General features: G+C 40.9%; 21 non-coding genes across 21 annotated transcripts; all 21 read right to left on the bottom strand.

The window, feature by feature from the left end:
- Window positions 1–13,169: 13,169 nt before the first annotated feature.
- On the bottom strand, window positions 13,170–13,243 carry trnan-guu (transfer RNA asparagine (anticodon GUU)). Its single transcript has one exon. It is a non-coding gene; the product is annotated as a tRNA-Asn (tRNA).
- Window positions 13,244–14,730: 1,487 nt separating this feature from the next.
- On the bottom strand, window positions 14,731–14,804 carry trnan-guu (transfer RNA asparagine (anticodon GUU)). The gene has a single exon. It is a non-coding gene; the product is annotated as a tRNA-Asn (tRNA).
- Window positions 14,805–15,105: 301 nt separating this feature from the next.
- On the bottom strand, window positions 15,106–15,179 carry trnan-guu (transfer RNA asparagine (anticodon GUU)). Its single transcript has one exon. It is a non-coding gene; the product is annotated as a tRNA-Asn (tRNA).
- Window positions 15,180–15,479: 300 nt separating this feature from the next.
- Window positions 15,480–15,553, bottom strand: trnan-guu (transfer RNA asparagine (anticodon GUU)). Its single transcript has one exon. It is a non-coding gene; the product is annotated as a tRNA-Asn (tRNA).
- Window positions 15,554–15,855: 302 nt separating this feature from the next.
- On the bottom strand, window positions 15,856–15,929 carry trnan-guu (transfer RNA asparagine (anticodon GUU)). The gene has a single exon. It is a non-coding gene; the product is annotated as a tRNA-Asn (tRNA).
- Window positions 15,930–16,235: 306 nt separating this feature from the next.
- Window positions 16,236–16,309, bottom strand: trnan-guu (transfer RNA asparagine (anticodon GUU)). Its single transcript has one exon. It is a non-coding gene; the product is annotated as a tRNA-Asn (tRNA).
- A 299-nt stretch (window positions 16,310–16,608) lies between these two features.
- On the bottom strand, window positions 16,609–16,682 carry trnan-guu (transfer RNA asparagine (anticodon GUU)). The gene has a single exon. It is a non-coding gene; the product is annotated as a tRNA-Asn (tRNA).
- A 682-nt stretch (window positions 16,683–17,364) lies between these two features.
- On the bottom strand, window positions 17,365–17,438 carry trnan-guu (transfer RNA asparagine (anticodon GUU)). Its single transcript has one exon. It is a non-coding gene; the product is annotated as a tRNA-Asn (tRNA).
- Window positions 17,439–17,729: 291 nt separating this feature from the next.
- Window positions 17,730–17,807, bottom strand: trnan-guu (transfer RNA asparagine (anticodon GUU)). The gene has a single exon. It is a non-coding gene; the product is annotated as a tRNA-Asn (tRNA).
- Window positions 17,808–18,106: 299 nt separating this feature from the next.
- Window positions 18,107–18,180, bottom strand: trnan-guu (transfer RNA asparagine (anticodon GUU)). The gene has a single exon. It is a non-coding gene; the product is annotated as a tRNA-Asn (tRNA).
- A 302-nt stretch (window positions 18,181–18,482) lies between these two features.
- On the bottom strand, window positions 18,483–18,556 carry trnan-guu (transfer RNA asparagine (anticodon GUU)). The gene has a single exon. It is a non-coding gene; the product is annotated as a tRNA-Asn (tRNA).
- Window positions 18,557–19,232: 676 nt separating this feature from the next.
- trnan-guu (transfer RNA asparagine (anticodon GUU)) lies at window positions 19,233–19,306 on the bottom strand. The gene has a single exon. It is a non-coding gene; the product is annotated as a tRNA-Asn (tRNA).
- A 295-nt stretch (window positions 19,307–19,601) lies between these two features.
- trnan-guu (transfer RNA asparagine (anticodon GUU)) lies at window positions 19,602–19,675 on the bottom strand. Its single transcript has one exon. It is a non-coding gene; the product is annotated as a tRNA-Asn (tRNA).
- Window positions 19,676–19,969: 294 nt separating this feature from the next.
- trnan-guu (transfer RNA asparagine (anticodon GUU)) lies at window positions 19,970–20,043 on the bottom strand. The gene has a single exon. It is a non-coding gene; the product is annotated as a tRNA-Asn (tRNA).
- Window positions 20,044–20,347: 304 nt separating this feature from the next.
- trnan-guu (transfer RNA asparagine (anticodon GUU)) lies at window positions 20,348–20,421 on the bottom strand. Its single transcript has one exon. It is a non-coding gene; the product is annotated as a tRNA-Asn (tRNA).
- A 298-nt stretch (window positions 20,422–20,719) lies between these two features.
- Window positions 20,720–20,793, bottom strand: trnan-guu (transfer RNA asparagine (anticodon GUU)). The gene has a single exon. It is a non-coding gene; the product is annotated as a tRNA-Asn (tRNA).
- A 301-nt stretch (window positions 20,794–21,094) lies between these two features.
- On the bottom strand, window positions 21,095–21,168 carry trnan-guu (transfer RNA asparagine (anticodon GUU)). Its single transcript has one exon. It is a non-coding gene; the product is annotated as a tRNA-Asn (tRNA).
- A 299-nt stretch (window positions 21,169–21,467) lies between these two features.
- On the bottom strand, window positions 21,468–21,541 carry trnan-guu (transfer RNA asparagine (anticodon GUU)). The gene has a single exon. It is a non-coding gene; the product is annotated as a tRNA-Asn (tRNA).
- A 264-nt stretch (window positions 21,542–21,805) lies between these two features.
- Window positions 21,806–21,879, bottom strand: trnan-guu (transfer RNA asparagine (anticodon GUU)). Its single transcript has one exon. It is a non-coding gene; the product is annotated as a tRNA-Asn (tRNA).
- Window positions 21,880–22,177: 298 nt separating this feature from the next.
- On the bottom strand, window positions 22,178–22,251 carry trnan-guu (transfer RNA asparagine (anticodon GUU)). Its single transcript has one exon. It is a non-coding gene; the product is annotated as a tRNA-Asn (tRNA).
- A 535-nt stretch (window positions 22,252–22,786) lies between these two features.
- On the bottom strand, window positions 22,787–22,860 carry trnan-guu (transfer RNA asparagine (anticodon GUU)). Its single transcript has one exon. It is a non-coding gene; the product is annotated as a tRNA-Asn (tRNA).
- Between the last annotated feature and the right edge of the window lie 31,318 nt (window positions 22,861–54,178).

The raw sequence follows: 54,178 nt of genomic DNA on the forward strand, positions 1-54,178 counted from the left end.
ATAATGGCATCTTTCCTTGATATCTGGTCGAACTCAGAGTATGCTTAATTGGTAGTTTTCCTCTCTCATGAAATCTTTATCGAGCTCCTGAATCAATGTGGTCATTTCGTTATCCTTGTTCAGATCATCTGCTCGTTTTTCCAGGGCGATGTCTCTTGCTCTGCCATCTTCCAACTCCACTTCCAATTCAGTCAATTCTTGTCGGACTTCCCTTCGTCAAACTTCCCTTCGTCAAAGCCCTGAACTAATCTGTAGTTGTTTGAGAACCATCCTCTGCTACCATATTAATTTCCAGTAATAGAACACGATGCTCAAGATATTGTCATGTATGTGGTCAATGCTACTGGTTCTACATTACAGGGTGCAAGTGAGATTGGAAAGGTGGTGCCTCCACATGCCTTGTGTCCGTAAGCCATTTTCTCTTGTATTTCAAGTACTAATTTCATGCGCTTATAGATTTTTGTGTTGTCTTCCTGTCTTTATCGTCGCCAAATACATGTGCATCTTGGTTAAATTGTGTGTTTTTTGAGTACCTCATGCGTTTCCTTTTTCGTTCGATTATTTACCTCCTGTTTATTTTCATGTGTTCCAGCACCTTTAGTTAAATAAAACATTTTGGTAATTGGATTGAGTCTGTTCTGGGATTCTGTTACCTGACCTCTCATAATCATAAAAAGTCCTTATTCCGTTATTCAATGCTCTCAACAGGTGAACACTTTGAGACGGTCACAACCGCCTAAACTACGCACTGATGCCTCCAAGCTCATGTCATCAGTATGCGCCCCCTTCAATGCGGCAAACATAACAGATCTGTACATAAACTTAACACAGTCGACACGACCATACTGCCCTCATCTCAACGTGTGTCCTCTGAATCAGGCTTGCAACGCCATCAGGACAGTCGCACGCCAGAGTCAGGACAGGCCCACCCCAGCTACGCTAGTAAATATCCATGAAATCCAAAATACTGTAGCGATCCTTGTAATAATTCCCGAGATTGACAAATAGTAAAGTCTCCCACAGACATTTAAATAATACCTGATGTTATTGTGGCACTCAGCAGATTAGCACAAAGTTCATTGCGAGTGGTGCAATGTGCTTCGTGGATGAAATGAAAATGAGCACATGTACAACATCAAGGTGGTCTTTTCAAACAACTCCCAGACTAATTATTCTGTGTTCCTCATTCCCGGTCGAGGAGAAGCAGGAATCTTTGGAGGCGCAAACCAGCACTTTTACGTCATCTGGAAAAGCCAGTGAAAATAATGATCTTCTAGTCCACAAATCCACTTATTTGTACTTGTTAGTACAACCGTCAGCAACGCACCAAGCTCCTTCGCTTCTGGGAGTCATTATAATGACCTTTTTGGTTACAAGCTGCCTGCAGAGCCAAGCGCTCTCAGACCCACAGTCGCTTGGATTTGCATCTGCTTGGATAAGTGAGCTGCTGGCTTTGTTCCATGTGTTATGACGAGGACAGTCACACGCAGCCACAAGCTGAATGCACCTGGTTAGCCTGAAGTGTTTTAGGAGAACACACCTAATATCACGATATGGCTGAAACGCACGCACACACATGCACGCAGAACATATACAATTCACAATTGGACATCAACATACGCCAACATAATAATGAGTCTTCGTATCAGCGCTTTCGTTATTTTCTTCAGGGGTAGCTGTTTCCTATCTGGGGAAGGTTGTTTATCTAACACAGTATTAAAATATCTACCAAACATGCCAAATCCAAAACCGACATCTGGTTTCAAAAATATACTATCAGGAGGAGCATAAAATATGTAGATGCACATTTCAAATTCATCTTGTAGTTATGCCCAAAACTAAATCATTTTCTTAGGTTTCTCTGCAGGTCTTTCAGTTTTCATGAAACCTGGTGAAGGAGGGCATTTGAGCCAAAGAAAATGTTAAAGTGGTCCATTAAACATATTGACTTTTTTTTATCAGCCTTGGCAATGGTATGCTGTTTTCAAGATATCTATCTTGTTTCTGTTTTGAGCAATTTTTGTTGAGTGATTTGAAAATGTCTGTATAAAATTTATTATAGTATAAATTATGTATAAAAGGTGTATCCAAGAAGCATTCAAATGACAGTTGCCGATATGGTCTTTTTCTCTTTTCTTGTCTGAGGCTGAACAGAAATCACAAGCTGGGCCAGTTACATCAGAGGGATTTATGAAGCTTAAAAGGTTCTCTGTGATTACCTGTCCAGAACAGTAATTTATTTTTCTGTTGCGTTCAAAATAATTTTCGTTTCACGTAACGTATCCAGATACAATTCATTTTATAATACATGATCAATTAAATTGAATATCATGCATGACATACATCTATGCTGGAATACTGTAGTAGGTATGATTCTAATTAACATTTACATTTGATTTAATAGTTTCAGAACCACATGGGGGCAGTACCTTATTGGACAGCAGCCTTTAGTTTGTCGCATACGCCCGAGTGGTGGAGGGGTTTAATTCATGCAAATGAGCATAGCTTTCATGTATCAGCTGTAATGTGCAATCATTAAAATATTTCACCCTCATCCATGGACTAAAGATATAATCCACTAAAACAAATGTAATCCAATCTAATACAATAGAGACAGAACAATATGTTTCAACACATTAGCCATAATATTTTAGTTCAAAAACAGAAAGCATATTTTAATTTGCTTCTTATTAAAGGGACACAAAATCCATGATGGTCCGTTTTTCACTTACAAACTCAGTATTTTGTAGGTTATTTTCTATCTTATCCATTCATTTAGGGGGAATATTTAAATGAGTAATGCCTTCAGAAATGCTCATTTTTAATGGAGAATATGTATTTATATATGTATATATGTCAAAAAAAGACTTTTTGAACACCAACTTTAATTTTTAGACAGAAAATAATTACAGTACATCTGAAACAAATAATTATAACAATGTATTCAAGAGAAAAAGCATGTTATTTTCTGTCTAAAAATTAAATTTGGTGTTCAAAAAGTCATTTTTCAAACTTGAGTCTTGAAAACGAGGGGGCCGTCTTATAATCAGGGTCGTCTTATATTCGGGCCAATACGGTATATATTTATGTATGTATGTATATATGTTAGTGTATTTGTCCTTGGTTTGTGTGGCCCTTACCTTTTGATATATATATATATATATATATATATATATATATATATATATATATACAGATAAGATGTTTAATGTGTTTGGGTTATTTTATAGGAATACTGTTGATTGTTAATGTTACACAAAAGCATTGTGAAATTTCAAGGTAACATTGAGTAAAGTCATCGATGGCGTTTGTCCATCTGCAGATGCCGTACCGCCTTTCGTGATAGCTGTGCGAGTTGCCTGCCTAAACACAGGCCGTTACACATGGGTGTCTTCAAGACATTTGCTTTTTCACATTTAAATCAGATTTTAGCTTGAGAACTTTTACTAAAACATCCCTGCAAAACGCAAAGTCACTTTGGCTGAAACAACCTCTAATGTGTGAGAAACATGTCCTAACTCTCTCCATGACCCAGTTTGGGCCCTGTCAAGCCTAGTTAAACCCACTGATTGTGTGTGCATGTGTGTGTGTGCGCGTGTGTGTGAACGTGCGTGTGCTTTTGTCCACTTTCACACCAAATCCCTATAGAACAAATTCCCCAGAAACTTGTGCTTGACGGTGATGATGTGCACACACGTGCACACACACACGTGCGCACACACACACACACACGCACACACGCACACCATAGTCCACTGTCTTTTCCAATTTTCCAATGAATTCCTGCTATCTCCAGAGTGCGTTTTTGTGACTCCCTCATCTGTGTCCTGCTTACATCCTCTCCCCGTGGAGTCTGTACGCATACTTGCACAATAACAGGACAATGGAGGGTCAGACGTAAGAAAAAGGAGGCAAGGATTGTCGCCAAGAAGTGTAACATTTTGTGGAGTCATAAAAATACAAATGAAAGGTGGTCACAATGGGTCAGCATCTCTACTCTGCATCACAGCTATACACAGCAATTTGATTAGGGTTAACTGTGCAATCATGTTTATTTTGTCACATGCTACAAAGTATGAAAATGTTGAACAGTACACTATGCACAATGTACCGAACAACAATAAATTTGACCTGGAAGTTCATCTCCTGGTTTATCAAACAGAGAGAGCAGAGGAGCCTCCTTTAGCTGTTGTAAAATAAAAGCATCATAATTACTGATACCTCAAATTTCTTTCACCAGCCTAAATGACACAAAGGCAATTTTTAAGAAGGCTGGATGAATATTTTATCGATCCCAGAAGTAATTCTGGAGTATCAGAAGGCTCATGTTTGCTAATTATCAGTCACCGTTACTCAGCTTTATTATATAGTCCACTTTAAAAACAACCATTGCTGCATACAAAGTGCCTGCTTGCAAACTTTCCTGATTCGCACAGGAGACTCAACTCACCCCCCATCTCATGATTTTACAGTGAAGTAAACAGTCGTTTACATTGTGGGGAAATGCTACGCGACATGACTTGTCTTCGCCGAAGGGGGAGACTGCTTGTTTGGTCTTGCTGTCAGTCAAGCCATCCAGGAGCCACTTAATCCCAGACACAGCTTCGTCAGTATTTTGAAGATACTGTATGTTTTTTAATAGACCATAGTGACACAAAGCTTTTCTAATACATACTAATAATACTAATACTGTATGATTTGGAGTGACACAGATGGTTTGATAAATGTATTCTTTATGTTATAGTTATTTGAACCATTGTTAATGTTACGTCAGCCCCGTTCTCGGCTCCTCGTTTTTGTTTATGTCACGTTAGCATACCGTATCGTTTAGCCTGTTGTTGCTCGTTCATGTCTGTTCTTGGTGTTAGAGTTTGTCGAATAAATTTCCCCCAAAATGCGACTTATACTCGGGAGCGATTATATATGTTTTTTTTCACTTTATTGTGCATTTTATGGCTAATGCGACATATATTCCAGAGCGACTTTTAGCCCGAAAAATACGGTAGTTTTTTCATTATTTCTCCAAAATGGATGGATAAAATTGACACGCTAAAAAATGCAAGCGGCAACCAGCCGCTTCATCTGCGTCATCTAGCTGCTCCCTCTTTTAAGTATGGGACCCACAGAATTTGCCATTTTTTGGGAGGGCAAAACTCTTCTGATGACAATTTTTTTTTCTCACTGTGCTGATGTCGTCTTGTTCAACAGTTGAAAAAACAAAATTAAAAAAAGGTTAAAACATACCAATTAGATCCCAAGTTCACTGCTCACAGCTCTCATTAGTTCATACAGTATGCTCTCCCTTTGTGCGAGTTTTCTCCAGTTACTCTGGCTTCATCCCACATCTAATAATATGCATTTTAGGTCCATTGTTCATGTGTGTGTGAGTTCTCTGTAGTCTATACATGTATGTGTATATGACAAAGTGCTTGTTTTTCAGAAAGCAAGCAAGGTAAGCAAGGTCACCAAGAGGTGCATTATTTGTGCTTAGCCTAGCAAAAAGCTTAACTTAGGAAATAATGGATTTCTGACTGGTCAGTTCATTTGCTGTCAGAAATCCCTATCAGCTTTGAATAAGCTGATGTAGTTTTTAGTTCAAGTCGAAGTAAGTTCATTGACCATTGACCCATTTCTGCACTGTCATCACATCTACCATTTTTGATGTGGCAGAACTGTAAACTGATGCAGCAACTAAATACATTTATTTCATATAGTAACTTTCTATTAAGTGCACAAAGGTTAATACGTCTATCACAAATTCTCTCATACACACGCACAAACTGCAATATAGCATGAAAAATTTAAGATACAAACAACAAATAAAAAGGTATATTGTATCAATGCATACGACTGAGTAGGTTTATTACAGATGTACAGACGCATTTTTTGTTGTGCTATTTTCTGAAGTTTTGTTACTTCAGACAGTGGCTGGTTAACTGGCTGATGTGTGTCACAGACAGGCTTCTGCCTTCGTTGCGACGTGCTGAATGGCAGCCCGTCTGCGCTTTGGCTGATAATTAGTCTCATTTAATTTTTTTAAATAGTGATATTTGGGAATTATGGAATTGTGTCATTATTGGCACCTAAACTTCACGATACTAGTTGGTACTTGGTACAACAGGAGCTTTTATGCTCTGGTTGGGGGCAATACAAAATTGGGCGGCCGCCTTGCAATTTGATTTGCAAATTGATTTAATATCAGTTACCACAGCTCCACTTTGATGAACCGTGGCTGGTTTGTATTCCAACAAGTACAGTAGGACACATTGCCGTGTCAACGATTCAGTACTATTAGCATGTAGCTGAGCCATATCCCATCTGGAATGTTAAAAGTACGGTGGAGTGTCCATACTGTAAATGTGTTTTTTAGAACTCTTTTATTATATATATTTTTTACAACAAGGTACAATACTGTGAATCATTTTATGCTTTTGTATCCTACCAAGATATCCTTACCTTGTGTTGTGAAATATTCAAATTGATTGGTTCTTATGTCGAGTATTTTTGCTTTTTTCTTGTGATTTGTTGACTCCACTAAGGTTGTGTGCTTTCTTTTGTCCAAGTATAGTTTAGTAAATGTTCCCCCTGAAAATATTAGGACCACTCCATAGTTACTTTCACATGCGTATTACTTTTTAAGTTTTGAGTTCAATGTAGAAGTAGTACAGAATTGAGTGGTTTTCTTTGTATTGTCGTCAAGCAAATACATGAAAAACAAACAAAGAACTTCTTGAAGAAGGAAGCTGTGGCTTGGGACCCTCACGGGGGGAGAATTATGGCAGCTCAATGTTGGTAAATGGCTTCCAATTTGGACTCACATCACAACACAGCTTTCAAGGATCTGGTGTGAAGAATCGTCAGAAATGCTCTTTTGTGCCCATGCATTTCTCTCAATGTTGTATTGTTTGAAGTGGGGACAAACAAATCAAAGCGAAGCTCCTGGCTGACAATGTTTTTATTCTTTTAGCCTCGGGACATTTGAACCAATACACAGTGTTTGTTGGTTGAAGGCTTCCTGTTTTCAACTATTTGTAAGACTAAGACCCAAGTGTTTCATATAGTGAAGAACTTTCATGTTAGTGCTAAAGTTTTTTTGTGGGTATAGTGTAGTGACACATAACTGTTCTTTTAGCAGCAAGAATGCCAAGGACAAGAAGAGTCTATCCTCCGGTGGCTCGTAAAGTTTGGCAAGATTCAGTTCATGAATATGAAACATTAATATTTCTATACATTCTGATAATGTGCAAAGGGACAGGGAGAGTTGACATACACAAAATAAATAAAATACGTAATAGTAAAATATGTGCATGGAATCTGGAAATTCTATAGATGACAGCTCTGTCATGATGAGGGACCTGATGTATGTTTATGGGACGTCTGTGATCTGCGAGCCATAGTTTGCCCTGGTTTGATCAAAGACATGGACCAAGTTACAAGAAAGAATCAGCTGTATCGCCTGATAAAACTTCTTTCAACTCTGTTTTACACTCTGATCACTTCAGCACACGGTCACAACTGCGTGAGGGCCTTCCCCCAGAGCGGTTATTGGATATACTGTCCCAAATTTCAAACACTAAGTTACACAGGATGGGCAGATCAAGGCTCACTGTTGCAATGATTTAAAACGTACATGACTTGTGTGATTGCTGGCTTCTCCGACGTCTTCTCCTGTAACTTAGTATATGTACACTATTTATGTTTGTCATCCAATAACACAATCCCATCATTTCAAACTCTGAAAGAGCACATAAGTGATGATCTCTGTCTTCAATCCCTGTAGGACATTTGTAAACGGGTGATTTACTGGGGAAAATAATGACACACATTTTCAACTATTGTTTGACATGTTTCAGACAGAAATATGAACCAAATCCTAAATTTGTCCATTTTATTCCTGTTTTTAAAGATATTGAAATTTATCAAATGTTTTTCAAATAATAATTCAAAACGGGGGGCAGCACGGTAATTTTCAAAGTCAAAGTCAGCTTTATTGTCAATTTCTCCACATGCCAAAGACACACAAAGAAACCGAAATTTCGTTCCCCCCTATCCCACGGTGACAAGACATGGCTCACAACAGAGAAACAAGTAAACAAGTATAACAAAAGTGTGCTGAATAAATAATGAATAAATAACACAACAATAAAAAAATAAATAAGAGGAGCAGAAAAAAAAAAGGAGCAAGTGTGCGTACAGCAGACATTCCCGAAAATAGCGCAACAGTGCCGCACGCTACGCAGAAGGGGGTAGCGAGTTCAGGGCCCTAACAGCCTGGAGAAAGAAGCTGTTGGCGAGTCTGGTGGTGCGGGAGCGCAGGCTCCTGTACCTCTTCCCAGAGGGCAGAAGGTCAAACAAAGAGTGAGCCGGGTGACTCACATCTCTGGCAATCGAGGTTGCTAAATGTTTTGTAACTATGCAAATATTGAATAAACTGTCATTGAATTTCTCAATCATAAAATCAAAACTACTTATTTAAACTGGCAAAGCCACAGCTGTGGCAATGCAGTTTCTAAACTGATCACAAAGATCTCTGTAATTCTTATCGTGGCCAGGCAATCTTAAATTCCGGGAGCACCTTGATGAAATGGGATGGTTAGCTTTATATTATAAATTATAGTCGGTTTCCACTACTCTCTTATCCTATCACTCTTACCTTCTCAGGACTGTGGAGAAGAAATCCAACAGAAATGCAAGGTCCTCAGTACCATGGTCTACTAAGGCCTCCTGGTCCAATGTCCGGCTTTTATGGTTGCAAATCTTGAAGCATTTGAGAGTTATGTTATTAGACTCAAAAGCACTCCTATTGGAAAAGTAAATGAATCATAGTGAATGATCAATAATATTTCTCATCTTCATGTGTTTATGATACAGGAGACTACACTTGCCTAGGAGGCAATTGAATCTTGCCTTCAGATGTTTCACAGTGGATTTGATTCTTTCTTCAATTAATCTTTCAAGTTTAGTGCTGGCAATATCATCTTCTGGCTGCTTCTATGCCTGTCCTTGTAGTATTATCATTCCAACTTTGCGAAGGCGTGAAGATGGAGACTGGAGAGCAATCGTCCACCCCCTCAGATAATGATGCATAATGACACACTCACCTGAACCGGTTGCCAGCCAGTCGCAGGGCACACAGAGACAAACAACCATTCGCACCCACGTTCACACCTACGGGCAATTTGGAGTGCTCAATCGGCCTACCAAGCATGTTTTTGGGATGTGGGGGGAAACCGAAGTGCCCGGAGAAAACCCAAGCGGGCACGGTTAGAACATGCAAACTCCACACAGGGAGCGCCGGAGGTGGAATCAAACCCGTACCCTCCTAACTGTGAGGTGGACGTGCGCACCAGTGCGCCACCGAGCCGCAAATTGTTGTTAGCTCATTGCATGACTTTACCAATCGCCATGTTTGTGCCCTCAACTCAATTTAGTCTTTCATACACAGACGCAGCAGCATCACATCTGATTTAGAGCAAGAATAATAAAGAATTCTCGACAGCCTCAGCAGATATGTGATTCGTGGACACCGTCATTTATTCAATAATTAACCCCTGCTGAGACCAGGACAAAAGGTAGGCAAAATTATTTTCACTCCCATCTCATTTCACTCCCAAAGAAAAAAAAATCACATCTCATCACATAGTAAAAAAAATAAAATAATAAACTTAGTGTGAGCCCGTGTAGCATTTGGTTGTCCTGCTTCGCTCCAAGTAACGCCTAAAAAGCCGTGATGCACCGAATATATCCGCAATATTTGTTTTCATAAAAATCTGCGATGAACCGAGGCCGCAATAAGTGAAGCGCGAAGTGGCGAGGGATCACTATATTGGAGCACTTTCCCCTAGTACAACGGTGCTCCTGCAATTACTCTATCAACTGTTAAACATCAAAGCTACTCATTTATCTCACCTTTATGATTCACAAAGACTTTGAATTTTTACTAAAACAGTGTTTGCCTCCATCCTAATCCTTAGGCCCACCAAAATATAGTGACCAAACTTGCTTGCACACACTCATCATTGGAGGGTTTTAACAAGTTACGTGAATGAAAGAGAAAAAAAAATATATAGGTTTGACGCATCCTTTGGAGGCTGTTTCGCAAGGGGTGTCACACACTTTCACCTCCGGTATCACACTTTTTGTAGGGCTGCTTTTCAAGAATTTGTATGCACTCAATAACATTCTTTCAACCCTCAGAGGCTGTTTGACAACAATCTAAGAAAGTAATTTAATGGAAATTGTAGTTTGTTTGACTAGAATTAATGGAATTGACTTTGAGTTCAAAAAATACATTCCCCAATTGAAAATACAGCAAGCAATGGTGGTAATACATCACATACGTACATTCTTTGGGGAGCTGAGTGGGCAGGTTGTAGCAAATCAGTGGCCCGTATCACCACCAACCCGTTCAATTTTCATACATTGCACCACTAATGGTGACATGTACAAGGTGCCGGGATTGGCAGTGTGTAACCATAGTAAAAGGGTGGGAGGTGGGTCGTTAGAAGGCTCACGGCTAGTGACGTGGGCGGAGGTTTAGGGGCTCTGCGTTGAGTCCAACTGGCGGGTTCTTGTTCTCCTGGGTAGCGGTGTGGTGATGGGGGTAGGAGTGGACTGACACATTGCACTATTTTAATCAAATTAGGTTTGTCATCAGTTCGACTATGATTTTTTCAGGAGGGTAATGTAATGACGATTGACTGACGTAAGGAAGCGATGAGGAAGCCTTTTTAAAATAACGAGGACTGACGGGTGGATGAACGATTTATATTACAAATAAGGACGAACAGCCAATAACAGAAGGGTGCCCGGGACAGGTACGATGGATAAATGAAGCACCTGCAAAGTTTGGTAAATTTTCACACCTCTGTCAGTGACACAGTGTTTGTAGTAGTTAGTGGGCCTACCTAAGAGTTCAGAGGTGTGAAGTAAGTGTGAATGGCTGGTTGTCCACACGCACTTGCGATTCGCAAGCGATCATTCAGGGTGATAGGGACATGTAATTCTGATCATACACTATACCAATTTATTTAACTTATCTAGGGGAAAGGATTCCATTATTTTGTTGTTGTTGTCAGAAATCCAATAACTAATTCTGTGTAATACAATACTAATACTATACAACTATTTAATAATATGTATTACACAGTATTTAAATATGTTCTCCATTATTATGATGACTTACTTTCGCAGTTTTTTTCTCTAATTTTGTAATATCAGACCTTATGTTAAATTAATTTCTATGTCTTGTTTTTTTCACTTTTTTTAATACCACGTTAGCTCTGTTGAAACTTCAGTGGTGGAACATGAATCAAAGGGGAAGGTAATAAATCCTGGGCCAGATCAAGACATTTTCATTAAATTCTCAGGAAATATTGAATGGACCTTGGTCGATGTCTGCACTCCCTTCACTTCTAATTTGAACAGTGTCATAATCCATCAAGGCAACTGGGTTTAGAGACATACAGTAGAGAGCTGCACTTTAATGAATACTAATGTACTGATTTGAATAACAGATCCAGAGTTTATTGCAGTTATCGCTGGCAAACTTCAGATGAGAAAAACAACCATGACCTGAAGAGCAGGCAAAGGTACAGTGTGCTGATGTGCAATTTGTAGTCATTGTGCTGTCGGTTAATAAATATCAGGTTTATAAAAGAGTGTTAGCTTTGCTTTAAAAGCTTTTGTGGAATTTCGTTGTTCAAGAAAATTGCCGCGAGAGACATTGATGTGTCATCATGACTGTTTTGTAAATAAAAGGGAAAAAGTTAAATTAAATCAGTGAAACAGATTTGGTGAATAATCCATGTATATACTTGTCAAGCAACTCATCTGGGGTTGCATTGATAGAAGGGAAGCTTTATTAAAAATAATTGCATGACCACTCTTTTAGCTTACAATTTCATCTAACCAAATCTGGCCTGCTTTGCAAAAAGTTTGGACACCCCTGCTTTAGTTCACCATAGTCTGTACAAGGATTCTGTTACGTTGTAACGTAGTTACTACAACATAATTTTATAATCACTGCAATGTTGATAATGTATTCATTAATAAATGCATTTTCTATTATTTCTTTAATAATGAGATTATTTAAAGAGTGATATTTTGAACATGGGATATGGTAATGTGCTTTATAGGCAGAAACATTATTATTGGCTAGGTCGTGAGTGCATATTATTCATGTATAATTTATTTATTCATTTTGTTGCCAAACTTTTTTAACCTGTTGTGAATATATTTTTTCCCAGTTGTATATAAGCAGAACCAACTGTAATTGTAATTCAAGTCATGTCAAAATTGGAAAGTTTAAGCCTTTTTTCCTCACATAGGTGCAGTTAAACTATCAATTTATGGATGTTCTACTTGTGTGTGTTGCAGGGTTTAAGCAATGCATATTCGACCAACTTTCACTTGATACAATTACATAAACCATTTTATGGTTTGTAAGTTGGAGCTCATGCTGGGATTTCATAAATAAATGTGTTTATTGCTGCAGTGTTTTGGAGACCATGCAGAGAAAATAGTCAGATTTTTTTCCCCGTTGATGGCTTATTCTGCTGAGGAGGGCAAATTACACTTCAGCCCAGGCAATTGTTTAGAATGTTTGTAATACAGATGGCCAGTAATGGACATTACGCAGTTTTACATCCAAAATAAATGAAAATGAATACATAAATGAAATAAATCATGCATATCTCGGGGCAGGCATTTGCTTCATTTGTGGCTTAATACATTTGTATTCTAAGGACAAAGGGACTAACAAAATAATTGCAATTCAATGAGCAGGATTTGTTCTGTGGGTTTATATTCATGAATGTACTTAATCTGTTGTGTCTTTCTCATGAGAGGAGGGATGTCATGCTAAGAAGTCACATCATTTCTATATTCCTTAGAGCTGGTGAGTTGCTTTATCACCACCAATGAAGGTAAGAACAACGCTCCTTAAAGGCTTCTGATCTGATATTGTCCAATTGTGCTTTGAGTTGCAACAGAAAAGCAACATGGGATTCAAGTCTGCATAAATTATCTGACATGGTACTATACAGTGGCCTATAAAGTACCAATAACCAATTGGTAAGAGAATTGCTCGCTCTTCAACAACCACAAATAGCTTCCATCTACAGGGAAATTTTAACCAAACATGAAGTAATAATTTCAGAAAACATGGACGTCCCTGGGTGGGCTTGAACCACCAACCTTTCGGTTAACAGCCGAACGCGCTAACCGATTGCGCCACAGAGACTTAGTACTGTGAGTTTGATTCAGCTTTTAAAGGATAGTGATCTGGCAAAAAACCCTGATCTTAAGCTCCCAAGAGGGCAAGGAAAAACTAAAAAAAAACCTACTAAAAGAAAGAAATAGTCGTATTATTTTATTTCATCGTATTTATATATTTATTATAAATGTATTATTTATTCATATAAATGTATTATTTGTTCATATAAAGGCCGGTCCGCGAAAACATTTCTGACACGTAACCGGTCCGTGGTGCAAAAAAGATTCCATGTAACATAAGTGAGTATTTCATAGTGTAGTGGTTAGTGGTCTCACCCCAGCGACTTGGGTTCGAAACCTAAAATGTTTTATCATAGAAAAATTTGCAACACAGTTGCTCGTGTGCTGCCCCATGTAACCATTATTTTGCTTGTGTGCTGATCCATAAAGCCATATATATTCCATGCAATGTGAGTGAGGGTTTCATAGTGTAGTGGTTAGTTCCCTGGACTCTTGCCCCAGCAACCTGGGATCAAATCCCAGTGAGACCTAAAATATTTTATCATAGAAAAATTTGCAAAACAGTTTCTCGTGTCCTGCCCCATATAACCATTATAACTATTTGCTTGTGAGCTGCTCCATAAAACCATATATATTCCAGGCAATGTGAGTGAGGGTTCCATAGTGTGGTGGTTAGTTCCTGGGACTCTTACCCCACCAACCTAGGTTCAAATCCCAATGAGAACTAAAATTTTTATCATAGAAAAATTTGCAAAACAGTTGCTCGTGTGCTGCCCCATATAACCATTATAACTATTTGCTTGTGAGCTGCTCCATAAAACCATATATATTCCATGTAACGTAAGTGAGGATTCCATAGGGTAGAGAGTCCGTGTGATTCCCTCGTTAAGTGCACCTGCGTGAAAAGTTTTAGCTCCTGCGGAACGTGAAAATAACCAAAAACTTTTCACGCAGGTGCACTTAACGAGGGACTCTTGGAAAACATGTTGGAATGCGGCCCCGAGGACTAAAGCTTGACACCTGTGACCTTTGACCATGATATTTCCCTAATAAAGTGGCCTGTTATTAGGTACACTTGAAAATGGCGATGTACCTAATGGAGTGTCCGTGTGATTCCCTCGTTAAGTGCACCTGCGTGAAAAGTTTTAGGTCCTGCAGAACGTGAAAATGACCAAAAACTTTTCACGCAGGTGCACTTAACGAAGGAATCTTGAAGTGACAAAGTTGACTTTGTTCTTAATGTCGCAATATTTTATAGAGCTAGTCTAAAACAGTAAACTCATAATTTGTCTTCCATGCGCACATACAGTCAGGTAGTCTATGCTCTGAGGTGGTAATGGGAAATGAAGTTTTATGACATAGTAGTATACAGTGGCCTGTAAAATACCAATTACCAATTCGTAAGAGAATTGCCTGCTCTTCAACAACCAAAATAACTTACATCTACAGGGAAAGTTCAACCAAACACGAAGTAATACTTTCAGAAGGCATGGACGTCCCTGGGTGGGCTCGAACCACCAACCTTTCGGTTAACAGCCGAACGCGCTAACCGATTGCGCCACAGAGACTGAGTACTGTTAGTTTGATTCAGCTTTTAAAGGATAGTGATCTGGCAAAATCCCAGGGAAAACACATTATCACATGAGATTCACCTCATAATTTGTCTTCCATGCGCACATACTGTCAGGTAGTCAATGATCTATGCTCTCAGGTGGTGATGGGAAATGAAGTTTTATGACATAGTACTATACAGTGGCCTGTAAAATACCAATTGGTAAGAGAATTGCCTGCTCTTCAACAACTACAAATAGCTTCCATCTACAGGGAAATTTTAACCAAACACAAAGTAATAATTTCAGAAAGCATGAACGTCTCTGGGTGGGCTCGAACCACCAACCTTTCGGTTAACAGCCGAACGCGCTAACCGATTGCGCCACAGAGACTGAGTACTGTTGGTTTGATTCAGCTTTTAAAGGATAGTGATCTGGCAAAATCCCGAGGGAAAACACTATCACATGAGATTCAACTCATAATTTGTCTTCCATGCGCACATACTGTAAGATAGTCAATGATCTATGCTCTCAGGTGGTGATGGGAAATGAAGTTTTATGACATAGTACTATACAGTGGCCTGTAAAATACCAATTCGTAAGAGAATTGCCTGCTCTTCAACAATCACAAATAACTTACATCTACAGGCAAATTTTGACCAAACACGAAGTAATAATTTCAGAATGGATGGACGTCTCTGGGTGGGCTCGAACCACCAACCTTTCGGTTAACAGCCGAACGCGCTAACCGATTGCGCCACAGAGACTTAATACCGTAAGCTTGGTTCAGTTTTTAAAGGATAGTGATCTGGCAAAATCCCGAGGGAAAACACATTATTACATGAGATTCAACTCATAATTTGTCTTCCATGCGCACATACAGTCAGTTAGTCAATGATCTATGCTCTCAGGTGGTGATGGGAACTGAAGTTTTATGACATAGTACTATACAGTGGCCTCTAAAGTACCAATCGGTAAGAGAATTGCCTGCTCTTCAACAAACAAAAATAGCTTCCATCTACAGGGAAATTTTAACCAAACACGAAGTAATAATTTCGGAAACCATGGACGTCTCTGGGTGGGCTCGAACCACCAACCTTTCGGTTAACAGCCGAACGCGCTAACCGATTGCACCACAGTGACTTAGTACCATAAGCTTGGTTCAGTTTTTAAAGGATAGTGATCTGGCAAAATCCCATGAGAAACATTATTACATGAGATTCAAATCATAATTTGTCTTCCATGCGCACATACAGTCAGGTAGTCAATGATCTACGCTCTCAGGTGGTAATGGGAAATGAAGTTTTATGACATAGTACTATACAGTGGCCTGTAAAATACCAATTACCAATTTGTAAGAGAATTGCCTGCTCTTCAACAATCACAAAAAACTTCCATCTACAGGGAAATTTTAACCAAACACGAAGTAATAATTTCAGAAAGCATGGACGTCCCTGGGTGGGATCGAACCACCAACCTTTCAGTTAACAGCCAAATGCGCTAACCGATTGCGCCACAGAGACTGAGTACTGTAGGTTTGATTCAGCTTTTAAAGGATAGTGATCTGGCAAAATCCCGAGGGAAAACACATCACATGAGATTCAACTCATAATTAGTCTTCCATGCGCACATACTGTCAGGTAGTCAATGATCTATGCTCTCAGGTGGTGATGGGAAATGAAGTTTTATGACATAGTACTATACAGTGGCCTGTAAAATACCAATTGGTAAGAGAATCACCTGCTCTTCAACAACCACAAATAGCTTCCATCTACAGGGAAATTTTAACCAAACACGAAGTAATAATTTCAGAAAGAATGGACGTCTCTGGGTGGGATCGAACCACCAACCTTTCGGTTAACAGCCGAACGCGCTAACCGATTGCGCCACAGAGACTTAGTACCGTAAGTTTGGTTGAGCTTTTAAAGGATAGTGATCTGGCAAAATCCCATGAGGGAAAACACATTATCACATGAGATTCAACTCATAATTTGTCTTCCATGCGCACATACTGTCAGGTAGTCAATGATCTACGCTCTCAGGTGGTAATGGGAAATGAAGTTTTATGACATAGTACTACACAGTGGCCTGTAAAGTACCAATTACCAATTGGTAAGAGAATTGCCTGCTCTTCAACAACCACAAATAACTTCCATCTACAGGGAAATTTTAACCAAACACGAAGCATAATTTCAGAAAGCATGGACGATCCTGGGTGGACTCGAACCGCCAACCTTTTGGTTAACAGCCGAATGCGCTAACCTATTGCGCCACAGAGACTGAGTACTGTTAGTTTATTCAGCTTTTAAAGGATAGTGATCTGGCAAAATCCCAGGGAAACCACTATCACATAAGATTCACCTCATAATTTGTCTTCCATGCGCACATACTGTCAGGTAGTCAATGATCTATGCTCTCAGGTAGTGATGAGAAATGAAGTTTCATGACATAGTACTATACAGTGGCCTCTGAAGTACCAATTGGTAAGAGAATTTCCTGCTCTTTAACAACCACAAATAGCTTCCATTTACAGGGAAATTTTAACCAAACACGAAGTAAAAATTTCAGAAAGAACGGACGTCCCTGGGTGGGCTCGAACCACCAACCTTTCGGTTAACAGCCGAACGCGCTAACCGATTGCGCCACAGAGACTTAGTACCATAAGTTTGATTCAGCTTTTAAAGGATAGTGATCTGGCAAAATCCCAGGGAAAACACTATCACATAAGATTCACCTCATAATTTGTCTTCCATGCGCACATACTGTCAGGTAGTCAATGATCTATGCTCTCAGGTAGTGATGAGAAATGAAGTTTCATGACATAGTACTATACAGTGGCCTCTGAAGTACCAATTGGTAAGAGAATTGCCTGCTCTTCAACAATCACAACTTACATCTACAGGGAAATTTTAACCAAACACGAAGTAACAATTTCAGAAAGCATGGACCTCCCTGGGTGGGATCGAACCACAAACCTTTCGGTTAACAGCCGAACGCGCTAACCGATTGCGCCACAGAGACTGAGTACTGTTGCTTTGATTCAGCTTTTAAAGGATAGTGATCTGGCAAAATCCCAGGGAAAACACTATCACCTGAGATTCATCTCATAATTTGTCTTCCATGCGCACATACTGTCAGGTAGTCAATGATCTATGCTCTCAGGTAGTGATTAGAAATGAAGTTTCATGACATAGTACTATACAGTGGCCTCTAAAGTACCAATTGGTAAGATAATTGCAAGCTCTTCAACAACCACAAATGACTTCCATATACAGGGAAATTTTAACCAAACACGAAGTAAAAATTTCAGAAAGCATGGACGTCCCTGGGTGGGCTCGAACCACCAACCTTTCGGTTAACAGCCGAACGCGCTAACCGATTGCGCCACAGAGACTTAGTACCATGAGTTTGATTCAGCTTTTAAAGGATAGTGATCTGGCAAAATCCCGTGGGAAAACACATTATTACATGAGATTCAACTCATAATTTGTCTTCCTTGCGCACATACAGTCAGGTAGTCAATGATCTATGCTCTCAGGTGGTGATGGGAAATGAAGTTTTATGACATAGTACTATACAGTGGCCTGTAAAATACCAATTGGTACGAGAATTGCCTGCTCTTCAACAACCACAAATAGCTCCCATCTACAGGGAAATTTTAACCAAACACGAAGTAATAATTTCAGGAAGTACGGGCGTCCCTGGGTGGGCTCGAACCACCAACCTTTCGGTTAACAGCCGAACGCGCTAACCGATTGCGCCACAGAGACTGAGTACAGTAGGTATGATTCAGGTTTTAAAGGATAGTGATCTGGCAAAATCCCAGGGAAACACATTATCACATGAGATTCACCTCATAATTTGTCTTCCATGCGCACATACTGTCAGGTAGTCAATGATCTATGCTCTCAGGTGGTAATGGGAAATTAAGTTTTATGACATAGTACTATACAGTGGCCTGTAAAATACCAATTACCAATTCGTAAGAGAATTCCCTGCTCTTCAACAACCAAAATAACTTACATCTACAGGGAAATTTTAACCAAACACGAAGTAAAACTTTCGGAAAGCATGGACGTGCCTGGGTGGGCTCGAACCACCAACCTTTCGGTTAACAGCCAAACGCGCTAACAAATTGCGCCGCAGAGACTTAGTACCATGAGCTTGGTTACGTTTTTAAAGGATAGTGATCTGGCAAAATCCCGAGGGAAAACACTATTACATGAGCTTCAACTCATAATTTGTCTTCCATGCGCACATACAGTCAGGTAGTCAATGATCTATGCTCTCAGGTGGTGATGGGAAATGAAGTTTTATGACATAGTACTATACAGTGGCCTCTAAAGTACCAATTGGTAAGAAAATTGCCTGCTCTTCAACAACCACAAATTCCATCTACAGGGAAATTTTAACCAAATACGAAGTAATGATTTCAGAAAGGATGGACGAATCTGGGTGGGCTCGAACCACCAACCTTTCGGTTAACAGCCGAACGCGCTAACCGATTGCGCCACAGAGACTGAGTACTGTTAGTTTGATTCAGCTTTTAAAGGATAGTGATCTGGCAAAGTCCTGGGAAAACATCACATGAGATTCAACTCATAATTTGTCTTCCATGCGCACATACTGTCAGGTAGTCAATGATCTCTACTCTCAGGTGGTGATGGGAAATGAAGTTTTATGACATAGTACTATACAGTGGCCTGTAAAATACCAATCGATAAGAAAATTGCCTGCTCTTCAACAACCACAAATAGCTTCCATCTACAGGGAAATTTTAACCAAACACAAAGTAATAATTTCAGAAAGCATGGACGTCTCTGGGTGGGATCGAACCACCAACCTTTCGGTTAACAGCCGAACGCGCTAACCGATTGCGCCACAGAGACTTAGTACCATGAGTTTGATTCAGCTTTTAAAGGATAGTGATCTGGCAAAATCCCGAGGGAAAACACATCACATGAGATTCAACTCATAATTAGTCTTCCATGCGCACATACTGTCAGGTAGTCAATGATCTATGCTCTCAGGTGGTGATGGGAAATGAAGTTTTATGACATAATACAGTGGCCTCTAAAGTACCAATTGGTAAGAGAATCGCCTGCTCTTCAACAACCACAACTAGCTTCCATCTACAAGGAAATTTTAACCAAACACAAAGTAATAACTTCAGACACCATGGACGTCTCAGGGTGGGCTCGAACCACCAACCTTTCGGTTAACAGCCGAACGCGCTAACCGATTGCGCCACAGAGACTTAATAACGTAAGTTTGGTTCAGCTTTTAAAGGATAGTGATCTGGCAAAATCCCATAACGGAAAACACATTATCACATGAGATTCAACTCATAATTTGTCTTCCATGCGCACATACTGTCAGGTAGTCAATGATCTACGCTCTCAGGTGGTAATGGGAAATGAAGTTTTATGACATAGTACTATACAGTGGCCTGTAAAGTACCAATTGGTAAGAGAATTGCCTGCACTTTAACAACCACAAATAGCTTCCATCTACAGGGAAATTGTAACCAAACACAAAGTAATAATTTCAGAAACCATGGACGTCTCTGGGTGGGATCGAACCACCAACCTTTCGGTTAACAGCCGAACGCGCTAACCGATTGCGCCACAGAGACTTAGTAGCATAAGCTTGGTTTGGTTTTTAAAGGATAGTGATCTGGCAAAATCCCATGAGGGAAAACACTATCACATGAGATTCAACTCATAATTTGTCTTCCATGCGCACATACTGTCAGGTAGTCAATGATCTACGCTCTCAGGTGGTAATAGGAAATGAAGTTTTATGACATAGTACTATACAGTGGCCTGTAAAATACCAATTAGTAAGAGAATTGCCTGCTCTTCAACAATCACAACTTACGTCTACAGGGAAATTTTAACCAAACACGAAGTAATAATTTCAGAAAGCATGGACGTCCCTGGGTGGGATCGAACCACCAACCTTTCAGTTAACAGCCGAACGCGCTAACCGATTGCGCCACAGAGACTGAGTACTGTTGCTTTGATTCAGCTTTTAAAGGATAGTGATCTGGCAAAATCCCAGGGAAAACACATTATCACATGAGATTCACCTCATAATTTGTCTTCCATGCGCACATACTGTCAGGTAGTCAATGATCTATGCTCTCAGGTAGTGATGAGAAATGAAGTTTCATGACATAGTACTATACAGTGGCCTCTAAAGTACCAATTGGTAAGAGAATTGCAAGCTCTTCAACAACCACAAATAACTTCCATATACAGGGAAATTTTAACCAAACACGAAGTAAAAATTTCAGAAAGAACGGACGTCCCTGGGTGGGCTCGAACCACCAACCTTTCGGTTAACAGCCGAACGCGCTAACCGATTGCGCCACAGAGACTTAGTACCGTGAGTTTGATTCAGCTTTTAAAGGATAGTGATCTGGCAAAAGCCCAGGGAAACCATTATCACATAAGATTCACCTCATAATTTGTCTTCCATGCGCACATACTGTCAGGTAGTCAATGATCTATGCTCTCAGGTAGTGATGAGAAATGAAGTTTTATGACATAGTACTATACAGTGGCCTCTAAAGTACCAATTGGTAAGAGAATTTCTTGCTCTTCAACAACCACAAATAGCTTCCATCTACAGGGAAATTGTAACCAAACACAAAGTAATAATTTCAGAAAGCATGGACGTCTCTGGGTGGGCTCGAACCACCAACCTTTCGGTTAACAGCCGAACGCGCTAACCGATTGCGCCACAGAGACTTAGTATCCTAAGTTTGGTTCAGTTTTTAAAGGATAGTGATCTGGCAAAATCCCGAGGGAAAACACATTATTACATGAGATTCAACTCATAATTTGTCTTCCATGCGCATATACAGTCAGGTAGTCAATGGTCTATGCTCTCAGGTGGTAATGGGAAATGAAGTTTTATGACATAGTACTATACAGTGGCCTGTAAAACACCAATTGGTAAGAGAATCGCCTGCTCTTCAACAACCACCAAATAATAATTACAGAAACCATGGACGTCTCTGGGTGGGCTCGAACCACCAACCTTTCGGTTAACAGCCGAACGCGCTAACCGATTGCGCCACAGAGACTGAGTACTGTTAGTTTGATTCACCTTTTAAAGGATAGTGATCTGGCAAAATCCCAGGGAAAACACATCACATGAGATTCAACTTATAATTAGTCTTCCATGCGCACATACTGTCAGGTAGTCAATGATCTATGCTCTCAGGTGGTGATGGGAAATGAAGTTTTATGACATAGTACTATACAGTGGCCTCTAAAGTACCAATTGGTAAGAGAATTGCCTGCTCTTCAACAACCACAAATAGCTTCCATCTACAGGGAAATATTAACCAAACACGAAGTAATAATTTCAGAAAGCATGGACGTCCCTGGGTGGGCTCGAACCACCAACCTTTCGGTTAACAGCCGAACACGCTAACCGATTGCGCCACAGAGACTGAGTACTGTTAGTTTGATTCAGCTTTTAAAGGATAGTGATCTGGCAAAATCCCAGGGAAAACACTATCACATGAGATTCAGCTCATAATTTGTCTTCCATGCGCACATACTGTCAGGTAGTCAATGATCTATGCTCTCAGGTAGTGATGAGAAATGAAGTTTCATGAACCAGTTGTATTCTTTGGCTCCTCTATATAGCAATGTTGGTTTAAAGTGAGGGGTTTTAAGAAATGGCAAATTAGTGGGGTTTTAGCTCTTCGGTGAAAAGATTGCCATCTAGAGGTCTAAGTAAACACAACAACGAGTTCATGAATCATCTTGAAGCTTCATTTGCCCATCATTAGCTTTCAGCTCTTTGGTGAACAGAGTGCCATCTAGAAGTCTAAGTAAAAACATCAAGAGGTTTAAGTATGATCTTTAAGCTTCATTTGCCCATCATTACCAATTGGTAAGAGAATTGCCTGCTCTTCAACAACTACATATAACTTCCATCTACAGTGAAATTTGAACCAAACAAAGTAATAAGTAAGTGGTCGTCCCTGGGTGGGATTGAACCACCATCCTTTCAGTTAACAGCCGAACGCGTTAACCGATTGCGCCACAGAGACAGAGTACTGTTAGTTTGATTCAGTTTTTAAAGGATAGTGATGTGGCAAAATCCCATGAGGGCAAACATATGACCACATGAGACTCAACTCATAATTTGTCTCCCGTGTGCACATACTGTCAGGTAGACAATGATCTATGCTCTCAGGTAGTGATGGGAAAATAAGGTTTTATGAACCAGTTGTTGTATTCTTTGGCTCCTCTAGATAGCAATGTTGGTTTAAAGTGAGTTGGCCATCATGAAAACTTGTGTACTCTTTGAAGTGTAACTTTCAATGAATGAATGAATGAAGTGCATCCCAACAAGTTAAAATATAATGGATATTTTTCTTGTCTTTATGAATGTCCATGTTAATCTTTATCAGTAATATGAATAGAGGTTCAAAAAATCTCCTACCCCTGGTCGTTTGGTTGCTCAATGTCACACATAGCTTCACACACATCTTCATAGTAGGGATTGGGGTGAGTTGTGGTTTGCATTTGCATGAAAGGGCTCCCACATAAAAAGAAAAACAAAAATAAACAAACAAAAAAAGAACTGTTAAAAAAAGAGGGTGAAAGTGTCATCTAAGTCTTTATTCTTGAGGTATTTTGAAGCAGATTTTTTTGGGAAAAGAATCAAGTTACTGTGAAGTTTTTGTCAAGAACATACAGAAGGAAAACAAGGGCACTTGTACTTTCTTCTGGTGATTTCTTCAGAAGCTGCCTTGCATTGTGTCTGTGAGTAAGATCCTCAGTGCTGCTGTTGCTCGCTTGTACTGCCCACAACCATGCAATAAAGCATTTTATAGTTTACATTTTATTTTGATTTCATAAAGACTTTGCAGGTCTGTTTTATGATGGGGAAAACCTTATTTTTTCCTCTAAAAAAAGTGAATAGTCACAATATGATAGTGTAAGGACTTGCCAAAAGTGGGTAGTATACAAATAGTGTCATGTGGCAAGTCGAGAAATGTCCATCTCTATCATTTGATTATGACATAGTGTGGTATTTGTCTCAGAGAAATACTGATAGATGTTTCCGCCCTCCGTTAGTCATCACGACTCTGCTTCAATTTTGTTAAATGTCAGTGAACAGAGAGCAAGCCATCGGCTACAACTGGCATTACCATATAAGGAAGGACACAAACAAACACATTTTACAACAAGAAATATAGAATGAGCATTACTGTGCCCTCCACCGGACACTCACCTAGCAGTCATACGTTTGACCTGTATCGAACATTAACTGACCATGCAGATTAAAGATCGAAAGATGTAATATCCTCACTGATAGTGACCGGTTCACATTACATACTACCATTTTCAAGGACTTCTGAACTTATTGCATGTAACCCTCTACTGTGGAAGTGTCACGCCCGTGCCACAGCACGCTCGGCCTGCACTTTGCTCGGCCACACCCCTTTCGTTACCATAATGTCTGTCACCTGCTTCCTATTGTTACCCTGTGTATTTAAGCCCTGCCCGTGTGTTTCTCCCTGTCGGTGTCTACTGTTGTGTCCGTTCCTGTTCGTGCCCAGTGTTCCTGTTCGTGTCATCCGGTTTTCCCTCGGTCTGTCTGAAGGCTCACGGTCAGAATTTTAATCTTGTCCAAGGGGACTTCATGTCGGTCAGTCTGTCTGTTTTGCTGGCCGTGAGCCTTCCTCCCGTCTGTGTCGTTCGTTCCCCACCTGCCTCCCTTCCAACTCCTTTTCCCTGCAATAAATCCTGGTTCAAGCTGCATTTGGTCGCCCTGGCTCAACTCATTCCTGACAGAAGACACCGACCATCACAGCGACCAGCGCTTGGACCAACCTTTGCCGGCTCCCGCAACTGCTGCATGGTCGCCAAGGAGATGATTTCAAGCGACGCAAGATGCACGGTTGCCCCCCGACCCAGTCCCGACGGCGCGGATGCTGCGGCCGCCACCAGTTCCGGCGGCGCGGATCCAGCGGCCGTCACCCAGTCGGCTTCAACGGCGCATGACGCACGGCCGCCCCCCGATCCAGTCCCGACGGCGCGGATGCTGCGGCCGCCACCAGTTCCGGCGGCGTGGATCCAGCGGCCGTCACCCAGTCGGCCTTCGGCGGTGTGTGACATGCGGCCACCTCCCCATTTCCTCCCGGCTCTTGTTGGACAGTCTTGGACTTTTTCTTTTTGGGGACGTCGGGAGCCGTCCCTTGTGGGGGGGGTACTGTCACGCCCGTGCCACAGCACGCTCGGCCTGCACTTCACTCGGCCACACCCCTTTCGTTACCATAATGTCTGTCACCTGCTTCCTATTGTTACCCTGTGTATTTAAGCCCTGCCCGTGTGTTTCTCCCTGTCGGTGTCTACTGTTGTGTCCGTTCCTGTTCGTGCCCAGTGTTCCTGTTCGTGTCATCCGGTTTTCCCTCGGTCTGTCTGAAGGCTCACGGTCAGAATTTTAATCTTGTCCAAGGGGACTTCATGTCGGTCAGTCTGTCTGTTTTGCTGGCCGTGAGTCTTCCTCCCGTCTGTGTCGTTCGTTCCCCACCTGCCTCCCTTCCAACTCCTTTTCCCTGCAATAAATCCTGGTTCAAGCTGCATTTGGTCGCCCTGGCTCAACTCATTCCTGACAGAAGACACCGACCATCACAGCGACCAGCGCTTGGACCAACCTTTGGCGGCTCCCGCAACTGCTGCATGGTCGCCAAGGAGATGAGTTCAAGCAACGCAAGATGCACGGTTGCCCCCCCCCAAAACAGATCCGACGGCGCGGATGTTGCGGCCGCCACTTGTTCCGGCGGCGCGGATCCAGCGGCCGTCATCCCGTCGGCTTCAACGGCGCATGACGCACGGCCGCCCCCCGATCCAATCCCGACGGCGCGGATGCTGCGGCCGCCACCAGTTCCGGCGGCGTGGATCCAGCGGCCGTCACCCAGTCGGCCTTCGGCGGTGTGTGACATGCGGCCACCTCCCCATTTCCTCCCGGCTCTTGTTGGACAGTCTTGGACTTTTTCTTTTTTGGGACGTCGGGAGCCGTCCCTTGTGGGAGGGGTACTGTCACGCCCGTGCCACAGCACGCTCGGCCTGCACTTTGCTCGGCCACACCCCTTTCGTTACCATAATGTCTGTCACCTGCTTCCTATTGTTACCCTGTGTATTTAAGCCCTGCCCGTGTGTTTCTCCCTGTCGGTGTCTACTGTTGTGTCCGTTCCTGTTCGTGCCCAGTGTTCCTGTTCGTGTCATCCGGTTTTCCCTCGGTCTGTCTGAAGGCTCACGGTCAGAATTTTAATCTTGTCCAAGGGGACTTCATGTCGGTCAGTCTGTCTGTTTTGCTGGCCGTGAGCCTTCCTCCCGTCTGTGTCGTTCGTTCCCCACCTGCCTCCCTTCCAACTCCTTTTCCCTGCAATAAATCCTGGTTCAAGCTGCATTTGGTCGCCCTGGCTCAACTCATTCCTGACAGGAAGAGTCTCATTGACACTTTTGTCCAGAGCATATGGCATCGTTACTCTATCACAAAAAAGCCTTGAATATTTTGTTGTGTACTTGTAGTACTTATTCTTCCCTGATGGTCCAGTGGTTAGGATGCGGGGCTTTCACCGCCTGCGGTCTGAGTTCGATTCCCAGTCAGGAAACCATATGCAGCCATGGGGGGCACATGTTAGTGTCTCCCCTGTGCCGGTCCCAAGCCTGGGTAAATGCAGAGGGTTGCGTCAGGAAGGGCATCCAGCGTAAAAACTGTGCCAAACACTTCTCATGCGAATCATCTGGACAAAAACGGGTGTTTCGCTGTGGTGACCCCTTCGGAGAAAAAGCCGAAAGAAGCCACCACTTGCAGTACTTATTCAAGGTGAGGCCATTCAAGATATCACTAAATCCTGAGATGTTAATAGTCATGGCAAGGTTACCCATTCAGCAATGACATTTTCAGTTGGGGTGTACTCACTTTTGTTGCCAGCATTTTACACATTCATTGTTGTATTTTGAGTTACCGTAATTTTTGGACTAAAAGTCGCTCCGGAATATAGGTCGCATTAGCCATAAAATGCACAATAACGTGAAAAAAACATATATAAGTCGGTCCGGAGCATAAGTCGCAGGTGCTGAAGTGATGGAAACTATTATTCATAATAACAGTGTCGTATTTAATGAGAATCACTGATAGTAGTTTTTGGGTGAAATATTTTTTTAATGCTGTTAATAAATGCATTTGTTTTCAAAAAGCTTTTTTGGAATATCCATGCTTTACTACCTACTAAAAGTAACAACCTTTTATGCAATGACCTTTACATGTCATTTCCATTACTTCACACAAATACTACATCCATCTGCTCCTGGTTCGGCCCCCCGGTCAAAATTTAGAACCCAATTCAGCCCGCAAGTCAAAAGGTTTGCCCACCCCTGACCTAGATCAAAAGAAAGTCATAAACTCGTAAAGACAAGGCCTCCAAGTCTGGCAGGCCAAGGCTTCACTTAAATTATTCCAACAGTAGAGTAGGACCGGGCGTGCGTAAAAGCCATAATAGTTTTTCAAACCTTCTGTGTCACTCCAAATCCTTAAATCCTTCAAACTCTTCGTCCTCCGTGTCACTTAGAAACAAAGTCGCTAATGATGCCGGTAGTACGTGGGGCCCTTCGTCATCCCGTGATCAATCTTTGTCCTTTTTGTAAACAACCGCCGCGCCGCGTCGCGCTGCTGACGTCACTTGAAATTCAAATTACAGCAATCCCTTGCTACACCGCGGTTCACTTATCGCGGTTTCACTTTCTTTATTATTTTTTTTATTTTTGAAAAAAACAAAAACACATAAGTCGCTCCTTATTATAAGTCGCCCCCCCACCCAAACTATGAAAAAAAACGCAACTTATAGTCCGAAAATTACGGTACTTTGACGTAACAATAAATTTACTTTGCTATCCAAACTCTACAGTGACTACTTAACATTGTCTCAAAGTGTCATTTCTTCAGGGTTGTTCTTTGAGAAGATATAATTAAAACATTGCAGAAATGAGAGGGGTGTACTCACTTTTGTGAGATACCTTATATGAACTTCATTGCTTAGCTCACCGATAGCTAGTTAAACAATTGCATGCTCAACTTAACAGTCATTTTTGATACCATGACTCACCTCATTCTTCTTAAGCGCGTCCGTTAGGATATTGGTCTATCAAACCCCATTGTTAACATGGTACCAGCAAGATCTACAAAACTCCCTCTGACCTGTGGTGTTCCTCAAGGGTCTGTACTTTGTCCAATGCTTTTGATACAGAACATGAATTGTTCGTAAAGTCATCCAGTACAACATGTTTTTCTACGGATGCGCCGATGACACCCAGTTGTACCTCAAGACAGTCAGAAATGACTTTGGGAGTTAGTGTTGAAAGTGTGTGTTAAATGTTTTTGAATTAAACATCTTTGCACTGATGAGTGGGCAAATATACTTAACATACATTTTCACATGGAGTAAATTATTATACAGATAAACGCAATCCTAGGAGTTTGTGATATAACTTGAAATTGTGAAAATAATAGACACAAAATGATGCATTACTTTAATTTTGTTGTCTAGCCAAATTGTTTTAAAATACAAATAAATGAAACTTACTAAGACAAAATGGATGCTACCGTGGCAATTACTGTAATCAAATCATTTCTATAATTCTCTAGAGACTTGTGTACCTGTCAGCTGTCAACAGCTATTTTGTGAGCCAATCGCTTCAGTAATCACAGGTTAGAGTGTAGCATTCTCCAGACGGCACGCTTCAGTTCAGTCCACTGACGCTCATTAGGCTTTAGAGCAAAACTCTTCTGAATAATCCAAGATTTTATTCTTATTTTTAGGGTCATCATCCTGTGAACCACTGCCCGTGACCAGGCTTTCCGATGCTGGGCAGCACATTCACTACAAACTGTCTTGAAAGTCTTGACATTTCATTGTCCTTGCACAGATTGAAAACACCTACTGTCGTGCCAGTTGCAGCAATCGGCCTCGTTTATGTTTCACAGTTGGTAAAGGTTAGGGTGGCCTACAGAGTTAAATTAGTTGGGCCAAAATTGAATAGCGAAGACATACTATGCGTAATGTTTAAAGCAATTTAAAAAATTCTCTCCACTTCGATTCCTGGCAGTATTAAGTGGCAGACTATAATTGCTTCTTTTTACACAATTGCTGATTTGAGATCCAATGTTTTACGATGTCCATTAAATGGAAACCATGTAATTTTTAATCATCAATTGTGCCATGTTCCTGTAAATTATGCTACACCATGTTTGTTTCTTTAGCACTATTGAGAGTTTTATTGCGGATGTTTTATCGATCTGTTGTGGCGAGCGCCCTCTTCTTTGCGGTGGCGTGCTGGGGGGGCAGCATCAAGAAGAGGGATGCCTCCCGCCTGGACAAATTGGTGAGAAAAGCGGGTTCGGTTGTGGGCACAGAGCTGCCTGGTCTGACGTCTGAGCGGTTCATTTCTCCTCCATGCCGTGAGACTTTTTAACTTGATGCGGGGATTGGGTTGACACTATCTTGCTCCATGGAAAGGATAAATGGTTAATTTCTCCTCCATGCCGTGAAACATTTTAACTTGACTTGAAAAGCTGATGAATTGCATTATAATTACTTCATTCAACAGTGGTATTGTCAGTAATGGGCTCTAAAAAGGGACTAATTTTGTGGCCCCTGCTGTGAGAACAACTAGCTTCTCAGCTCTTCTAAGAAGTCCATCTTCAAATAGGTTATGCTGACCTCATTCTTCTTACCGCCACAAAAAGCAAGCATTTACCACACATGCTGGCGTATGTCCATTTGGTTTCTTCATCTTAAACACTTTTCCCATTGGAAACTTTCCTCTTGTTTTTCCCAGCTTGTGTCACAAGAGAGCATGTCTGGGTTGTGTTAATCTTCATTGATGGTGATTCAAATGTCTGCTTTCATCTCTTGAGATTTGTGGGGTTATTAATATTGCTGCTGTGGTACAAAAACATTCCCAGTTTTACTTCTTACTTTTTTGCGGTCCTCCAACCACAGTGTGACATTGTGCCATTAAAACCAAACGAGGAAGCTATTTCCTCTGCATTTTTGTATTCTTGCAAGGAGACCCTGTGATGCTACTCTTGTATTATTCAGTATGCTGGTCTCAGTCATTCTAATGCCTCCATCTCTTCAGAGTGGCGTGTCTTTTAGCAGAGGCCTTATTAGCGTTTTCATGGAGAGTTTCCCCCTCTGAGTTATTATGCACTGTACTTCCACACAGCAACGCATCTGCTGAACTTGTTTTTTATTTCTAATTTATTTCTCTACTTCCTTGCTGTCCTTCCATCCGACATTTAAACTTCATTCCCTCCCTTTTCCGACCGTTACTGTTTCTCTAAATTATCCCTATATTTTCTGCTGCCTCAAATCATTCATGTGCTCAGATTTTCTCATTTTAGTCGGGATTCTTTCTTCTTAGCCGTCTTTGCCCGGAGCTAAGTTACCATCCAACTGTCAAACTGATTTTCTTGCAGCACTTGAAATCAAACCCAAACAGAGAAAACATGAATATGTTTCTATAGATGTCTGCACTGAAGCAAGTAACTCATGAACCTTTGTGACTGTAAAGCTTTCATCAAATAAATACAAACATTTTTGCAGAAAAATGTTTTACTTCCTTGGAGGTCTTCTATGGCAAGGGTCCCCAACCACCGGTCCGTGGATCACTTGGTACCGGGCCGCCAAGCTGCACAGGAAAAAATAAAAATATTTTTTTTATCGACGATCAATTAATTCAGGTCAAGACGCTCGTCCCGGTCACGTGACATGTTTCCCCAGTTGAGCCCGCAAAGCTAGCAAAAATGAGCAAGAAACAGAGATGTTTGGAAAGCTTCTTCCTAAAGGAAAAAAAGCCCAATGAGGAAATGGAAGAAGAGGCTACAACTTCTAAGAAAAGGAAAGCTGCATTTAAAAGAAAATTTCTGGAGTCCTACTTAAAATATGGATTTATCACTACAGGTGACTTTGACTGAACCTACTTGCTTTGAATGGTGCCTTGAGATCAAGTACTATATGATACGAATTGCATTGAGTTTTAAAGGCACGAGGGATACTTCTGATTGTTGACAATTCCACATTGTGCACAAGCATTAACAAAAGCTGCTTCGGTCATGTTACTAGCGCTGGAATTTGTTATTTTACACAGGCATACCCCTCACAGCTTTCTTTGTCATCTCCCCATGTGGAAAAGTAGCTTTTCTCAGTAGAGCCTACAGGACAGTCTTATTGTTCCTCTTAAAATCACTGTTAAATTTTTTACCTACTCACTCAAGTTGTGTCATCATGACCTACAAAAGCGAGCATTTCACAGATGCACGCACGCACACACGCACACACACACGCACACACACACACACACAATAATAGCTTGTACAAACCCACTGCATTTAGTATAAGTGTCTGACCTCCCTATGAACTTTTCTTTTTTCATTTGGGTAACACATAACAGGACTTTGATGTTTTCATGATAAATGGTGTAATGTGACATTGAGTCTCCAAAGCCTGACCAAAATCATTGCTCTTTCCCCGCCCTTCTCCATGCACGACCACTTTCAACTATCAGCCATCTGATACACATTAAATATTCAAAAGGCATTTTATTATATGCTAACAGAGGAACTGAACCTTTTGACTCAGAACACAGTTCAGTCAAGTAATTTTTGGATAGCATGGATAGCAATCACATATTAAATGTTATGTTTCACATTATTGCTAGATGCAATTACTTGAAAGATTGGATTGATAAGGCAATGTATACAAATGAAATTCTAATTCAATATATTAGATACAAACAGACATGATATTATTGGAAAGTTGCTTTAATGAATGCAATTGGCAGTGTTGGGAAAGGTTATATCACTAATTTTAAAGGGACAGTGTCCAACAGCTTCATACTCCAGGCTGTTAGGATCCTGAACTCTCTTCCCCCTCCACCCTCGGCTGCAGAACGTCCTGGCCTTTTGGGCCACGTTGGCTGCCTTGCAATACTCCTCCTGTACTTTTGCGCTATATTCTGACTGTCTGCTGTATGCACAATTGCTCCATTTCAACCGTGTTCCTCTTATTTATTTATTTATTTATTTATTTATTTATTTATTATTTTTTCATTGCTCTTATTTATTCCTTGTATGTGCCTTCTTGTTTTTACTTTTTGTGTTGTATACTTGAATGTTTTGGTTGTCCGTGGACCAATATAATATAATATGTAATATGTAATATGTCTTGTCACCGTGGGATAGTAGCAATTTCGATGTCTTCGTGTGTCTTGACATGTGAAGAAATTGACACTAAAGCAGACTTTGACTTTGATATATACTACACTCACATATATATATATAATATATATGTGTGTGTAGTTTCTGTCAGGCTCATTTTCAGATTTGGGGTTAAATTCAACACAAACCATGTAGCATGAATAATCAATTCCCAAAAGAAAACCCCATCCTAATCAACTTTTTAAATTGAATTTTTCCCCTGCGTCAGATTAGTGTTTTTATGGCACCATTTAAATTAGACAAACATAGCCAGAAATTAACGATGCTCAGAGCTCCCAGGATTTACAACACTTCATGTGTGCTAAGATACAAAACATAAAAAAAGGTACGCTGAGCTCCATGCAATATAATTGATTTTCGTTCATCATTTTGATAGAGACATTGCCACACAAACATGTAGAGATGACGCACTAATCGTCACATACCCAATGTCACTTGCTCACATGAGATGCTACAAGTACATAATGGTGTACAATAACAAAGGCAAGCAACAGCTTGTTACCAAAGTGGTGCATAAGTAAATTATTTTTATTTGTGTTTAAAGTTGGCTACAGTTTTCAAAGGGCATACTTCAGTATGAATCCACACATTATTTACATGCATTTATGTGACACTTAAATGAATAGACAATAATTTCCACGTTGAGTTGGACTTGTTTTCTCCCTTAATAACACTTTGGTACAATATATTTACATGTATACATACATATGTATAATTATGAAAAAGATTGTATCCATCGTTATAAGCTTTTTAATAAGCTAAAGCTTAGGGGTGTGCCTAAATGCTTAATACGCATTAGAGTCTACTGGTACACAAACCAGAAAATGCAAGTTAAATGGGGGAGCACATTATCCACCCCTTTTCGGGTGGGTAATGGCGTTAGACAGGGGGGATTCTATCCCCTGCCCTCTTTAACCTATACATGGATGGCTTGTCTAAGCAGCTAGCAGGTTGCAAAACAGGCTGCATGATTGGAGACATTAATAAACCATTACATGTATGCTGATGACCTTACCATACTTTCACCTTGTAGTAGTGGGTTCCAACAGCGGCTCAATATCTGCTCAAATTACGGTATTGACTTTGACATCAAGTATAATGCCAAGAAGAGTATGGTCTTGATATGTAGAACCAAGTATGATCTGGAACTCAGGTTTCCTGCTTTTTACCTGTCTGGTCAAACTATGTGTGTGTCTAAAAGTACAAAATATCTTGGGCACATTTTACAGATACCTTAGATCACAGGTGTCAAACTCAAGGCCCGGGGGCCAGATACGGCCCGCCATATCATTCTATGTGTACCATGATAATAAACATGGCTGCGTCCTCAGCAACATACTCAGAGTCAAGGTTTTTATATAACAACCAGGGTCAATTACAATAAAATGATGAAAACCGTCAATTGAATTTAGTAATAAATTAAATAAAATTAACATATAGTATTAATATCACAATAAATGTAAAGAATAATACCAACAAAGTCAATCAAAAGGCAAACAATAAAAATGAAAAATTAGGTCAGAGGTTAAGTTTTTTTCTTTCCTCAACTCAACCCAACTTTATTTTCTTAGCGCGTATTTATGTAGCACTTGTAACAGTACAGTACCAGTCTTGTCTTTCCATTTCTGTAATACACACAACCTTTCTTCAAGTCACACTTCAAGGTCAGTTGTTGCATTAAACACTTCCGCTTCAGCGATTTGATTTGTATTGAAAGTGTGACTTGCTAATACAGGATGATGACTTCTTCTCGGTTTTCATTCTCTTATAATCAATGAATCTCTGGTATTCAGGTCAATATACTATGATTGTAATAATAATAATAATAATAATAATAACAGCTTTTGTGATTTTACCATTTTTCTTACATTGTTCTAGATTTTTTTTCTTCTGCACACATCAACAGAACTCTGTTTTGATTTGAAGCTCAAGGTTGGCCATTACTCAAAGATAGTGCTGCTTGTCTCAATGAGTAGATAAGTTATAATCTGAAATTTGAATCAATGCTCTTATGAGCGTTAGAATGAAAGAGGGCAGATCCAAACTGTTGTGCACCCTCAAAGTAACAAATGACTTGAGCTCTGATGAACTTCGCAGTGCCAAGGCGATTGCAGCTCTCATATATCACAGGCAGTTGCCTTTAATTAAAGGCTAGATTCTTCAGAGAGGCACTTGAATAGCAATGTGTGGCAAGGTGCTGGGTTTGGGCCATGGGCTAATGTTTTTTGGATGTCTTTATGATGCTGTTTGATGACTCCCCCCCCCAAAAAAAAACAACAACAAATGCAAATGTGTCGAATGCAGATTTTTATGCATCAGGCATCACTGCTGTGTGTTGCCACTAGAGATTTACAATTATTTTACAGTGAAATTCTTTACAATGTATCTTACTATTAAAAATGATATTCAAAACTTGCGTATTTTCTTGACACTAAAGAATTTATAGGTTAGGGGCGATTCCTCGGGACTGGAAAGAGAGTTGCACCTTTTACTACACCACCATCACGGGGTGGGGCGTGCACCCCTACTTATAGCCTAAATCAGGGCCGGACTGGGAGATTTCTTCAGGCCAGGAGTCAGTTATGTAACCAGGTCACCCTGGCCTTGCCCACACGTGCATGTACACACACACACACTTAAATGCATGGGCACAAGCAAAACGCATTTGTGCGCACACACATGCACACAATCATTCTTTGGGTTTTATTGTGGGTGGTACCGGAAAATGAAATCAAAATCTCTGGAATGAGGGCGAGCAAAATAATCAAAAAGCCTCTCTGAGTTTGACTGTTAGTCTGTGTCCTGAGTTGGCCTTTCCCTTGCACTGCTCCCTGGACTTGTCTTGCCAGTATATTCTGCATCTGCTGGGAGTGTCAGAACAACCAGCATAATAATTATATTATCGACAATAACACAGTTAATCAATATCAAAAGAATGATAAGGTTAATTATATGCTTTTTTTCCCCAAAATGTTTCATGCATAGTCATAGCCTATTCAATCCCATGCATTGATAGATGACCATCTGTTCTTTATCTGTCAGCTGCTCTGAGGTAGTACTGGGCTTACTGTCCGAATCACCAAAACTGGCAATATTTCCATATACATATTGCATAGGAAACATCGACATATATTTCAACATTAATTCAGCCAGGGCCAGTTACAAAGTTTAGAGGAATATGCATGTAAGAAAGAATAACAAATGACTCTTCAACTTACAAAATCAACGAACTAAATCTAACAATAAATCAACAGACAGAGGGACAGCCTTATTACACTGCAGCGGCACATATGCACACAACACATGCAAAATGGCATGCATACACGTGCGGGCACACACAGTTTTTAATGGAACCATGGGGGGGTCAAATAAATCTGTAACTTTTCTGCATTTTGGCCGCGTCCTCCTCAAGCGCCTTTCTTTTTTTGTCCCTCTCCCTCTCTGCACCGCCTTTCCTCTTCTTTTTACCACGTTCAAAGTCCATTATCCTCACTTGCACCACTCGCTAGCTACACACGCCACAGCAGCCGGCACCTGACATAGTAACACACCTCTTCCTCCACACAGACTTAAAAAAACAAAAAAACAGAGACGTAGGCCAGCAGGCAAATACTAGGCCGGCGTGTCGGGAATACTCCCGGTTCTCCCTATGGCGTGCCCTAAATTTCCCGCAACAACATGACAAAAGCCATTATCAAACCCGCTCTGAGGGAGTACCCCCGACGCCAAAATCCAGCGCCGAATGAAAGCAGCGAGGCAAAGCCTTCGGGACCCCGCTGCCCGATTTGGGGGAAACCTCGGAGCAGCAAGGCTGGTGTGGGTGCGGCGTCGCGTTGCAGCAGTGCAGAGGTGTTGCACTCCAGATCGCAATGCCCTCGATTAAACCTGAGGCACCCGCTTGGACCGTGCTCTCGTTCAAGGACGACTACGACGTGCCTTGCTTGTCTGCACCGCTCCGCATGTTGGGCATTGTGGTGGCGGCCCTCTCGGAGGTAAGGCGGCCTCCTTCGGGCAAGGCGAGAGTGGGTGGTTAAACCTACTACTGGTCGTGTGTGTCTGTGTCTAAATTAATTTACATAAAATGTTCCTCAAGACATTGCTAGGAAAAGCCAAACTCCCTCATTTGTGTTGCATGTTGACTCCATGTGCTTATTCCGTGTATGTTAATCATTTTTAATTGGGCCTTATGTGTGTGTGTGCGTCTCACTTAGTTTGTGTGTAATGAGATCCCAAAGGACAACCTACACGAATAACCACCAAAGATCGAGCAATAAGATTAAAAATACTGAGGAGGAAAGGCTACCATTGGCATTACCGCAGGTCTAGTTACAAAAATGCTGTCCTATTTCTCTGTTGCTAAGATGAAACAAAAAAAATGCATAGAAAAGAACAATCCATCACTCATCTCGATAATGGGGTTTCATTCACCTTTAAACTACTATTAATGTTGAACAATATATTTCTTGTGAATTGTTCATTTGCATAAGTGAATAGTGATTCCGGCTTCTGAACAGGCCTTGCCCTTGTAAGATCATCCATTTTAACTTGACACGCACATAAACAAGGGGTCCCCAACCGCTGGTCCGCGGACCGGTACCGGTCCGTGGGTCACTTGGTACTGGGCCGCCAAGCCGCACAGAAAAAAACTATATATCATTTTTTATCGACGATCAATTCTCACTTTGTGACGTAACAATGTGAGGACTTGTCATTTGGATGGAATGGTCAGGGCTGGTGCGTACAGAGGAGGAATGAGCAAGAATGCTCCAAGATGAGAGAATGGAGGAAAACATCACTTTAGCAAGATATGGCACCTTTAAGTGTCATAATGTTATGCATGAGTTTCCATTACTTTGATTAAGTATTAGTTTATAGTTAGGAGTAATGGTCTCTAATGGGCTTGCATGCCTGCAAATGTGTTTAACGTGGCCTCATGGAGTTGGAAAAATAGTTTTATAACACAATAAAAATATGACGTGCAGCTTACTTTGTGTAAGACCTGGGCTACACTCTGCTTTGATCACCAATCGCAGGGCCCATGCAGCCTCAGATAGTGCATTCCTACTCACATTAATACCCTTGTGCAATGTTGTCCTAATTCGAATGACTGAGGGAAAATAAAATAAACAAAAACTGGAGCAAATAATCAGGCATAAAATGAGCTCTTTCTATTTACAGTAGGTTGCTTTTTACACTCGTCACTATAATGATCCTTTATTCAATTCACAAGCAAATAATCCTCAACGTGGCTTCATTCCGAGCATGTATAATCACATTATCACATTATTTGCATTCGGTTCACACATTTATTTCAAAACTGAAAATAGCTACAGAAAAAAAAGAATAAGACATGCTCCCTTGCTGCCACCCACTCACAAATTTTAGGAATGTCTTGAAACACATGCACATGCACTCACGCACGCACGCACGCACGCACACGCACGCACGCACGCACGCACGCACGCACACACTCACAAACACACACACAGAGCAGGCATCACATTCTGTTACACTTCCACTACATTCGGAGGCTGCTTATCGCTCACTGGGCCATGAACTATTTTGCTGTTCCCAAACAACCCCTGGTAATATGATGAAAGCCTCGTCGAAACCGGGGAAAGCATTCTTGACGATTGCTCATGTAGACTGTGCAAAAACACATAGAAAAAGAGTCACACCTGTTTAAGTGTGGTCACTAATAAAAGTAAAATGAATTCTGTTAGGATGGTATGAAAAAGCAGCAATTAAACAAGCAAACATAGACAGTACATACAGGATATTTGAGTTTTCTTAAGCTGTATGCCATAATCAGCAATATTAAAATAATAAAAGGCTTGCAATATTTCAGTTGATTTGTAATGAATCCAGAATGTATGACAAGAACAACATTAGCAAGTGGGATAATGCTGTATAGTCCTGTAAATAAAACAAGGTTTGTCCTAACCTACTACTGATCATATTTTACCAGACGTCTAGTGTTTGACTCGAGGAGTGAGTGACAGGAGACTGGATTAAGTGGTTCGGTTCCATACATTATAACAAACTTGACATACAACCATAGACATACAGACAACAATGAATGGCCATTCAATTGCAGGAAGTGCTTTTGTTTTTCAAAAAAAATCAATGCTGTATAAGGTAACGCCAGAGAGTTCAATTCACAAAAGAATCACACAGCAGATAACTTCAACGATGCAAATGAATACTTGCCCCAGTCCATACGCAGTTCATTGCACATTCGACTTTGAGTGTGACCAGTTAAGATGAGGGGGGAACAAAGTGTAATCGAGTGTCGGTGAGCTGTGATGAGTTGGAAATGTGTATGGAAAGGGGGAGAAAGTTTTTACGAGCGACAAGGCGCCCCCTACCGGTTCAGTAGGGAAGCAGTCATTCTTGCAACTCTGCGACCTTCAATAAATCGGATGCTTTTCTTTCGGCTCTTTCTCCTTGTGCTGGTACCCTAGCGTTGGTGGAGAGGCTTGCGTGTCTCAGTGACCTCTGAAAGCTATACGGCGGGTAGTGATGGGAAAATGAAGCTTCATGAACCAGTTGTTGCATTTTTTGCCTTCTCTAGATGGCAAAGCGGGTTTAAAGTGAGGGTTTTAAGAAATGGCAAGTCGATTGCCAAGGAAGCCTCATGTGCCCATCACTACAAGACGGGTCAGCAAATGGAACAGGTTGGCAACGGGAGTCAGATGGATCTAGCGCAGTGAGCATATGGGTAGCATCATGGGACAGACTGACAAAGGAGTGATGGCAGGGTTTAAATAGGGAGACTAAAAGGTGTGGGTAATCTGGATGATTGGTGGGGTGTGGCAGTGAGCGTGTGACAGGCGGGGTTACTGGATGATTGGCGGACAGGCGTGAGCATGACAGTTTTGTACTTGGATTTCCATAACTACAAGTGTTTTTTTTTTTTTTATCGCAGTACAATACAAAGGTATTTTTTAATAGCCGTGTTCCTCTGCTTTCTTGGTTGTTTTTCTCAGAATTCTCACCTCCATGAAGCCACATCGCCAAAATAAGAACTCCAATTATAAATCTGATTAAAAGGTCCACTGCCACGGTTATCTCCTATTGCTACACTCAAATCTTGTTGTTCATCTTCTTATTCATCAAGTGTTCTTTTTGCAATATGCAAGGGCTTTCTGCCATAATATGTAATCTTCTTATCAGCCCCCCTGCTTTTCTGACCTTTCTCCTTCAATGTCAGTTATCACCTCATCTTCAAACCTTGACAGGGCAAACATTTGCCTGCTGTTACACACCATTCACCTGTCAAGGCTTTTTTTGTCATCTTTCCGCCCCACCGTGTGAGCCTAATAATCAGGCTGAGGTTTCCACTCATCTAAAACTGACTTCAAGGGTAGGTAATCATACAGGGCACACATTGAGTTGTTACTAAGACTAAAATAAAGACACTAAAGGGTTCATTCTCTAAGGAAAAAGTCATTTGTGCTGAGTGGTGGAACACTGTGTTTGAAAGTAACTACATGGAATTAAAGTTTACACTATCATATTTACATTTGACAGTTTTCATAAATCAGTGTCTAGAAAGACATGGTTTGAAGCAATGCCAATCATTTGGCTTTTATTTTAGTAAATCTTCAAATCTTGTCAAAAAATGATGACGATATGAGTAAACATCAGGTGACTTGACTGAAAAATCTTAAAGTGATCCACCTGCAAGAAAAAGTATGTGAACCCTTAGGAATTACCTGAGTTTCTGAATAAATTGGTCATTGAATGTGATCTGACTTTCATCTAGGTCACAACAAAAGAACATTTTATAGCTGAATACACATTGATAGATAGATTGTGTGTGTGTTTGTGCGTGCACGTGCGTGTGTGTATTTTGATAGTCATAAAATACAAGCCTCTCAGTGGAGCAGCTTGCCGCGAAAGACGTTTATTTGTCTGTAGATGCTGTTGTTCAGTGAATGCTATATGTCCATGATGAATGTAACCTTTCTAAGCATCCTTCTTTCCACAACAGACATCCAGATGTCATACAGGTGTGCTGGAGCTGCCATGCTTCCTCAGCAGAAAGTTCAGCCTCTGCAAAACGAAAATGCATTTTGGCTATAAGTCAGGTGCTAAAGTGCAGTCTTGGTATTATGGTGTAATAATCCAAAAAGAGTAGTACTGTAGAAATATCCTAAGGGTGTTACCTGGTGCCTGGCGCCAGATTTTGAAATGTACATTTGTCACAGTAGAAGGCATTGCCAGACTTTCCTTATTTATCTTAGGGCTGTGAGGGTTGTTTTTTCCCTAGATGACTGACTGAATGTTTTTATGACAAATTGAGTTTTTGTGTTGGCATGGCTCTTGGTGGCAGAATGTTCTCTCTTCACTGACTTTACATGGCTGACTGATTTATTTGCAGAGTGCGGGGGATTCTTTAGGGATTCCGTTGGCCAGCTCAAGACAGGCCATACATGATAATGCAATCTGCAGCTACCTTGCACACATAACATACACACAACCGCGCGTCTTTATAATTTAAATTTGGGATTAATGACTTTTGACGGCATTTCATAAAGAAACATCAAGGCAAGAAGGCAACCGACTGGCTGTGCTCCTTCCTCTCCATGTGTCTCCGGTGCGTGAATTGACCAAAGATCTGGCGCCCTGCCAAGGTGACTGTGCTGCCGAAACCAAACAAGCCTAGTGATGACTCCAAGGGATACCGACCCATCTCACTGCTCTGTGTTCCATACAAGCTCCTGGAACGTCTCCTCCATGCACATCTCAACCCAGTGATCGACCCCGAGTTACCGAAAGAACAGGCTGGCTTCCGAAGCGGTAGGTCCATGGCGGACCAGGTGACCCCTCTGTGCCAAGACATAGAGGACAGCTTTCAAGCAGGGGAGAAGGCTGGTGCTGTTTTCTTGGACCTCACAGCTGTCTGGATGCGTGGGCTGCATATGAAACTCCTGGAAACCATCATATGGTAAACTTCATCATGGAGATGCTGAGCAACCACAGCTTCCGGTTACACACCAGCAATGGACAATGCAGCAGGGTGATGAAACTCAAGAACGGCGTCCCACAGGGCTCAGTGCTGGCACCAATGCTGTTCAACATCTATATCCATGACCTGCCTGCAACCCAGTCAAAGAAGTATAGTTATGCAGATGACCTGGCCATCCTACTTAGCACTTTCTTCAAGCTCTTCACACATTCATATAGTATTCTCAACTCACATTCCTTATCCTAATATTTTCTATTATTTCTCTTAAATGTAGCCCTTTACCTTAATCAGTACACAGGAAGTAGCTCTCGGTTTAAGAAAGGTTGGTGACCCCTGGGTTAGAGGCTCTCAAGGACCGGACTTCAGCAGCCCTGATGTGTTACTTATGCCCAATCTCGTCCATGATTATTTTTTTACTCACTGTCATTTCATAAAATTCCATAAACCCAAGTTAGGATGCTGGAAATGGAGGCAAGGTATTCAGTGGGTATTTGGCAGTGAGGGCTTTATTGCCTCATTTGCGAGCCTGTCACCACATATTATGTAGAGCGGGCTCGGTGTGTGAGAATCCGCTGTAGCGATAACCCCATTTTAAGTAGGATGCTGACATTGCTCTTAAATGCAGCTATCTTTTTCTTGGAAGTTGAAGGCTCTTATTCCGTCTCATAATTTTTCCGAAAATAAATTTCTTTTTTGACCCCCTCAATTTTGTTAGCTTGTGGGCTTTCTTTTGTTTTTATATCCTACATCATGTAACCAAGATAAGCAGTTTGACTTTTGTACAGTGGCACAAGCAGATGCATATTTTCAAAATAAAACTTCTTTGAGACTTGAATGTTTTCAATATTTTTTTTTTGCTCCTTTGTGTAGTCCAGTATCATATAGCCACAGGGCGAAACCAGTTTGTGGCCTGGTGAGTGGTCACCACAATATAAAATCACACAACCAGTAATACCAGTAATGCATCACTAATCAAGAATAAACACTTTTTACCAGAAGGGAGAGCAACAAGTGATTGAATGTGTTAATATTTCCAGACCACTAATTAGATGAGTGGCCAATCAAAGTCACTGTGCATTATTAATATATTGTGACAATATTGCGCCACAAGGACAAGAGAATAAGACTTTAGCTTTGCTGAAGACCTTAAGTTCAGAATAGACAATATCAGACAGTGACCACTTGTCACACGCCTGCTCACCTGGTTATCAACCGGTAACTTCTGCCACGCACTCACAGCCACGACCCACAAATCAACTCAATCACCCACACTTGCCTGACATTCGTTAGGCGTCCTATTTAAACCCCGCGATCCCGTTGCTTTGCCTTTCAGTCTGTCCCGTAATGCCACTCGCTAGCTCACTGTGCGCTATCCGTCTGACTCCCATTGCCGACCCGTTCCATTCACTGACCCGTCTCAGCTTGCCTCCTGACCACCTGCCCGTTATCGAACACATTCTGCTTGCCGCCCGTTCTGACGCTTCGCCTGTCCCTGACCACGACTACCACAAGGGCCCTGCCCTTCTATGCGCTTGCTCTGCGTCTTTCTCCACCAGGTCAGCTCCTGCCCACTGGCTTCCCAGTGTGTCATGGAGCGCATTCCTCCATGTAACCGCTGGTTCCAGCCAGCTTCCACGCCACAAGCCGATCCGTGCTCCAGTCCAGCCCAGCCTGGGCTCCAGCACTCAAACTCCCCTTCCCTCATCTTCATTAAAGTCTGTCATTCTGCACTTGGCTGTCCAGTCTGATCTATCACACCATTATTTTGCAGAAACGAGCAACACGATGCAGGTCACTAAACCCGAAACAATATTTTACTCACAGAAAATGTAATTAGAAATGTGTTTATTCATGCTGAGCATGAATACCATAATTTGTTCTCTCATTTGAGTGGGTGTGGCAAGGGCTGCTCGTACAATGCTTGAAGCTCAATTCATCCTTCCCACAAATTCAGGCTGTGTACAAGAAATTAGTGTGTAAAATCAAATGCCCACCAACAAAAGTAGTGATGTGTATTGGGAGCCGTTCTCACATTCACTTGAAAGAGCCCCACATGCATGCCACCTGATAAAATGAATGTGTTTCGTCTCTACTAGCAGCACTTGTGTTTGTCCTTGTCTGTTATTTACCCTTTTTGTAATTCTGGCACTTGTTTTATTCTTGCACTCGTATTATTCTTGCACTCATATGCGCTGCTGTGACAAGTGAATTTCCCCGCTGTGGGATGAATAAAGTTCTATCAGATCAGATCTGAGGCTCGATTCCAGCAAGTTATTAGCAGGTGGTCACCCTTGAAGTGACATATCGACTATCAATTTAGAATTTGAAATGTGTTACGTCATTAGAACTCCCGTTTTGTTTACATGGCAACTGTTACAACAATTACATTACTAATTAAATTATTTTGCTGGTAACTAGTAACTATCGAAATAGATTTTTAAGGCAACCTTGCCAAACCTACACTCAATTTTATAAAGATGAAGATAGACTTTTAAATCACATGGAATTCAATAAACATTGCTCAGTCACAAAACGTGCGCGTTCTGTTTATTCTTCTAAAGAAAACATCTAAGAGTGAAAACCTACATTATTGTTGCAAAATGCTCAAGTGGGAAATGGGGTTTGTGAATAAATCCCAATATGCTGTCATAACAGTAAATCTCCATTTGCAGGTTGTATTGGTAGCTAGTTGAATTTCAAATCAAGACCAGAAAAGCCTTGATTTAGGTGACATTAAATGACAAGGACATTCAGCATGTACATACATACAAATGGGGTACATCCAGGCCTTCAGGCCATTTAGTATTAGGGGAAAAAAAACATAATTTCCGTGGAAGTGGATGTTCCCAGACTAGAATTTAGTAAATGTTATAGCGGAATAAGCTTATTTATAGGTATTAAAAATTACGTGATTACGTAAGTGATTACGTCCATTTTCAAAACAGTGATGACCTCCATTTTCAAAACGTCCTTCAATATATATATTCAAAGTATATGCAAAACTATTTTGTATTCATGGTGTGACCTGGTCTTAGCCTTGCTCTCTCCCTCTTTGTTTGATAAATGTCACCTAAGTAGCAAACAAACCGTGATGGGTCGATGCGCTTTGACAAACGACCATCAGTCCTTTCAGCTCGCACCTTAATAGCATTGAGTTTCCTTCAAGGAGAGCCATTGTGTGTCTTTAGTGTTTTTTGAGTGCATGTGGTCATTGTGAATGAAGATCTTGTACTCCTGTCTGACTTGGCTGGAAAACTAGAAATGATGGTTATTAAACTTACAAATGTTTTTTGTCGGATATTGTAAGTCTTAAAAAAAATCTGCACTGAGGCAGAGAGAGGAGGCGGTCCCATGGTTAATTTTGAGCAGTGACCCGCTGAGTCTTAGAATCACCAGATTGAACTCATGTAAACACCACAGTTAAACTTTGCATGAGATTTATCCACACTGCTGGACTGGTACCTACCAAGTTCAAATATTGCACAAGAACAAAGTAAAATAATGATAATGGAAAAAATAAATTACATAATCAGTAATATGTTTTTAGTGAAGTCCAGAATAAAGAGCTGTACTCCTTATGAAAAGCAGTTTTATTAGTGGGCACTTACTAACCGGTACCGGTCCGCGGCCTGGAGGTTGGGGACCCCTGGTATAGATTGTGACAATACAGGTTTTCAATACTGTGACACTATATTTTGTCTTGATGGCAGGCAGCTGTTTATAACCTGGAAATTGATTTTTCAGTTCTATTTAGTATATTGTCTATCTCAATGTTTCCCAACCAGTGTGCCGCGGCACACCGGTGTCACGTGAGAGATGTTCCGTGGGAAATTGTCCAACATTAAATACCGAGCGAATTGTAACAGGATTACCAAACAACAGGTCAGTTTCCGCAAGGCTAATCGTGCATGCGTGGCAAATCGGAGAATTTTGAGATTTCATGTTGTGGCATCGGGACATACTCAATTTATGTGTGTGTTGCTGTTAGTGTTGGCTCGTGAGTGAACGATTCGTTCAAAAAAGGTTGGGAAACACTGGTCTATCTGTTTATGTATTTAAGTTCTGGCAGCTGAATCGGGATCAATAAAGTACCTACCTACCTACCTACCTACCTACCTACCTACCTACCTACCTACCTACCTACCTACCTACCTACCTACCTGAAAGCTTCTGCGCAATTAATTGGCTGTACATTGGAAGGGCTCCATACCACTACTTTCTCTCTCTCTCTCTCTCTCTCTCTCTCTCTCTCTCTCTCTCTCTCTCTCTCTCTCTCGTGCTCTCTCCCTCCCCCTATATATAACAGGTTAGGGCTAGACAAGTCGTGTGAGTCGAAGTTGATGATACTGGGGAAGTTAGAGATGAGTGAATCATCAAAATATTCCTCATCTAATGCTATTTTTTGTTTCTTGTTTACTCTGTCAGTGGCTGTTGGCAAAATGTGTTTGCAGTTGGGGCAGCAATCAGCTTACAGTCTCCAACTCCAACTGAGGTCAGGTCAGATCAGGTCACCCCTCACACACTTGTCATTTCAGGTTTTTACGTCTCACACACACTATGGCAATTAGTCATCCCAAATGTCTTCAAGTAATGGTCACTGAAGCAGACTCTGCCCAACATTGGATCATGGGTAAAAATTTTTAATGTCTTGTCTGCAACCTTTTGTCTAAAAGTACCGTATTTTTCGGACTATCAGTCACAGTTTATGTCATAGTTTGGGTGGGGGGGGGGGCGACTTATACTCAGGAGCAACTCATATGTGAAATTATTCACAGATTTTTACTTGATCATTAACACATTACTTACTTACTAGTATAGTTGATCACTTCACATGTTATTTTCACTTTAAACCGCATGAGGGCGCACTATGGCTGTGGAATAATTGGCGCCCCACTGACAATGAGTTCCATTCAATGACTTCCAGAGTTAAGATTTGGAGTGACACAGATAGTTTGATAAACGTGTTATTTATGTTATTTGAATAATTGTTAATGTTACATCAGGCCCGTTCTCAGCTCCCCGTTTGTGTTTATGTCACGTTAGCATACCGTATCGTTTAGCCTGTTGTTGCTGGTTCATGTGTGTTCTTGGTGTTGGATTTTGTCAAATAAATATCACCCAAATTCTGACTTAAATTCTGGTGCGACTTATATATGTTTTTTTCCTCTTTATTGTGCGTTTTATGGCTGGTGCGACTTGTACTCCGGAGCGACTTTTAGTCCGAGAAATATGGTACCTCCACTTTACTCAAATCTTTTCCAGTTTAATGGGTTTGTCACAAAATTTGTGTGTGTGTGCGTGCGTGTGTTGGTAAATATGTATGTAGGTATGTACACACACCGTAGAGCACAATCTAGTGCGATGTTGTAAAAAACGCTAATATTCTTCCTCGAGGATTCTCACGCAGTTCGAAATATCAGCCACAAAACTTAACATAACAAGTGCTTACTCTTACTTGCACATACGTATATATATATATATATAGATTAGTAGTAACAGCAGATAGTCATGTAAGAAACAGGAAAACACATTCTGTCTATTAAACGCGGCCGCTAAGATAAAAGCGCTAAAAAAAAATTGAAAGCACTTGACATCCATCTTTATGACTCAGTATAAAACACCTTTGTCTTTCCTGAAACTAATTTAGAGAATACTCTTTCGCAGCAAAGAATGCCTATTAAAGGATGTTGTGGGAGCGCTGAGGGATTACTTAGATTCACCTTATAAAGAGAGAACAGGCTGTTTATTGAAAAACATCTGTGAGTCTAAGTGAGCACTAGGATATTGTAAATTGAATATGAGGGTGATAGAAAAAGAAAGTAAAGTTGGATTTATGTCATGAGAGGACAAATCAGCCCATAAAACATGCTGCTGAGCTGCTAAAATCATAACGAGCATTTCTTGTCTCCTGAATATGCTCCAAATTAGAATCAATATGGAACCTAATTAAACATGCCCGGGACACTGGGGAGATAATGACTACAAGAGGATTGCATTGCGGATATTTTTGTCGGTGACCGCGGCATCAGAGATACAGTAATAATGTGTTTTGAAGTGGGTAGATTACAGGTGTCAGGAGGAATGTGTTCCAGATGCAGGGAACCAAGCAGCAGAAAATTCGATCCAAGCAACAATTATGTCGATGAAAGAAAAATAACTGAGAGTGTGAATACAGTAGATCATTGGTCTCCAACCGCCGGTACGTAGATCATTTGGTACCGGGCTGCACAAGAAAGTAGAAATAACTTGCATTATTTTTGTTTTATTTATCTGAGTCTGAACGATCTTTTATTTTGAAAAATCAACCTGATTCTCTCCTATACCGCGTGACGTGAACAAAACAACATTACTCACGTTATATTGTTGGCGTGATGTTACGAGGACGCTGCACGTAAAGTTGCATAGGTGTTCGCATAAAGAATGGAACTAAGGGTTGAAGGGTGTGTTTTAACCGTGGTGTGTGTTCTTTCTATTCCTCGAGTATTATCAGTAAAGTTTTTTGGGACACACCAGCGTCTTTTCTTCAGCACCACAATGCCATTGTTTTTAGGCCGGTCGTATTATTTAATTATATTGTATTTATGCGCCACACCTTAAAATTAATTATGGGCTTTCCATAACACGGGTTTTGTGCAGAATGCTCTCATGTTCTCATAGGCAGCACTGACAAGTTGCTCCTGGCCTTGTAGCTTCTTGTTCAGTACATTAAGCTCGTGTGTGATATCAACAAGAAAAGCGAAGTCCATGAGCCATTTGGGATCACTTAGCACAGGAACAGCCACTTCTCCATTCTCCATGAAGTCTTTTACTTCTGCTCTCACCTCAAAAAAATCTCTTCAATACGTTTCCCCTGCTGAGCCAATGTACCTCAGTGAAGTAGAGCACATCCCCATATTCTGACTCTATTTCCTCCAAAAAGGTGCGGAACTGCCAGTGCTTTAAGCCCCTGTATCCGATATGGTTGATGCATTTCAAAACGTCAGACATCACATTGTCAAACCTCAGGCATTTGCTGCAAAGGGCCTGCTGATGGATAATGCAGTGCAGAGCAATGGCCTCCTCCACACCCTACTCTTCCAGTTTCTGTGCATTTTCCTTCCTGTCATTGTTGGCGCTCCGTCAGTTGTTCTTCCAACAAAGCTCTTCCGCAGTGAGCCGGCATCCAAAATGCCAGAGGTAACAGGTCAAAGCAACTTTTTTTTTGATTGGGGAAGAAAATAACTACTTTTGTTGCCTTTCCAACCCTAATGGCTGAGAGGACCTTTACAACCTCTTTTATTTTTTTTCCTCCTTTTGTTTTCTTATATTTATCTTCTTCTCCTTTAAACAGGTTTCATACATATCAGAAGATAAGAGGCACTTCATTGCTCCTCAATGCAGGGCTGAGTTCCATATTGGAGTTTTGATTCCCAAATTCTGGATCCCAAAGTCCGTGTAAAATCGAGACTTAGCTGTATTTGAGTTTTTGGAAAAGAACAACTTTGACTAATGTGTGTGTAACTTGGTGACCGAATGTTGTTCTTTATCTCGAGGCAGCAAACAACAAAGCCTATAAACTTAAATTGTATTTATACTGTGGCATACTGCTATCCAATTGTCTTTGCACACATGCATGTGTGTGCTGCATGACTAGTTATTTCCAGAGGCAACAATGTTCCAAGTTAATGTTTTAATGTGCTGTGACAGAGTGTTAGTAGCCCATGGGACACTCATCTGACTTTGCTGCCCCAGGCTGGCACACATGTGATTGAGTGAGACATGGTTTGTTTATTCCCATGATTTTTTTATTTTTTATATTGCAGCCACCAGGGAACAAAAATGATTAGCTTTTGGTTCAATGACTATGTTGTTCAGAAATAAACTTAAATATAGTTGTTCCAAACTAACATCTAACCCACACCTCAACCATGAATGGTATCAATTTTCGGATAAATTGAAAATTGCGCTCCAGTTCCAGTCTGTCTCCTCACTTTTGCATAGTATGAAAAGCAACTTGCAAATCTTGCAGCTCTGCACATGTGTGAGAACCAATTTTAATAAAAGAAAAAAGGCTATATGATGAGCAGTTTTATATGAGACAACATAGGTATAGGCTTAATACTACACCCAAAAGCTTGTAGGTCTTGTTTAAAAAGCTTTAAAGGCTTAAGTGCACTTTGTGCCATGTTTAAGTGCACTAATGGAATTTATTGGCTTGAACGTTGGTGTCAAAACCAGCATGACAAAGCTCCAAGTAAATCTAAAAATGAGATTGTAAACCTTTCATTTTTCACAAGTACTTGATGGATGGCCTTCCATGAATGTACGTATGTATGTATGATGAAATGAACAGCGCAAGATTGTGCCAGATTCAATTTTTCATTGCTTTTGATACTGTATACGAAAAAGAAAAAGTTCTGGCAAGCTCGCTGTCCTGTATAGGTTTGCCAACTGCTCCGATTTGGAAATTCTATATCACATGTAAACGTGTTACTGGAGCAACAGACAAACATCATTTGTAAGGGCTGTATGTGTGTCAGGCTTGGATGTGTATGTGCTTGTTTGAGAAAGACACACTGAGTTTGAGAGGATCATAATTTAGAGTGACATCGAAAGAAGCAAAGTGAGATTTGCAATCTGAGAGACTTTCTAAGACTTCAGTGATTGACAGATCCTGTGCACATTTACAGAGTTCTAAGTACAGACGACCAGGCAGGCTTACATAAACAGACAGTCACAAGATGCTCAACATTATTTATCCTGTTTGGATTTCAGAGAGGCTGTCAAAGTATCATCATTATTTCAGGCTGACTGGTTGACAGAATACGTAAATAAGATTTTTAAGAATTTCAAGATTCCAGAACTGGTGTCAAAAAAGATAGATTTTGTTAATGTATCTTTTTTTTTTTTTTTTTTTTTCTACAGCATATGAATGATGAACTACGAGCACTTACATAGTGCTAACTGCACCTTGTCGATGAAGCATCTTGTCGAAGAAGCACGTTTGCACCCTGTGTGCACTGAGGCTAAAAAAGACCCAGCACATTAGGTGTGGATGGTGAAATACCGAGCGAAGATAGCAACAAGCGCCCATTGGGGCATTGTATACGCTGAGCTTGACCTGGAGGGGCGTGTCAATAAATTTTACCGGGCTGTCAGTTATTCGCCAGCGACTGGGTCACCCGTCCGACATAGTCAGTCACAGTAAAGGAGCTTTTCTTTAAGGGGACCCTGACATGACATGAGACTGTTCTCCTGCCGTACCTGTGCGGTAGTTTGTTAAACCTTTGGCAGGGGGATGAAAAATTGTGAGGGCAGAGTTAATGCTGTCATAGACCGATATGCTAAGCCTTTTGGAGAGTGCTGTTTGAGCTATGGTGATACAAACAGCCATAGGCAAGGGAAACGTGGGCTGATTTTCTCACAATTTGGGGACTTAGTCTGGCTGGGGATGCAAATTTATGATCAAAAACTTGATTTAACCTGAAGACAGACATGTATTTGAAATTACAGTTGTTTTATACAGTATACCCTACTTAGTAAATAATTAGCATTTTATGTTGAATGTCTGACACTTAAAGATCTAACAAAAAAAAAAAAAGGAAAAGTTCGGCGAAGACCTCATATTTCAACAAGATCTTGCACCGGCATAGTAAACCAAAGATCGGTGTGCCGAAAAACAGTTTAACGTTTTGGCATGGCTGGCCAACTCCCCTGACCTCAATGTCATTGAAAACCTTTGGCCCATCATCGAGCAGAAAGTTTGAGACAGAAAGCTGACGCTGCTGGACCAACTCAAGCAGAACTTTGCTCCTGCCTGGGAATCCGTGAATGTGGAAACTTGCTACAAGCTGGTCAAATTGATGCCGCAGAGACTTTAGATTGTCATACAAGCCAAGTGGCAGCCCCAAAATATTGAGGAAGTGATTATTCTAATTATAATAAATCATATTCTAATTCAGTGAAATTGTTTCTCCATTATTGTAACTCAATGAAACAACTGTGTCACAGTTAAATGGCCTAAATGGGCCTTTTGGAAAGATCAGCTGAGCAAATTGGTTTTACAGGTAGCAAGTTCTGTGATTACTCAGACAAGTCATATTGTTTTGTTCTAATTCATGGACCAGCACTTGTCCTCATTTTATTTTCCACGTTTCAGTGGCTCCCCTCTGGACGCAGACTCTGCTGTCCTGGCTGCAGGAACCAGCAAAGAAAAGTCACGTTTGTCCCCTAGGGCTGTCCAGCTACTTAACCCTGAACTTTGAAGCACTTAAGCACTTTACAACCACACTACACCACTTGGCACTTTACTTGTATGCTGTCTTTAAAATATGTTATGTGTGTCTGTTGTGTCATACGTCTATAACTTGTGCTGTCTTTTAAGCCACTTTCATGCACCTTTAAATTGCCTCTCCGGGATCAAGAAAGTATTTTGAATTGAATTTCTTAGAAGTCCCCAAGAGAAGTAGTCCAGCGTGTTCAATGACCCACAAACTGAAGTCTTCCAGTCAGCCCAACCACGTAACGTAATATAGTATGAGATTAGGCACTGTAGCAAAAGAGCATATGAAAAGCAAGGGGGAGTGAGACTGTGAGATAGAAATCTGAAAAAAAAAAATTCATAGTCAGCTTTTCCTGTTGAACAGATGCATTAGAAGCCTCTCAAGCTTTAGGGCCAGCAGAATTGTTTTCTTTTGTTTGCTTCTCTGCACTCACATGCCGCTTCTGCAATACAAATGGACAATTAAAAAGAAAATGGAGGAAATAAAACACAAACAATTCTTAACTGCCTCGTGAACTGTTCATTTGAGTGCTTAGTTTCTTATTAAGTTATTATCCGTGGGATTTGTGGCATGGGCAACATATTTCTGTTGAAATGTGTCAATGCAAAGCAGTTTTGGGAATTGTTTTGTTTTTTACATATTTAAGGCCAAGTTCAGAACCATACACCCTTAAAAATACTGGTTTAAAAACAACCTAATTTGGGTTAAGAAGTGGATCGACAAATTGACCCAACCTCCTGGGTTGTTTTGCAAAAAATAATCAATTTTTGTACAAAATAGTTGCTTTTTTTTTTTTTTTTTGCAAAATAAGCGGGTCAAACTGACCCATCTTCCTAGGTCGTATTTCCAACCCAGCATTTTTAGGTGTGTATGGTTGAAGCTCTTGGGACTGCCAGGAGGCTTCTGATGACTGTACTTTGCCGTTGGGTTCATTTTGTTGGTGGCAGAAACACCTGCATTGGAACCTGAACATGTAGAGAAATGTTCTGCTGAGGGATGAATCAAAGATTTTGACCCAGGAATTTAGATCGGAGACTCAGCCTGTAGAGAAGACAGGTAAAGACTGGTTGAGAAGACAGTAAAAAAACATAGTAGCATAGGTATGGACAAAGCATGGCCACAGAGCACTTACGGCCACCACGTTACAATTACCAAGAGTCCTGTAATATATGTTGCATTAATTTAGTTGTCTGTCCATCCAAACTTAAGAATTGAGCTGAGCGGCACGCGAGTGACGTCAAATTTAAATGTTAAATTAAATGAACCAAAAGAAATACCGTATTTTTCTGAATAAAAGTTGCTCGGAGTACAAGTCGCATCACCCATTAAAAGCACCATAAAGGGGAAAAAAAACGTATATGTCGCACCGGAGTTTAAGTCGCATTTTGGGGGAAATTTATTTGACAAAATCCAACACCAAGAACAGACATGAACCAGCAACAACAGGCTAAACGATACGGTTTGCTAATGTGACATAAACACAAACGAGGAGCTGAGAATGGGCCTGACGTAACATTAACAATGATTCAAATAACTATAACATAAAGAATACATTTATCAAACCATCTGTGTCACTCCAAATCATTAAATCCATTGAATTCTTCGTCCTTTGTGTAAACAACGCCGCGTGTGTGGTGCGCCGCTGACGTCGGACTCGTCGTCATTTGCAGTTCAAATTATTCCACAGTTCAAATGAGTTTGGACATGTGACTCTGACGCGCCAAGCCCACTCTGCATAATATGTGGCGACAGGCTAGCTAACGAGGCAATGAAGCCTTCAAAACTGCTTCGGCACATGGAGACCTAGCATCCTGCATTAAAAGACGAACCTTAACCACTTCGGGTGTCATTGTCTCCGATTACGCCTAGATGGGATCGTTTCTGAGAAACAAGCTTAGTGCTCCCACTTTCGTTTATACTTGTTTTTATGCCAGTCGTATCATTTTATTTCATCGTATTTATATATTTATTATAAATGTATTATTTATTTATATCAATTTATTATTTATTTATATAAAGGCCGGCCCGTGAAAATATTTTTGACACGTAACTGGTCCGTAGCGCAAAAAAGGTTGGGGACCACTGCTCTAAATAACCATATGGCACTTTTGAACAACGTTCTGTTCGGGAGCTCAGAACAATTCAAATGTGCCATTGAGTCAGTCACTCAAGCCGTAAAAAGTTAATTAACAGTTGCATTCAGAAATTGTGAGGAAGAGCTTAGCCACTGAATACAGATCGATGAAACGTCAGCAAATAATTTTGTTAAACTTTTTGTTAGGTTTCATCCAGTTTACTTACTTTACTTTTGCCAAAAGTACAGTTGCAGTAGATTAATGTGTAATTTAAGTTGCCACAACTATTTATGACGACAGCACTTCCTTGTGGTTATAAAAGAAGAGAGAAGCACTCACCTGTCTTAAGAGAAAATTCATTGATTTACTGTTAACATATAGCGAAAAGCGCCATAAATGGCCGTATGCCAATGATGCACTACACGTGCAAATCTGAAATTCAGATTTTCCTGGACACAGTAAAAACCCATGAAGAACAAGTCGTATAGAAATTGGAGGGATACTAACCTGGGACGTTCTTGTTTGTCGCAGTAACTAATTTGATTAACTCTGAGAACTTCCCCTTTGATCAAGTCATTCAATTACACACGCACGCACGCACGCAAACACACGCACGCACGCGCACACACACACACACACACACACACGTACACAGACGCACACACACAAATTACGTCTGTGAATTTTGCTCAAGACAGGGATCAGGCACTTGTGTGACTGATGATCCTTTTAAACCAGATTAAAATTGATGAGATGACTGTG

This window comes from Syngnathus scovelli, chromosome 1 (assembly GCF_024217435.2).
Source record: "Syngnathus scovelli strain Florida chromosome 1, RoL_Ssco_1.2, whole genome shotgun sequence".
Classification (NCBI taxonomy): domain Eukaryota; kingdom Metazoa; phylum Chordata; class Actinopteri; order Syngnathiformes; family Syngnathidae; genus Syngnathus; species Syngnathus scovelli.